At 37.3% G+C, this 72,089-nt stretch overlaps 4 protein-coding genes across 4 annotated transcripts; 3 read left to right on the top strand and 1 right to left on the bottom strand.

The window, feature by feature from the left end:
• The first annotated feature begins 40,454 nt into the window (after positions 1–40,454).
• LOC127093834 (uncharacterized) lies at positions 40,455–42,612 on the top strand. The gene is made up of 5 exons (XM_051032736.1): positions 40,455–40,625; positions 40,743–40,925; positions 41,002–41,112; positions 41,185–41,234; positions 42,590–42,612. The coding sequence occupies exons 1-5, from the start codon at positions 40,474–40,476 to the stop codon at positions 42,610–42,612; spliced, it is 519 nt and encodes a 172-aa protein (XP_050888693.1). The 5' UTR covers positions 40,455–40,473.
• Positions 42,613–42,745: 133 nt separating this feature from the next.
• On the top strand, positions 42,746–45,179 carry LOC127095931 (uncharacterized). The gene is made up of 5 exons (XM_051034566.1): positions 42,746–43,180; positions 43,260–43,502; positions 43,740–43,808; positions 44,262–44,454; positions 44,574–45,179. Exons 1-5 carry the CDS (start codon positions 42,833–42,835, stop codon positions 44,984–44,986), a joined length of 1,266 nt encoding a protein of 421 aa, XP_050890523.1. The 5' UTR covers positions 42,746–42,832; the 3' UTR covers positions 44,987–45,179.
• A 290-nt stretch (positions 45,180–45,469) lies between these two features.
• On the top strand, positions 45,470–47,938 carry LOC127095930 (uncharacterized). Its single transcript, XM_051034565.1, has 8 exons — positions 45,470–45,655; positions 45,756–45,840; positions 45,949–46,179; positions 46,481–46,589; positions 46,759–46,804; positions 47,197–47,282; positions 47,468–47,526; positions 47,608–47,938. Exons 1-8 carry the CDS (start codon positions 45,652–45,654, stop codon positions 47,720–47,722), a joined length of 735 nt encoding a protein of 244 aa, XP_050890522.1. The 5' UTR covers positions 45,470–45,651; the 3' UTR covers positions 47,723–47,938.
• Positions 47,939–62,913: 14,975 nt separating this feature from the next.
• On the bottom strand, positions 62,914–67,033 carry LOC127095929 (uncharacterized). Its single transcript, XM_051034564.1, has 3 exons — positions 66,850–67,033; positions 66,241–66,600; positions 62,914–65,693 (listed from the first exon to the last, which is right to left on the bottom strand). The coding sequence occupies exons 2-3, from the start codon at positions 66,576–66,578 to the stop codon at positions 63,326–63,328; spliced, it is 2,706 nt and encodes a 901-aa protein (XP_050890521.1). The 5' UTR covers positions 66,579–66,600; positions 66,850–67,033; the 3' UTR covers positions 62,914–63,325.
• Between the last annotated feature and the right edge of the window lie 5,056 nt (positions 67,034–72,089).

Here is a 72,089-nt window from a genome sequence, read left to right as displayed (position 1 = left end):
GGATGCGTAGGGGTGCTAATACCTTCCCTTCGCATAACCGACTCCCGAACCCATTCTCTTTGGTCGCGAGACCATGTCTTTTCCTAGGTTTACTCTGAGCGTTTCCTTTCCCTCTTTTGGGATAAATAACGCACGGTGGCGGCTCTGTTGTGTCTTGTTTTCCCGCCGGTTTTTCGCGCGATGCGACAGCTGGCGACTCTGCTGGGGACCATAGAGAAGTTGACCTATGCTGGTCCATCTTCCCTGAGCGAGTCTCTCCTAGCGCTCTCTAGGTTAGGGTTTTGGTTGCTTTGTGCTGTTTTTTTATTGCATTCATTGTATATATGTGCATTTATTGTTTGCATTTATTATTTGCATTAATGTTTGCATTCATTCATATTCATCTGTTCATCTGGCTGTGTTTCTCTGTTTGGGGTGGGAGTTACTCGAGGTAAAAGGCCCAATACCCAGGCTATGAGTGAAATCTAGGAAACCTAGGAATAGAGTGATTCATGGGAAGCGGGTGGTATGGCGCCACTTAGCGGAACATTGATATCACGAGCAGTTCAGACCCTGGTGGGATATTATCGGTGCATACATCGGGTGTGCACAGGATGATATTCTGCGAAAGGTTATTTATGCTGCGTTTCTCTCGACCTTACCCTGGCCTAGATGACACCCGTGAGTGGGGGGGATTGATCATTTTAACAGGTACAGTTGGTGACTCTCGGTACAGATGGTGACTGTGAATTATGGACATTTATTTCTGGGACGCCGGAGTTCTGTCCGTGGTTTATCAGCGGGTTCCGTTTATTTCGGATCCCCGGGTTGAATTTGAGAGTACCTGTTCAGAGGAGCTGGCTGTCATCCGTTCAGTGGATGTTCCTGTGATGATAGTGATGCAATCTCCAGTTTCGTTTATTTCGGAACTCCCCAAGACGGATTTATGGTGACTTGGTTCCTCAGATTGGTTTCAGATGCCAGTTGATCAGATTGACTTTGGGTTTTAGATGTTTGTGATCAGAGTTCAAGCCGAAGCTTTGACCCTGTGCCTTGAGACGCACAGCCTGACCAGTCATGTTGCATCGTTTGCATCATAGCATGTTTATTTTCCAAAAAATAGTAATGCATGAAAAAGAAAAGTTAACTTGCATATGCATATCCTTTATCAGGATCATTCATGACAAAATAGTACCCATATCATGCATATCATGCACATAACATCCTTGCATCGCAGACATGTTTGGGAGAGAGTTCTCACTTTGACTGAGACAGGATTGCTGATTGTCGTCCACACCGCTACTCAACCAGATTGAATCATCAGAGGATTATGGACCAGGTTCAGACAGAATTGGCCGAGATGAGGGCAAACATGGCCCAGTTCATGACAACGATGCAAAGAGTTGTTCAGGGGCAAGAGGAGCTGCGTGCCTTAGCCCAGAGACTGGAAGCCATGATTCCACCAGTCCACCGTGCTTCACCAGTGGGTGTACCCGTTCATGAGAATGTTGCTATCACTATTCTCGTCAATGATCATGTCGTGGGTGATGAATTGAAGGGGATCAGAATCAGTGAACAGCCTCTTGCTGCAGAGACTATTAATGTCAGAGCAACCCGCACTCCGGTTCGCCATCCTGGCTCTTCAAGTTCTTCCGGTTCTAATAAGCCATCCTCTGGGGCACCCAAAAGGGGAGAAAGTGAAACAAATGTTGTGCACCGTCGAAGGAGTGTGAACAGAGGACAGTATCGTCAGGCTGCTGCTGTGACTATTCCAGTAATTCAACAACAGCAGGGAAGACCAGCTCAGCAGCATCAGCGTCAACAACGTCATCCTCAGCAGCAGGTTTACCAACCTCAGAATGATAATCAGGCTGGTACAAGTAACGAGAGGAAGAAGATCATTTTTGATCCAATCCCCACGTCCTACGCCGAACTGTATCCCTCTCTGTTAGAGCGGAACTTGATCATTCCCAGAGACCCGCCGCCCATACCCGTCAACCCTCGGTGGTGGTATAGGCATGAACAGCATTGTGTGTATCACTCGGGTACTCCTGGTCATGATGTGGATAGCTGCTTTCAGCTGAAGATGAAGGTTCAAGACCTCGTGCAGGTCAGGTATTTTGAACTTTGAAGACTTGGGTCCCCGTGTTAATCAAGCCTGAAGATAACAAGTCCTGGGCTGGCGCCGACTTTTTCTTCAGAAGGGTTGTTCAGAAAGCAGAAGCTACTAATGCAAGAAATACTGACAGTTGTCATCCCTGGTGGGATCTATCACAATTGGGTCACTGTGGGCGTTCCTACAGTTGTTCATAAGTCCTTGTAATAATCACTTTGTTTAAAAACCCTTCTCCCATGCCAAAAGGAGAAGTGATGACATTGTTGGCGACATTTTGTGCAATGATATTTTCATTCAAATAATTCATGTTAAAACATTTGTTTTTCCATTTGTTTTCCCTTTTCGCTTTTTGCATGAAATTGGTGATCACAAAAAAACCTTTAAAAACAGGAATAAAAGCAGTCTTTTCATCTGCATAACGATTGTCTTGTTTGATTTTCAAAGAGCTTTTCATATCAAATCATTATGCAGGTTGTTTCTCAAACCCATTGAACATAGTGATCGGACGTCATCTCCCAATTTTGAATTCCCTGTATTCGAAGCGGACGAAGATGATGTTGAAGGGATTCCTGATGAGATTTCCCGACTTCTTGAGCAAGAGAAGAAGATCACTCAGCTGCATCTCGAGAATCAGCAGAACAGCCAACTGGGGCATTATCAAAAAAAAAAAAGAGAAAAAAGAGAAAGAGGAGGGTGCAAAATCAAAAAAAGAAATCAATCAAAATCAAAAGAAATCAAAAGAAATCAAAAGAAAGAAAAGAAGGAAAAAACAAAAGAGAAATAGCACCCTCAAAGTCCCAAGTTGACTGATGCTGAATCGAAAAGAAGAGATTGACTGCCATGTGTCATGGTCAGTTACATCAGCAGAGAGTGAAGATAGCAATCGACAAGAAGGTCAAGTCTCGAGTTCTGAGAAAATGACCATGTGCTTAAGAAAGTCTTGTCTTTCGTGCCCGATTCCAGGGGCAAGTGGACTCCAAACTATGAATGTCCATATGTGGTCAAAAGAGCCTCTTCAGGCAGTGTTCTGACACTTACTACAATGGATGAAGAAGTTCACTCGTCCTGTGAATCCTGGTGCAGTCAAGAAATACTTCGCCTAAACAAAAAGAAAAAAATCAAACAGCTCGCTAAGTTGAACACCCCAAAGGGCGACTTAGGCAAAAGGGAGCGTCTCGGTGGATTGAAAACCCGAAAGGGCGATCCAGGCAAAAGTTAGAGACATTGAAAAAAAAAGAGAATTTGCATCCCGCTAGATTGATCACCTCACACTGGGGCAATCTAGGCAAAAATTAGGGATTTGGCAAGTAACTGCATCTTGACAAGACTGTGCTCTATATCTGTCATCCGTCAGGGATTCTCGACTCGTCGTCGACTGAAGCTTTGAATACATCGCAAATTCAGAATGGTAGAGGAAAGGTCATTATGTTCAATGTAGCCCTCTCCAATATATATCACCGATTTCAAACTTGTACAGATCTATGGAGTCTCGCCCTTTGCAGACTACCATCCCATCACATTAATTTGAGCTTTTATCCAATTATTTGCACTCCTTTTTGTTTCAACTCAACAAATGTTTTGCATGCTTTAATTGATAAAGTATCATTGTTTTTCAAAATAAACAAATTTTTCAAAAAAATTGTTCTTAAACAAAGTGAACATTCACGATGATGGAAGGATACTTAGGAGATCCGCAGTGCTCTCCCGGGGGTGGTATGATCACCAACAGGTAAGACAATTGTTCGTATCTCGAGCGTGACTGTATCTTTGTCCTACAGAACCTCGTATGGTCTCTCCTCAGTGAAGTTGCCCGACGCAGTGTTGTTTGAAGATGTTCATCTTCATGTCCCCCGTAGTGCAACATTTCTCCCTCCAAGTCCCTATTAGCTCTATTGTGGGGCATCCCCAGTAGAGTGCTGTTTGAGCCTTATCATGGGGCATACCTGGGGCACGTTTTTATCTAACGATCTCTGGTGCAAGTGCAGTTAGACATCTTCATTCACTTACCAGTGGTAATATGAACCTTTTTGACAAGAGATCCCTGCAGAGCCAAATCAGGGGCAAAGGATAGATGAATCGTGAAAAGACGATGAAGGATTACGACAACGATCCTGGAAAGTTAATCAAGAAGACTCTTCAAAGTCTGATGATTGGAAAGTATGTATGAATCCCAAGAGTTCAACCTCCGTGAAGTATGGCCGAGTTGGGAATACAAGATGATGGAGCAGAAAAGTCCAGAAGAGTCTGGGAGTTCTTAAAAATGGAAAGGTCAACACTATGGGTGGATGATGGACACCAGTGTTCGACGAGTCGACCGACGTCCCTGTCAAACAAGCTGTATCTCCCCAGAAGATTGAGAGTGTGATCTCCCTGGCATATTCGAGATCGTTGTCTCCTCAGCAAGCCTGAAGGTTGTCACGTCCCCAGCAGGGGCGGGGGCAGGGTATTTCTCAGGGTGGAGGACGTCCCCAGCCCAAGCCAGTATTGAAGCTATCAGAATTATTTTCCCCTGCAGAGATACCTGTGGACAGTACCTTCTTTCCCCAGCAGATCCAAGGATTGCTTCTCCCCAGCAGGCCTATGCTTGCAGATTTCCCCGGTTGAGAATCCCCGCTGAGCGCCTGACAGTTATTTTCCTCGGGAGCACCCCAGTGGAGTTTATCTGTAGACCGTTGTTGTGTTCCCCAACAATTGGTTTTGTGATACTATCATCTCCAGTGTGGCCGTGAGTGCTTATCCCAAGCAGGTTTGTGGGAATTCATCTCCAGTATGATATGACGTGCTATCATCCCCAACAGAGTTGTTACTCTCCCCACTAGGATCGTTCTCCTCAGCAGAGTGGTGTGGTTTTTCCTCAGCAAGTTCCCCGAGTGGAGCGGGTCTCATGAAATACATCTCCAGCAGTGATTCTCCTACATATGGATTGGTTGGGTCGTCCCTAGTGAAGTAGCATTTATCTCTCCAGCAGAGTTTATCCTACCAGTGGATTGGACGAGTTTTTGTAGTAGACTGAAATCTGCATCCTCAGCTGAGTTGATTCTACCTATGGATCGCGTGGGTTATCCCCAGCGGAGTAACAGACATTCTCCAAAGCAGGGTTTACCCTATCTGAAGATTGGTTGAGTCTTCCTCCCAGCGAAGTCGCTTCGCCATTCCCCAAGCAGAGTTCCCCGCAGAGTATTTCCCCAAGAGAAGTCTCCCCACAGAGTCAGAGTATCTGATCATTTTGGCTCCCTAGCCAGGGTTCATTTGCATTTTGCATGTAGTGATCATTGCATCTTCAAAAATCGCGTAGCATTTCCATTCCTAAATGGAGCATTACGCCATAGAAAAATTCAAACATATGCATTCATGTGTTCGAAACCCCATCAAACCGTATCCCCTGCAGAGACGGATTTTTGTTCAACCTGTACAACGCATTTGCTACAGTTGCTCCAGTCAACATTTGGTGTTTATAATCCCCACAGAGGTTTATTTCCTCACCTGTTGATGACAGAAAGTTTGTTTCTCCCCAGTGAGACCTCCTGCAAGTGTTCAGCCTAGCCCTGTCATCTTGAGAATGTCAGTATACCCCGTCAGCACCCGCGTGTGTTGTTTCCTTGGTGTCGGTAAACACCATCTTTCGGTGATTTCCAGTCATGCGTAAGTGTCTGGTTTTCTTTTGATGTCTGTAAACATCATCTTTCGATGTTCGTAACATCGTCCCCCTTCCCTAGTAGAGTTTCCTCCTCTCCGTTGGTGTCGATAAACGTCGAGTTTTTCCCGATCATCCGTTGATGATTTGGTTGTGTTCACTCTCCCCAGTAGAGTTTCCTCCTCTCCGTTGGTGTCGATAAACGTCGAGTTTTTCCTAGTCATCCGGTGATGTCTAGTTGTACCCTCCCCATGTGAACTTACCTCTCCGTTGGTTTCGATAAACGACGAGTTTTTCCCAGTCGTCCGTTGACGTCTGGTTGTGTTTCTCTTATTCCCATTCATCTGTAAATGTCTGGTCAATCTTTTTGGTGTCTGTAAACATCATCTTTCGATGTCTGTAAACGTCGAGTATTCCCATTCATCTGTAAATGTCTGGTCAATCTTTTTGGTGTCTGTAAACATCATCTTTCGATGTCTGTAAACGTCGAGTATTCCCATTCATCTGTAAATGTCTGGTCAATCTTTTTGGTGTCTGTAAACATCATCTTCCGATGTCTGTAAACGTCGAGTTTTCTCCCATTCATCCGTTGATGTCTGGTCGAATCCTCCCAGTCATTCATTAATGTCTGGTTACCTCTCCGTTGGTTTCGATAAACATCGAGTTTTTCCTGGTCGTCCCCAGTTGGTTACCTCTCCATTGGTTTCGATAAACGTCGAGTTTTTCCTGGTCGTCCCCAGTTGGTTACCTCTCCGTTGGTCTTGGTAAACGTTGAGTTTTTCCCATTTCGTCCGTTGACGTATGGTTGTATCCCTCCCAGTTATTCAATAGCGTCTGGTTACCTCTCCGTTGGTCCCGACAAACGTCGAGTTTTTCCTAGTTGTCCGTTGGCATCTAGTTGTGATTGTTGTTCCCATTCACCGTCGTTGTGATGTCTGGATGTAGCCGTACCCTTTGAAAACAAAACCAAAAAATATATATACCCAGCAATAAATATCAAATCCCAGTGGACATTTCCATTGGTGGATCCCTGTATTGTGCAAATTCTACGGTTCTTGGTATTCAATCCCTGTTTACCCTGAAAGTCTGACAGCCGTTGCTCTCATCCATTCGGGTTCCCAGCTGATTGAATAGGGGCAGCTGTAGCACCTCAAATTTGCACCTGTCATTGTACATACATTTTCATATTAGGTCATAGCATATCATGGTCCATTGCATAGCATTGCATTGCCTCATTTGCCTCAGGTGCAAGCCAATCAAGAAATTAGGTCAAACTGATCAGGAGATCAGTCAACCAATCAAGCAAGGGTGATTTTCAAGGAGCCAAAGCCTTGGGGTTGGTCCAACAAGTTCACATGACTTGGAGGTCCATTTGAAGTGTTCAAGTCAAGGGTTGAAGGCTCAGAGGTCATCAGTTCATACACAGACAGTCAAAAACCCTAGAAAGTCAACAGTCAGTCAAAGCAGTGGATGGTGGTCATTCTTGTGGAATTTGGGCATCATGATCAATAATCAAGAGTCCATACAACTTGGGACATCATTTGAAGTCAAATTCTCAAGGAATTAGGGTTTGGAAGTCCTCAGTCAATGAGCAGACAGCCAGAAACCCTAAAAGTCAATTGTTGGTCAACTGTCCATTTAATCAGTGATTTGATGATTGGAATTGGTTTGTGAGAGCTCATTCATGTCCAAATAGGCCTCATATATCATGTCAAACACCATCATGGAAGAATTTGAAGCCAGATCAAAAATTTCCAAAAATGGAAACTGGACCTGTAACTGAAACCTGCCATAAATGGAAAGTCTTGATCCTCAAACTTACATCATGATACAAGCTTCAAATGAATTTTTGCCCAACATGAAAGTTGAAGATCTTGTTCTCCCATTTCCAAAAAGTCCAAGAACTCTTAATTCCCATGTGTGGTTGGCAAGTTATGATCGAATCGATTTCAGAAAATCTTGAACTTCAAAAGGCCATATCTCTCAAACCGTTTGGCCAATTTTGGTGGGGTTTTTTCCTACAAGTCAAATTTGATCCCCTCTTTCCAAAAATATAAATTTCATGAGCCAAAACTTCACCAATCAAAATGGCATTTTTTGACTTATCTCATTTAAATGCAAGTTTGACCAAGAGTTGACTTTTTGATATAATCATTTTTTTACCACTTGGTCAATTGAAATAGCTCAGAAATATCATTTAAAATGTGTTTGAAAGCTCAATTGTGCAGTACATAAAGCCATTCTTTAACTTGCTTGAAATTTGGACAAAAGGACACTTTCACCATGCTACTCCATGCTTCCACCATACCTTGCCTTGTACTCATCAAAACAGAGTTTTTAGAGGCCATTCTCTGTCATTATGAACACATTTTTTGCAGCCAAAAACCAGCAAAACAAGAGGCCATGTCCTAGCTGCTTAAGAATGGGCAAAAGTACATTTCATCCATACTTCCACAACAATGCCTTGTACTGTCCAGCAGAATTTTTCCATCATTTTTTGTCTTGGACAAGCACATTTGGACAGCAAAAAACCAACAGAACTCATTCTCTCACTTTGGGCTCAAAAAACACATTTCATGCATTTTTCATTTTCTGTCAAAAGCTTCCAAAAGACTGAATCTGGCATTGGCTATTTCACTATCCATTCCTTATTTTGGAGAGTCTCTAACACATGACAGACCAACCAACTTCATTCACTCTCAAAATCTCACCTTGCTATTTTCATTTCAAAAAAAGGCTGTCAAAACAAAACCACAAAAGCAATTTCTAACAGCAGATTTTAGACCTCATTTTTCTGTCATAAGAAGCATATAGCAGTCACAAGCCATGGCATTGCACACAAAACCACCCTCATTCATCTTCTAAAAACTCATCTTGGCATTTGCCCAAAAACCAGTCAAAAACTCCAAGGGAGAAAAGCACTGCCTTACCACCAACAACATCAAACAGAACATTGTCATCATTTTGAAAGTAGCAGCAGCAGCCAACATACACAGCAGAACCAATCTGCTTCAATCATTCTCCAAAAACTCACTCATTGGCATTTTTCAAACTCAGTCAAGAACTCTCAATGAACTAAACCCTGGCCATTGCTTTTCACCATTTTTTCAGCATTTTTGAACCTCAAGTTGCAGCCATCATAACACAAAGAGAACATCATTCTCCTTCTCATTCTTGGCCATCTACCAAATCTGTCCAAAAACTTCTAAAAGAATGAAACCCTGCCTTGCTTAACACAATATTTCCTCACCATTTTTCTGTCATATGAAGCCCTGCTAGCAGCCACAAGAGACCACAAACCAACAGAAACCTCACTCTCTCTCAAACTCATTTTTTGGCCATTCTCCAAAATCTTCAAAAACTTCAAAAGACTCGAGCTTGGCTTAGGTTTATCATCACATTCCATCACTTTGAAAGCTGTTGCAAGTCCTGAACCACGACTGGAAGCAAGAAAAGTAGCATTGTTTGTGCAGCACATCATCCATGACAGAAGTTGCTTGTACCCAAACCAAGCCATTTCAAGCCAAAGTGCTTCTCCCATTCATCATCTGGAGTGTTGAGGGCCAGCTGTTTTGAGCTTCAAAGACCAAACAACAACTGTTTCTCATTCTGCTTCAAAAATAGGTAAAATTTCGACCCTCTCTATTTCAAAAACCATGAGATGTTTTAGATAGGTCTCTTAATGCTGAGCTTCATGATAGCTTTGTTTTTGAAAATGGTTGAGTAACGGTTGAGTAATGTCGAAATGAATATTGATGATCCAAACTTGTTTTGCTTATTCCTTCTTGCTTAGCTCGATTTAAGGAAAATGGATGTTGGAATATTGTTGTGCTTGGTTTGTTGATGAGAATGATGTGCTTGATTTCAATTTTCTGGGCGTTTTTGAAAAATCGTGTTTGAAGATGATGAATGAGCACTGTATGTGAAACCCTAGCCTTCAAGTGTAATTCCCAGAATTTTTCTGTTTTATTTGTACGTGTGCCTGGCCTTGGTTTGTACTGGCCAATGAAAACATTTTATTTTCATGGCCAAAACGACCGCGTTTGATTAAGTGGTCCAAGGAATTACAAGAATGCCATCCGGTCATTAATAAATCACTTAATCCATTAAATTTTCAATTATTATTTCATTTAATCACTCAAACTTCCAAAAATCATAACTTGTTCATTTTAAATCCAAATTTAATGGGATTTTTTGTGTTGTGTTCATCATGGTCTCTACTTTTTTATCATAATTTTTCCAGAATTTTGTGATCAATGGATTTTAATTTGTATGAGGGTTTGTGACATGTATGCACATTTTGTACACTTTGCCAAAACATTTGTGAAATGGTGATACTTTATCCAATGGCTCCCAAATTTTTTGTGCTCAAACTAGACACATTCATGGTGATTTTGGTGTAGAGTTTGTGAATTTATCATTTGTGGTTTGAGAGTTATGATTTTTTGAATTAGGATGTGACAATTTGTGTCACACCATTGATGTCCAACTTCATGATTTTCATTACCATGCTTCTTGACCTCCAATTGATCCAATATTTTGCATGACCCTACTCATGTATGTCTAGTTTACATGTGAATTTTCTTGGAATTATTTGTGGCATTTCCTAATTGTTTGAGATTTTCTCTCTGCCTAGCTAAAATGTTGACCTTGTGTGACACTTGTTCCCATTCCATTTGTGAAATTCTCATACTTTATTGGATGGACATGAAATTTGACATGTGATAACTAGACATCCTCATCTTTGACATGGCTTTGATCCCATTCATTTATCATACACCATTCTTGACTTATGATTTTTCTAAGTTGATACATGTTTGGTTGACTTCTTTGAGCATGTTCAAAATTGCTTTGACTTTCTGATTTTCATTGACTGCCTTCCACTTGTTCAAATGAGATGAAATTTGACATGCTTACCATGCTGTGGGTTGTGATTGATCATGATTTATTTGGTGATTTTTGGAAATGTTTAAGATTGCTTTTGAGTTAAGTCTTGCTGTTGACTTCTATGAGCTTCTAAATGCCCTGCTTTGACCTAAATGGTTCATGAAATGATGATAGTGATTGATATGGATGTGAGCCCAATTGGTTTTGTTTCCTAATTGTTTGAACATGATTTTGGATACTTACCCCTTGCTGTTTTGACTTTCTCATTCATTTTTGACCCTAGGCTTGCCCCTAGTGGTCCTGTTACTCACCCTTGAGCTTGTGTTTTCAGGTTGGCCAACAAATGACCAATGAGACCCATTCTTTTGATTGAGCTTGCTTAGATATCATTGTCTAACTTGTTTGTTTTGTAGGTGGCTTGGCTCACATGCCTTAAGCCTTGTGCCTTGCACATCCATGTGCCTCTAATTGACTGTTGGTGTCTGTTTCTGTTTGTTTTGTTTGAAGTTGCATACTAACATCTGCTTGACTGTTTCAGGTGCTTTAGTTGCTTAGTTCCTTGTGAACTTTTTGCTTTGCTTTGTTTGTATAAGCAATTTGCATTGAGGTATGTTGCCTAACTCCATGTAGTCTGGAAGACCTGGCCTGTTACTTGGCCAGGCAACTGTCTGAAGTCCTCCTTAAGAGGCAATGTTTGTGACTGTTTAATTTTGTCCTTGCATAGAGTCAAAGTCCTCCTAAGTGAAGAGGCAATTGGTGGAAGGTAGGGATATGCAACCTATCCCCTGCTATTCAGTGTGTCATCTGCTTTGCTCACACCACTGTGTTGATGCATTACAGATAAAAACCCAAGATCTTGTGCAATTGCACAGTTGAGTCAGTCTTAAAATGTGTAGAAGGGTTCCCACTTTCTGAACCCACACATTCTTGTCTTGAGCTCTCCCAGGCCAGGGATAAGAGCTGTGAAGTCTTATCTTCACTCATCTCCTTTCATCTGCTTCACCTTAGTCTCTCAATGGCAAGGTTAAGAGCAACACTCACCCCATTCCAGAGGTTTGTTTGTTGAGGTTGATATGACCCCTCGACTAAAACCTAACCCTTGTTTGAGCCACTTGCTTGTGTATAGTGTGTGCTATCTGTGCAAGTTAGGATTGTTTGACTTGTTTCCTGTGCAAGATAGGATTGTTTGACTTGCTTCCTGTGCAAGTTAGGATTAGTTTAGACTTGCTTCCTGTGCATGTTAGGTTTTGCTTGGCTTGCTTCCTGTGCAAGTTAAGTGTGTGTGTGGCTTGCTCCCTGTGCAAGTCATGATTAGGATAGGTTGGCCCTTGTGCCATTTAGCTAGAAACCATAACTTAGGGTTGATTTTGCATGACAACATCTAGGCTCGAGTCGTAGTCTCCCTAGTGTTGTGTCTCCCTCTGTTATCTGGTTAGGCTAGTCCTTTATCCCTCTGTAGGGGAACTACATCGCCCTGATCTTCATACCAGATGAAGTATGTAGGCAGGAGATTGAGCTGATCTCTCCGGGCGCCCTTTTCTTTTCTTTTGTGTGTGTGTTTGACAGTTATAGGCTCGAGTCCCAGACTCCCTATTAACTTGTTGTGTTGTTGTGTGCTTGGAAGCTGATGTAAGACCATCGAGTGGCATTTGGGTTCCAGTGTGCGTGTGTTTGGTTCGGATGCTGATGTAAGCCCAGTGATTGGCATTCAGGCTCCATGTTTGCCTTCTTGTGTGTGTTTAGGTTCGGATGTCAATGTAAGTCCAGTGATTGACATTTGGGCTCCACGTTTGCCTATTTGTGTTTGTTTGTGTGCGTGTCAGCCGAGCTACGAATGCTCTGATTCTTCTCTCGTCCGAGAAGATACGTATGCATAGGATGCGACATCCTAGCGAGCATGTGTCGTTTCCCCAGTCCGAACTACTTCGACTCTGATGTCTATGCCTGATAGACTAAGTAGGCCCAGGATGCGACATCCTGCCGAGTCAGTTTCAGTCAGTTTCTTTTGTCTCTTTCAGCCAGTGTGTGTGTGTGTTTGAGCAGTATTTAGCAACCAATATTCCTCCCTTTTGTGCGTGGATCCCGTAGAGTACTACGGATGCGTAGGGGTGCTAATACCTTCCCTTCGCATAACCGACTCCCGAACCCATTCTCTTTGGTCGCGAGACCATGTCTTTTCCCAGGTTTACTCTGAGCGTTTCCTTTCCCTCTTTTGGGATAAATAACGCACGGTGGCGGCTCTGTTGTGTCTTGTTTTCCCGCCGGTTTTTCGCGCGATGCGACACAGATCTACGGAGCGATCACGAACGTTGAACGATGACAACGTCTCTACTCAGTCCACACAAAAGAATTCCTTCAATCTCAGTGCTAGCTGGTATGAATGAAGGCTTTGAGTGAGTGAGAGAGAGAGAGAGAGAGAGAGAAAACGAAAAAAATGCAACCGCTATGAATGCTTCTGCACAAGGATTCTATTTATAGAACCACTTGTGTGGGCTTCAAGCTAAAAACCCACTTAAGTGTATTTTGGCGCATATCTTATAATATGCCCAAAATCACTTAAGCACATGGTACCTTACCATATTTCGTATTCTACTTAAGTACACCATACCTTATGATGTTCTATAATTCACTTAAGGGCACCGTACCTTACGGTATTCCTTAGTTATTCTATCTCTCATCAAATCCGTCCTTTGTGTGTGACCCTGTAGGTTTTCGCGGTGTTGGCAATTATATTAAATCACGTATTTAACATAATAAATAGTGAGCGGTATCTAGCAACACATCACTGCTACCCAAGACACGAAAATGTCATGTGATCTGACAAACCTTTTGTGATAATACTTAAGTGTATAATTACCCTTTTTCCCTTATGTCTATATTGAACACAAGGCATAAACCGTGTCATCCTTGTCCAGTTCAATATTGGGCCCGTAGACATTTATCCTGTTACGCAGGATGGTCAAATTCCATCTAGGTCACTCATGTCCCTCAGCATGCTTCGTGGAGTACCCATCAACTGTCTTTATGGTTATCCAGTTACGGACAATGTTGGATCAGCAATAAAGCACTCGACTCTACATCTAGGGTCCATAGTGGTTTCAGGTCGAAGAGTGGTATACACCATTATCACCATGAGAATAACTTATGACACTTTGCATAACTTTCTATATAGTATTCTCATAGCGGGTCAATCCGGTATAAATATTACTCTTAATATTCATACCTATGTTTAAGACTTGATAACTCCTTATCCATGATCCATGAGATGTGATCATCAGTCTATATGCATAATAGTCTTAATGCTTTAGTGTTATCCCACTTCACAATAAAGCTCGACTACGGATACTTTAAGAATAGTGTCCTTATGTTTAATGTGATCTCATGATCAAGTCACACTTGATACATTAAACAGACTAGCTATTCTAGGGACTTTATTAAACAAACGTAATAAAGAAAAAGCCTTTTATTATTTGATACAAGTACCAAAAGTATTGGCCTCTAGGGCTTACACCAACAGGGCCTTCATTTCCTTCCTCAAGTCAGAGAACTGGTCTCTCATCTCGTCTAATTTGTCATACACATCCGGGTTCTCAGAGGCCTCATAATGGTAGATAGTCTCGTCAACACGAACTTGAGGAATGGGAGCTGGAATAGGAACAGAATTAACCACCGGGGGTGGCACCGCAGCGACCGGGCTAGATGTCGGCTGAGCTTGCACTTGCGGATGATATCCTTCGGGCATGAAATTATGGGGCATCCCCCAAGGGTAACCGGAAGGCATAACATTGACTGATCCCATAACAGGGGCTGGTATAGAGGTAGGAGCTACTTCAGGTGCTTGATTGAACGCAGGCGCTTGCACATTTACGGCTTGCTTTTGAGCTTGGAGCAGAGACTCCACCAGAGCAGATAACCGGTTGACTTCTTCTTTGAGTTCTTTGTTCTCATTCTCTAGTTGTTCGGCCATTGCTTTGACGTTTGCGCGAGTGCGGTATGGATGCGTCATGTTATCTTCAAAATAAATGAAGAGCAAAGAGTTAGACCACTGTATCAAGAGCTCGGAACCAAAACCTGCTTATGCATATGATGCATGCAATGCTCGTGCATATGCTTTTGTTTTTTTATCGGAGGAACTTTATAAGGATCTGTTTGCAAATATTTTGAAAATATTGAACTTTTTGAGACATATGTGGAATACTCATAACAATATAATATTTGGAAACTTTTTACACCAAAGAAGTAGTACAGTATCGGTAACCAAATACAATACAAGAGAAAAGGAGAATAAACATCCTATGGAGCCCTAGAAGAAGTCGTCTAAAGCCTTCAAGATCGGAAGATACTTCTCATAAAGCTTCTTCACCTCTCTCTCATAAGCTGCTTCCATGTCGGCCTTCTCCTTGGCGAGCTGATCATATCTTTTCTTCCAAAACCTAAACGAGTGAGGCAGGAGAGAAGTAACCACATCATCGGGCTCATCAATAACCTGATGCTCTAGAAACTCGATCAATGCATCCTTATCTTTGAGTTGATGAAGAAACTCCTCACGCTCACGAACCCAAGCACGCGAGCGGTCTTCGTCTCTCAACTCCTCTACTCCTTAATTAGGGAGGGTTGAAGGCCCAACCATAACCATAGGGGTAGGTCTAGGATACTCATACGGCATGCGGTACTCGAGGGCTCTCTTCCTTACCCAAGAGGTGTAAGGCTCCAAAGCAACACAGTTCCTCAGACCAAGCTCATTCCTCCCTTTCCTATGAACCTTGCGCCAGGCCTGGACCATCATATCCTTCAGGTTTTTGGGATCTTTACCCTCTTGAAAGAATAAGCCTTCCAACGAAGTGTTGTTAGGTTTATCCTTTAAAGGAACCCAAGCTGACGGCGAGCCAAAGCAGGGTTGTAGTTAATTCCACCACATGTACCAAGAAGAGGTACATTGGAGAACTCACCACAAGAACCAATAATCTTAATGTCATCATAAACATGATTATACCAAGAGATATCATCATTAGTGAGAGACATAAGTCTCGTGGACCACCGTAGGCATCCTTTGTTCTCCTTGAAGGCAAGCGTCTGAGGCAAGTGCGAAATAAACCACTTGTACAACAGAGGCAGACATCATACAATGGAACCACCACCCTTTGCATTCCTCATATGCAAAGAGAAATAAGTGTCACCCAACAGAGTAGGAACGGGATTAAGAGAAGAGAAAATCCTAATAGCGTTCACATCCACGAAGTTGTCGATGTTGGGAAATAACACTAGCCCATAGATGAGGAGTACAAATGTGGCTTCAAAAGCTTCCTTACTTATGGCCTTCCCAAACAAGGTAGCTTTGGCAATCAGAAAATCAGACGGGAGACCTTGAATTCCACCCTTGGTAGTCATATTGGCAACAATGTCGGATACCTCCACGTGAAGCATGTCAGCAATCTCTTGAGAAGACGGAATCTTCTCCAAATCATTGAACGGAAATCGGTCAAGAATAGGTATACCCACATGATAAGCGTACTCCTCCAATGTAGGCAAAAGCTGGAAATCCGGAAAAGTGAAGCACCGATACAGAGGATCGTAGAACTGCACCAACACACTCATCAAATCCTCATCCACCTTGCTAGAGAGAATAGCTAGAAGCTTCCCACGGCGAGCTTTGAACTCCAAGGGATCTAATACATAAGATGTCAGACGCCTTAACTCTCTCAAGTCGGGTTGTCTGAAACTGTACTTCTTTGTATTCCTTCTTTGCTTATCCATGTCTGAAAATTTGCAAATAGACCTTTTAAGTTCCTTGCAAAAATCTTATTGTCAATGACATGAATGCGGATGAATGCATGGATGCATGGATGCAACAAACACACTCAAGGATCAAGCAAGTCACACCATACAAAGGTCACGGGATGGCTCAAGTCATCGTCAATATCAATCATCTATCTTGGTGGATTAGATTTTACACCATATCAATACCCAAGATCCATTGATTTTGAGGATATACGAGAACAAATCGACCACGAATCATGGGTTTATTGTGAGTCACGAGCATGGAGTCTTGGTTAAGAACCATCCAACGGGAGTGTACTACGGTTAAACCTGAAAATCATGTTCTAAAAGGTTCCCATAGTCATCATTCCATCTTTCGGATATTATCGGATAAAACGAATACTCGTCCTCCAAAAATATTCTCGAGAGGGACTCTTATGGGTGTAGTATCGCGTAACAATCGCATCATATCTTACACTTGAACGACCTTCGCACTACGTCCTAAAATAGGCCAAGATGGGCTAGGTATCTAAGGTCCTTGGTTTCTAGGGTTCATATTGGAAAGAGTAATGCCTAACCACGACTACTCGTGTGACATTAGTGATCCCAATAAGACCTCCACCAAGTGAATGGACTTGCAAGTTAACTTGTTAAGGACTAACTCCACACAAGTCAACAAGACTATGTCATTCTCTTATCATAAGTGCACTCGAGTTCGGGTATAGAACTCATCTCACAACAAACCACCAAGCATACAAGCAATTAATATATCAAGCAATTCATACATTACAAACAATACATTCATCCCAAATTTGCACAAAAATATGCCATAAATAAATATAAACATACAACACATACAAGCAAAAAGTAGGCTAAACCCACAGGTTTTGGCCTCTCCAGCAGAGTCGCCACTTTTCTGTAGCGGGGTTTTCGTTACCTTTAGGTTTATTGACTAAACCAAAAGTCAACATACAATTCGAGTCGCCACCGCACTTTTATTTATCCAAAGGAAAGGCTAAAAAGCGAACAAAAGCCAAGTAAGAAGTTTTTCAAATAAAAAACTAATAAAAATGTCTGAGATCTAGGTAAGAGGGTTGGTTATGAAATGGAAAGGTTTTACGCACCCAAAACATCCTTAGTACTATAAGGGAACCCTTTTTGCAAATATGTGTTGTAGGTTGGTATTTGTGAAAAGATTTGTGCAAAAGATTGGAAGGATGAGAAGAGAATATATTATATTTACAAATTTTATTGTTTAAATGGATGAACCCATTGCCCACGTACCATCACAAAGGAGGATCAAAACCTCGTAGTTCGTGGTAAAAATTTCAAAGATTGGTGAATTTATTTTAATCAAAAGCCTTAAGGTCTTTTGTTATCAAAGGGAGAAAACTCAACCTAAACCAACAATCCACCATGTGAGGAAGGCTTCAACATGCTAGTGAGGGGTCGACCCTATAATAAGCATGGAAGGCTTATAATCCAACACTAAGGATGAGGTGAGATTTACATCAACCACTATGATAACTCAAACCTATGACTAATGTTTTTGAAAAGAGTTTAACAAGTGGCCATTGGAACCACAAACCAACTTGAAATGGGTTATATTTACAAGTTGAATTTATTTACAAAATGAGGTCAAAGTTGGATTAAAGTTTATTTACAATGAATATTTATGAAAATAGTTTTGAAAAGTCAAAGGCCTAAGGCCTAGGTTTCTAATTTGAAATAAATTCAAAGTTTTAAAAATGATTTTTGGCTTGGTTAGAGGGGGGAGAGGGGAGAAAGGCTATTCCTAAAGCATACAAAGATGAGAGGGGAGAGATAACCCTTGGAGTTCCTTTTCTTGGAGCCATAGAGATGACTCAAGATGCTTCTTTCCTTTGGATTTAGCACACAAATCAAGCAATCAATAATTTGAATTCAAGCTCCTAGGATCTCCATTTGGCTTGACTCTTAACTTGGCTACTCATGGCAATGGTCCTCTTTTCCCAATCTTAAGATGAGATTCCTATCACACAAAAGCACATATTAAAGGCATGAGGCCTAGTTGCTCTTCAACACATTTTGCATTCTAAAGGCATGATGCATAGTTGCTCTTGAACTCCTTTAAGCATGGGTGAATCCTAATTCTAAGTCCTTTCTCCTTTTGTATTTTGGTTCACATCAAAACAAACACAAAACAACACAAAATAACAATATATTTATATACAATAATGGGCTCAAATGAGCAAAAGAAAAATGACTTAAACATAAAATATGTGCTCAATTGAGCAAAATGAAAATCAATATGAATAATGAGTAAGAAATAAATGACATTAAAAGTAAATGACAAGAATTTAAAAGCTCAAATTAAACTTAGTAGTTAGTAGAGTTATGTTAGCTTGTCATAAGACAATGTAGCGCTATGTTAAGCAATCGTAAGTAAACTAATATAGTAGTCACACCTATCTGAGGCCGGCCAATAAGAATATAGGCAAAGAACACAAGTTAAAGGTCATGACTAGTAAGCCAAGCTCCATAAACTTGCCATGCCAAACAAGAGGGGAAGGGCCTTGTATTGACTTTTGGTTATTTGCTTGACCAAGAAGTAACCTATCTTTGACACAAAATAACTCACTTGATCATGGATCAAGTTGAGTTTGGTTTGGATCAAAGAAGATTAAACTTCTATTTGTCAAGACCAACCTCAAGACTTTAACTCATTGGCCATTGAGGGAAAGAAAAGGATTAAGATGAAATGGAGGGGGGTAAGAAGACAGCAACCAATCCCAATTGATCAAAGGATAACTCATCCTTGATCAAATTCATTCATCTCTCTAGGTGATGATCCTTAAGGATTCTCAAACCACAAGATCCAATGAATTTGATCAAAGTTGAATCAATTCAACCTTGATCAACACCAAATAAAAGAGGAATGAATATAACAAATCAAGAAGTCAATAATATTTTTTTGGTAATTTTTGAATTAAAAGAAAATACAAATAAAAAACAAACAAACAAAGTTGAACCTCAAATTCAATTCAAAGCAACTTCAATAAGTCCAATTAAATTTTCATAGGTTCAACATAGTCAAACAAACTTTGACTAATTTTCTCACAAATTTTTAAAGCCAGAAAGCAATTAAAATCAATTAAAAACAACCAAAAATAGCATAATATGAATTACAATCTCAACTAATCTCAAAACAAACAAGAAATTGTTGAGACTATTTTTCATTGACTTATCATGATCCATAGATGCTATGAAAAAAAATTTATATTTTTCTAAAGTCAAAAAGCATTTTAAAATGAATTAAATTCATTAAAAACCAAATAATTCATGAAAAAAATATCAAATGAGGTCACAAAAATAATTAAAAATCATAAGATGAAACTAGATTTTTCAAGAAAATTTTTAAAGTTGGTCTCATATTTTTCTGACCTCATATGATTTTTTTTATGAATTATTGAAAATAGAATGAATTAAAAGAAAATAAAGAGAAAATGAAATAAAGCGAAAAAAGCCGAGCCACCGGATCCATCTCATTAAATGATGTGGCGTGTTACACGGCCTGGATTTGAGGGTGCATGATGTACTCAAGTCAGCAGCGAAACACAATGAATTAAAAAAGTAATTAGAAAGGATGCACGAGATTAGATCGTGAGGGAGAGATCCAATGGCTGTGATCAGTACACATGGTGGTGGTGGTGGAAACCACCACCTTCTCCGATCAACCAAGCAGAATTCGGCCAGAAATTGCAGGAAAACAAATCTCATCAAAAATAAAAAACAAGGGCATGGAAATGAAGCTTATGTGATGTTGATCATCACTGTACCATTAGATTCCTCTCATTCTTCCTATATTGAGAGAAAAATGAAGGAGAAAATCATGGTTTCCACACAGATTGATCTTGAAATGGAAAATTAAATGCACCAAAAGTTTGCCTTAAGTATGAGGACTTCAGAGAACCACAAAAACACAAGAATACTACATTGAATCGTGAGTTTCAAATCCAAACAGTTTGAGTTTATACCTTCAAAAATGGTGAGTTTCTGGCCACGAATCCTTCAACCTTTTTGCTCCTTTTTGATCTCTGAATATAGGGAAGATGATTAGTTAAGGAATCTAGCTTTGAAACTCAACTAATGTTGCTGAATTTCAAGCTCAAAAATATTGAAAAAATGGTGAGTGATTCCTTTGGTGAGGGTTGTGGTTTCAATTCAGCAGCATGTGGGATCTCCAAATGGTTTCTGAAATGAAGGAGAGGAAGCCCTTATTTATAGGTAAATGCATCTGATCATCACACTTTGCTCATGTGCATGGGAATTGCAATTTTGAATGCATGGGCCTTTATGGACGTGTTAGAGGCTCATGAATGGTTGAAGGGACTTGCTAAGCTCATATGGAAAGCATGTGGTCATGCACATGGAATGGGAAAGGCTTGCATCTCAAGTTTTAACATAAAATGTCAAAAATACACATAAATGAAGAAAAATTTGAATCTCTCAAATGGTAGATCCAAATGACTATTGTGAGTAATGGTTGGAAAGCTCTTGAAATAAGGAATAAAAGTCATAATGGGCATAAAAACCATTTGACATGTGAAAATTGATCAAAACTGGCTTGGAAAGTTCAAGTGTAAAACATGTTCAAATCACTTTGAAAAAGTCAACCAAAAGTAAGCTTGGTCAAACCCCTCTTACCTCATGATACAAGCTTCAAATGAAAAACTATCCAACATCAAAGTTGCAGATATTTTCAAGATAGTAAATTTAGACTCAAAGTTTGCATCATTAGGATTCTATGTGACTAAGTTATGGGCATTTGAAATTGGGTACTTTTTCAAATTCAATGAATTAGGTCAAAGATGACCTATAATGTTTTGCAATGGCACATGTATTTCATTTAGGATTATGAAATTTTGTCCAAAATAACATTTGAATTATACATCTCAATATTTCCAATGCATTTGGTCCCACCTCAAAATCATAAAAATTGAGAAAGTTATGCTCTTGGCAAGTTGACCAAAAATTAGGGTTTTGGCCAAAATGACCTATAATGTTTTGAAATGAATTATGACCCTACAAGCTTCAAATGTATTTTTGATGAACATGAAAGTTGTTCATATGGTTCTTAGGAACATGTTTTTGTTTGGGGTCATCTTCATTTGACAAATACATCAAAAGTTATAGTTCATTGAACCTCAACTTAGTCAGATGACTTGACTGGTCAACTTTTCAAAGTCAAACTTCCAATCTTGATGAATAAATGATTTAGGGGCCTCAAATAGGCTCATATATGCATAAAATGATAAATGAAAGATCCTATCTTGATTAAATTTGATCAGAGGTTGAGATTGCTTCATGGGCAAGGCACAGTCAAAGCACAGTGAAATTAGGGTTTCCTTGGGAAACAATCTTCAAGCCCTTTGGGTTATCTTGATCAAATTGGAAAATTGAGATACTTGAGAGACATATATGATGATTAAGAACTTTGTGGACCATTTTCATGCTTTTTCTCATCTTCATGTAGCCATTGCATTGGGCTTATGAGCCTCCTAGGAGCATTGTGGAGCACATGATCACTTGAGCTTCAAAACAAAAAAAGTTAGTGACATATTTTTGTGCTTTTGGTTAGTAATAAAATAATAAAAGAAATAACATACAATACAAGCATGCTTGGTGATCTCAAATCACTCAAACAAGTCTCAACCCTAGGGTTAAAGAGCCAAACATGCTATGATCCTTGAGGCAATGCACTTGTGCAATAACATGATGCCATGAGGGATCTTAGGGTCAAAATTAGGGTCTTACAATATGAAATTATTCTTAATTGTTTTTGGTATTGTATTTCAAATTATGATTAGCTAAACTCCTCTAGGTTAGGTTGTGTTGATGAACCTATTTCAATATTGTTGGGTAATATGTTGATTTGACTTTGCATGAATTATTTGATCTATAATTTTATTCAATTGTTTCTTATTTGTAATGCTTTTTATGTGAGATACAACCAAGCTCAAAGGATATTCAATCAACATCAGAAACATCATTCATCACTGAAGCAGAGTGAAAAATTGTAAGTTTTTTGATGTTTTGAAAAGTTTGAGTTTTTGTGTAAATGAGTAGAAATTGATGATTAAGGTAAGAAATGAGTAAAAATTGCATGAATGGCAGTTTAGACATAGTGTAAAATATGTTTATTGGCTGAAAATGATGATTAAACGATCATTTTTTGTATTTGAATGTCTGAATTACCCCCATTGACGCATGCACCTGAGGTGTTGTAGAAATTTCCGGAGATGCATCTCCGGAATTTTTCGACGTTTAAGTTTCACAGTAACTGGAGATGCATCTCCATAATTTTCTCATTTTTTAAATAATTTTCTTTTTTTATAATGTTGCTTGCTTGCACCAATTGTCCGACTTACTTTAACTTATATACATTATGGTTGATAGACATGATAGGCTGAGGCACAAAAGAATTGCACATCATGCATATCAGCAGAGGGAGAAGAGTCAGGTTTCAGAGGCTCCTGTTCACTATGGCCAAACAAAGTCATCTACTTATGGGCCTCATGCTTCCCATCATGCTTCTACATATTCTTTTTCCCGTAAGAGACAAGTTTCACCTACCGACTCATCACTCCCTCCATCCTTCCGCAGGCGCTAGGTTTCACCTATTCAAACGCCAGAGGTACCCAAGTCACTGGTGGTACCAGAGGCACCACTTCCACCTCCGACACATGATATTGCTGAGCCAGTGCCACTTCCTACTGCTAATATTGTTCATGTTGTTGAGCCAGTGCCACCTCTTATTGTTGATGGTGCTGAGCCAATGCTACCTCCAAATGGTGAGACTACTAAGGATGTTGAGCTATAGGCATTTGGAGGAGGCCCTGTAGAGTTGTCATTATTGCCTATGTACCCAAACCATATTTCCAGACATATCTGGGACTGAGAGGTAACCTTAGTTGGATTCATTCTTTTAATTTACGTTTATTTTAATTGACAAGTTTTTGACTTTGATTTATTGTTCTACAGGACCATGATCCGCTGGAGATTATTAACCACAGACGAAAGATTACTGGCTTGCCTCAGCCGAATGGGGAGTGGTTTCAAACATCTTTGGCCTTATCTGGGATGAAGGACTTGTGCATGATCAATTATGAAATTCTAGTTATCAGACTTTGGATGTCACACTGGTTGTTATGACATCCAATTCTGCACAGACAGGGATTATGCAGAACTTAACAGTAAGTGCTGTAAATAACACAAGTAATTGTTCACCCAGTTCAGTCCAACATGACCTACGTCTGGGGGCTACCAAGCCAGGGAGGAAATCCACTATTAGTAGTATCAATTCAAAGCTAAACTCACCCGTTTACAACTTATCACTTAATCCCTACCCAATGCAATTTCAATCTTACACTAAGATCAGAGTTCCTACTCACTCCCCCTCAATCACCTCAGTGATATTAAAGACACTTTGAAGTCACACTTCAAAAACAACTCTTGATTATGCTTCACAGCTTAAATCAAGATACACAGCACTCACGCTTAAAAGCTTTGAGCGACACAACACTTACAACTCAATGAACACCCTATGCCACAACAATCATCAACGTGATAATGGCTTGGCTTACAAGATATGTCTAATACTAGACTCACAAAAATACAGCAGTGAAGTATGATGGACACACAAAATCTTCACGCCTCAAAATCCCTGAAACTGAATGAAGGAACGCCTTCCTTTTATATTGCAGTATCCTGGGCTTTTGCACCTGTATTCTCCTGAATTTAAGGTCACACAAGTTCCCATAAATTCAACATTTAGGTTACTAACAAATAGGCTATTTGTTAGGTTCATTGAATGTAGATTGGTTGTTGATTTCCTGGTTTTTCTCTAAGCTGTTGACTTCCTGAAGAATAGCCTGAGAAAAAGCTGAAACAGAAAACTGAACAACCTACAATATAGCATATGCTGTCAGGCATGAATGTCACGACATTCAGCTTGACATCAAGGTCCATATGCTGAGTCTATTTTTCCAGAAAACAGACTGTACAATTTTGTTGACCTGTACATGATCAAAATGACCATACTACAGTGAAAGCTTACATTAATAAATGTCAAAGTGTCCAACTTAACATTTACACAATTGGCCTTAAGTTAGTTCTGTTATTCTTTTGAAGAACAAACTAAGTTACATGCTGAAGTATAGCAGACCACCACTCTGTCTAATCTTCAGCAGCTGCTGTCAATGATGAAAGTCATAACATCCAGTTTGACATTCAGTCAGTAGGCCTTATGCCAGGTCTGGTCTTTCCTTGATACCCAGACTGGAAATAAATACTAAGTTCTAGCAGAACTCCTGCTGTTCTATTCCTTAGTATCTGTTGACAGGTATGAATGTCACAGCATCCAGTTTGACATTCAATAAAACCTGTGTTAGCTAGTCCTGCAGTAACTACAATGTAGTCACATCTACATGTCATGACATCAGTCAAGACATTAGTAACCATCTAGTGTTTTACCATATAATGCAGCCAATTAAACACCTACAAACTCCCCCTTTGGCAAATTTTTGGCTAAAACACTTTGATCCTCATAACAGAGTTCATGGCAGCGGAATCACACACTTAGCAGGAAATAATACTAGCTAATACACTCAGAGTGGCAGCACACTCACACACTTGGAAGTTAAATAAAAACTTCACAAAGCAGCACAAAAATGGAAGTTAAATATAAACTTCAACACACAGCTGCTGCAGGGGAGGGAATCTTCAGATCTGTCATGAGAGTCTGTTGTAGAGACCCACTCTGTTTGTCAGGGGTAGTGGAGTGGTGGTTATTACTCCCCCTTTTTGTCAAAAATGTTGCCAAAGCCAACAACATAGCCAGAGCACAATGACAGAGTTCCAGACTTGGTTTTACTTCACAGTTTCAACCAAGTTAACATCCACTTGATCTTGCTTCACAGCTTCGATCAAGTAATCACCCACTTTTGCTTTACAATAGGTACCACCATATCAGATGCCATGATTTTGTTTCTGACATCCAGAACCACTCCTGCATGAACAGCATCCTTGAACTCCTGCAGGTACATTGGCCTTCTCACAGTAGGGTGTCTCCTTACCCTCTTGTATCCACCCTTGTTGCAAGTAGCATAGCTATGATCTGGTGACCAATCATAGCCTAGTATAAATTGTTTAATAGGCAGAGATATTAAACAATTTATCCCAAACATCAGTGGTTGCTATAAGGTCTCAGAGAGACATATTCCCAGTTTGCTCCTTAAATTTTCAAACTGAGTAGCATCCAGCGCCTTTGTAAATATGTCAGCCAGTTGAAGCTCCGTGGCTACATGTTCCAAAGTGATCACCTTGTCTTCCACCAGATCTCTGATGAAGTGGTGCCTAATGTCAATATGTTTGGTCCTGCTGTGTTGGATGGGATTCTTGGAGATATTGATGGCACTGAGATTATCACAGAACAATGTCATGACATTTTGAGAGACATTGTACTTAGTGAGCATCTGTTTCATCCAAACCAGTTGGGTACAACTGCTTCCAGCCGCTATGTATTCAGCCTCTGCTGTGGACAGAGAGACACAGTTCTGCTTCTTGCTGAACCAAGATATGAGGTTGTCTCCTAAGAAGAAGCATCCACCTGATGTGCTTTTTCTGTCATCAGCACTCCCAGCCCAGTCTGCATCACAATACCCAGATAGGACAGGCTCAGACCCATGTGAGTACAGCATCCCATAGTCACATGTCCCATTGATGTACTTGAGAATCCGTTTGACTTGATTCAAGTGGCTCATCTTAGGCTCTGCTTGATATCTGGCACACACTCCAACTGCATAAGAAATGTCAGGTCTACTTGCAGTTAGGTACAGCAGGCTACCTATCATGCTTCTATACAGGCATTGATCAACACTAGGCCCTCCATCATCTTTGGTTAACTTCATATGAGTGGGAGCAGGAGTCCTCTTGTGCCTAGCATTATCCATACCAAACTTCTTCACTATGTTCTTGGCATACTTGCTTTGGGAGAGAAACATAGAGTCCTCCATTTGGTTTACTTGCATTCCAAGGAAATAGGTCAGTTCTCCCACTAGACTCATTTCAAACTCAGACTGCATCTGGTGAACAAATTTTTGAACCATTTGTTCTGACATTCCACCAAAGACTATATCATCAACATAGATTTGAGCTATCACGATTTTGCCTTCTTCATCCTTCACAAACAAGGTTTTATCTATGCCACCCTTTCTGTATCCATTTGAGGTCAGAAATTCGGTTAACCTTTCATACCATGCTCTAGGTGCTTGTTTCAACCCATACAAGGCTTTCCTCAACTTGTATACATGCTCAGGTTGGTTAGGATCACAGAACCCTTTAGGTTGTTCCACATAGACTTCTTCATTCAGGTAGCCATTCAAGAATGCACTCTTCACATCCATTTGGAATAGCTTAAACTTCAGGATGCATGCTACCCCCAACAGCAATCTGATGGACTCAAGTCTAGCAACAAGAGCAAATGTCTCATCAAAATCTACCCCTTCTACTTGAGTGTATCCTTGAGCTACTAGTCTTGCTTTATTCCTAGTAATTACTCCTTTCTCATCAGATTTGTTTTTGTAGATCCACTTGGTACCAATGATGTTGGTCCCTTCAGGTCTTGGAACTAGCTCCCAGACTTCATTCCTTTTGAACTGCTCAAGTTCCTCTTGCATGGCAGTGATCCAGTATTCATCAGTCAGGGCTTCCTTCACATTCTTTGGTTCAACCTTGGATATAAAGCAGGAATTTGAGTTTATTCCTCTTGACCTGGTAGTTACACCACTGGTGGGATCTCCTATGATAAGATCCTTAGGGTGGTCTTTCTGAATTCTGATAGATGGCACTTTGGTGGTTGCATCTACCTCACATTCAGGAGGAGGTTCCTGTACTTCTTCAGACTTGACTGGACTGTCAGTTGAGCTGTCAAGGAATGTTTCAACATCCTCCATGACATCGGTTCCTTCCTCTTTATCGTCCACAATGACATTTATGGATTCCATCAGGACATTGGTCCTGTAGTTGAACACTCTGTAGGCTCTGCTGTTAGTGGTGTATCCCAGAAATATACCTTCATCACTTTTGGGATCTAGCTTCCTTCTCTGTTCACGATCTGTGAGAATGTAGCATTTACTTCCAAAGATATGAAAGTACTTCACAGTGGGTTTTCTGCCCTTCCATATTTCATACAGAGTGGAGGAGGTTCCTTTTCTCAAGGTGACTCTGTTGTGAACATAGCACGCGGTATTCATTGCTTCAGCCCAAAAGTGCATGGGGAGCTTCTTTGCATGAATCATTGCTCTGGCAGATTCTTGAATAGTTCTATTTTTTCTTTCAACTATTCCATTCTGCTGAGGAGTTATAGGAGAGGAGAACTCATGGCTTATTCCTTCAGACGAGCAAAACTCATCAAACTTGGAATTCTTGAACTCCGTACCATGATCACTTCTAATCCGGACCACACAACTGTCCTTTTCCCTTTGAAGTCTTATGCACAGATCTTTGAAGATATCAAATGTATCTGACTTCTCTCTGATGAAGCTTATCCACGTGTATCTGGAATGGTCATCAACCACCACGTAAGCATACTTCTTCCCACCAAGACTTTCAACCTGCATAGGTCCCATTAGGTCCATGTGCAACAGTTCCAGAACTCTGGAGGTTGTGGAATGTCCCAGCTTCGGGTGTGACATCTTGGTTTGCTTGCCCACCTGACATTCTCCACAGACTCTTCCTTCATCAATCAGGAGCTTTGGAATTCCTCTGACTGCTTCCTTGGATATGATCTTCTTCATTCCCCGTAAGTGGAGATGTCCAAGTCTTCTATGCCACAGCTTCACCTCCTGTTCTTCCTTGGCTGAGGAGCATGTTGTGGAAAAGTTAGAGAGTTCAGGTTCCCACAGGTAGCAGTTGTCTTTGGACCTGGTTCCTCTCATAACTTCCTGATTGTCACCATTTGTCACAATGCACAGCTCCTTAGTAAACTGAACATGAAAACCTTGATCACACAGCTGACTTATGCTGATGAGGTTTGCAGTTAGTCCTCTTACTAACAGCACATTGTTCAGTTTTGGCACTCCAGAACAGTCCAGTTTGCCCACACCTCTTATTTTTCCTTTGGCACCATCACCAAAGGTCACAAAGCTGGTAGTGTGAGGTTGAATATCTACCAGTAGATTTTCCATACCAGTCATATGTCTTGAGCATCCACTATCAAAGTACCAGTCTTCTCTGGAAGAAGCCCTTAGAGCAGTGTGTGCTATCCTAGCATACCATTGTTGCTTCTTAATGGGAACACATCGCTTATGTGTTTTGTGCTTATGTCTGACATGCGAGGCTTGGTTAGGAAAACCATGAATCCAGTAGCAGAAGGCTTTTATATGACCAAGCCTACCACAGTGGTGACACTTCCAATCCTGGTATTTCCTCTTCTGATGATCATTCATCCTAGTTCCTCGATGTTGAGACATTGGCTTTGACTTCCGCTGGTACTTCTGAACTTTAGCCTTTGGGCGTTTGTGTTCAGTTGAGGATCTTTTCCCAAATCCTAGGCCAGATTTGGTTCTAGACTGCTGTCCCACCTTTAGAATCTCTTCCAAGGTGTCAGTTCCCTTATTCATCATTCTGATGGATTTGGTCATCTGGTTCAGCTTGGAGGTCAGCAGGGCTATTTCACCATTTAGACCCTCTATGACAGACAGTTGCTTTTGTCTCTCATCTTCCAGTTCCGTGATGAGTTTCTTCTGCTTTTCTCCTTGTGCACGCACTTCTGCACTGGTGGAACACAGCTTCTTATAGGCTGCAGCAAGTTCTTCAAAGGACAGTTCATCTCCACTTGAGTCATCATCAGAGGCACAAACACTGGTTAGTGCAGTGACATGTTTGGCAGATTCTCCTTCAGATTCACTTTCAGAATCTCCTTCAGACCAAGTGATAGCTAGCCCCTTATTTTGCAATTTGAGGTAAGTAGGGCATTCAGCTCTGACGTGTCCATACCCTTCACAACCATGACACTGGATTCCTTTGCCATGGTTGAACTTCTCATCAGAAGTTGATCTTTTCTTAATGTCAGACGGGATGTTCTTGACATTAGGTCTACCTCTTTGATCAATTTTCTTCACAAACTTGTTAAACTGCCTCCCAAGCATGGCTAAGGCTTCTGATATACTTTCATCACCACCAGTATATCCTGCTTCTGACTCCTCTTCAGCATTAGATACAAGAGCTATGCTTTTGTTCTTCTTCTCAGCATACTCACCTAGGCCCATTTCAAAGGTTTGGAGGGAACCAATGAGTTCATCCACCTTCATGTTGCAGATGTCCTGCGCCTCCTCTATGGCTGTGACCTTCATAGCAAATCTCTTAGGCAAGGACCTGAGAATCTTTCTTACAAGTTTCTCTTCAGCCATTTTCTCACCTAGTCCACCAGAGGTGTTTGCAATTTCAAGAATATTCATGTGAAAGTCATGAATAGTCCCATCCTCTTTCATCCTCAGATTTTCAAACTTGGTGGTCAGCATCTGAAGTTTGGACATCTTCACCTTGGAAGTACCTTCGTGTGTTACTTTGAGGGTATCCCAAACTTCCTTAGCTAGTTCACAGTGGTGTACCAGCCTGAAGATGTTCTTGCTGATTCCATTGAACAATGCATTCAAGGCCTTGGAATTTCCAAGAGCTAATGCCTCTTGCTCCTTGTCCCACTCTTCTTCAGGAATCTGCACACTGACTCCATCTTCACCTGTCCTCATTGGATGTTCCCATCCTTTGTTGACAGCTCTCCAGACTTTGCTGTCTAGAGACCTTAAGAAGGCTATCATACGAGGCTTCCAGTCATCATAATTAGAGCCATCCAACATGGGTGGTCTGTTTGAGTGTCCTAACTCCTTGTCCATGGTACTAGAAAGTAACTTCCCTAGATCTCACCCAGAAATTCACAGGCAGGGTGCCTGCTCTGATACCAATTGAAATTCTAGTTATCAGACTTTGGATGTCACACTGGTTGTTATGACATCCAATTCTGCACAGACAGGGATTATGCAGAACTTAACAGTAAGTGCTGTAAATAACACAAGTAATTGTTCACCCAGTTCAGTCCAACATGACCTACGTCTGGGGGCTACCAAGCCAGGGAGGAAATCCACTATTAGTAGTATCAATTCAAAGCTAAACTCACCCGTTTACAACTTATCACTTAATCCCTACCCAATGCAATTTCAATCTTACACTAAGATCAGAGTTCCTACTCACTCCCCCTCAATCACCTCAGTGATATTAAAGACACTTTGAAGTCACACTTCAAAAACAACTCTTGATTATGCTTCACAGCTTAAATCAAGATACACAGCACTCACGCTTAAAAGCTTTGAGCGACACAACACTTACAACTCAATGAACACCCTATGCCACAACAATCATCAACGTGATAATGGCTTGGCTTACAAGATATGTCTAATACTAGACTCACAAAAATACAGCAGTGAAGTATGATGGACACACAAAATCTTCACGCCTCAAAATCCCTGAAACTGAATGAAGGAACGCCTTCCTTTTATATTGCAGTATCCTGGGCTTTTGCACCTGTATTCTCCTGAATTTAAGGTCACACAAGTTCCCATAAATTCAACATTTAGGTTACTAACAAATAGGCTATTTGTTAGGTTCATTGAATGTAGATTGGTTGTTGATTTCCTGGTTTTTCTCTAAGCTGTTGACTTCCTGAAGAATAGCCTGAGAAAAAGCTGAAACAGAAAACTGAACAACCTACAATATAGCATATGCTGTCAGGCATGAATGTCACGACATTCAGCTTGACATCAAGGTCCATATGCTGAGTCTGTTTTTCCAGAAAACAGACTGTACAATTTTGCTGACCTGTACATGATCAAAATGACCATACTACAGTGAAAGCTTACATTAATAAATGTCAAAGTGTCCAACTTAACATTTACACAATTGGCCTTAAGTTAGTTCTGTTATTCTTTTGAAGAACAAACTAAGTTACATGCTGAAGTATAGCAGACCACCACTCTGTCTAATCTTCAGCAGCTGCTGTCAATGATGAAAGTCATAACATCCAGTTTGACATTCAGTCAGTAGGCCTTATGCCAGGTCTGGTCTTTCCTTGATACCCAGACTGGAAATAAATACTAAGTTCTAGCAGAACTCCTGCTGTTCTATTCCTTAGTATCTGTTGACAGGTATGAATGTCACAGCATCCAGTTTGACATTCAATAAAACCTGTGTTAGCTAGTCCTGCAGTAACTACAATGTAGTCACATCTACATGTCATGACATCAGTCAAGACATTAGTAACCATCTAGTGTTTTACCATATAATGCAGCCAATTAAACACCTACAAATTATATTACGGTCAACCACATGATGCTTAATGCATTCGTGGAGAGATGACACTCTGAGACTTTGTCATTTCATCTCCCGTTGGGTAAGATGTCTATCAAACTCGACGATGTGTCATGTTTTCTACATCTTCCGATCAGGGGAAACTTCTAGATCAATGGAAGGATTAACAAAGACGAGACACTTGAGATAATGGTAGACTTTCTGGGAGTTGACCCAGCGAATGCAATGGTAGAGATGTATAGGACCAGAGGGGCTCATGATAAGTTTGAATTCTTGAAAAATGTATATACATAGAAGCTCTAGAGAGGTGATGAGGCTAGAGGTGATGACGATCAAGTGGAGCTCCATAAAGTGTATGTTATGAGAGCATACCTGCTATATACATAGAAGCTCTAGAGAGGTGATGAGGCTAGAGGTGATGACGAGCAAGTGAAGCTCCATAAAGCGTATGTTATCAGAGCATACCTGCTATATTTGGTTGACACTGCAATTTTTATGGACAAGAGTGTCACTTATACAGATGTCGTCTACCTACGATACTTTGATATTTTCAAGCGAATCCATAAGTACAAATAGGAAGCCGCTTGTTTGGTCTATTTGTACTCGAAGTTATCAAATGGTTGTAGGTGGAAGACGAAGCATGTCACATGCAGAATCACACTAATGATCGAGCATGTGATGCGATACTTCGACTACATTCAAACTATTCGCAAAAACCTTACTGTATCTGCTCTTCTTGATTTGACACGTAAACCGATGGATGGCATGTTTGATGATTATGAGTGTCATCTGGTACTATAGGAGGCACATAATACCATAGTTAAGAGCGACCAAAGCTACGTCGACGAGTACATTAGGTGGTTCTTTAGGGTGTCACATCTGTATATGGTGCAAGCTCCTCCAGGAGATCCATCTAGGTCAGCTCATTAGGAGATACTAAAGGTAAAGCAATCACAGTTAGATCATGCTAAGGATGTCTTGCCTAGATGTCGTCGCATAATGGAGATTACACATGCATGCATTGACAGATGTATCTTCCCTGATGGGTTTGATGTGAGGCAGATCATAAATGCCATTATGACGGAGGCACGAAGGTCATTGAAGTATCAGAAACAACGCTAGAGGGCGGGACGATTGATGGCCGAGGATCCCAAGAGACAAATGAGATGTAGTCCGACATACACAATAGTGCAATAATATATATTACACTACGCCAAAAATGACTTTTAACAGTGCATCTTAGACAGCGCTTTTAAAAGAAAGCGTTGTCTAAGGTTAAAATTAAAATAAAACACGGAAAATGTTCCAAGAAAATAATGAAAGCGCTGTCTAAGGGGGGGTCTTAGACAGCGCTTTCTAAAAGCGCTGTCTAAGACCCCCCCTTAGACAGCGCTTTTAGAAAGCGCTTTTAAATATAGACCTTAGTCAGCGCTTTTGATAAAGCGTTGTCTAAAGTCTTTAAATTAAAAAAAAAAATTAAAACCAAAAGCGCTGTCTAAGGGGGGGCTTAGAAAGCGCTTTTGGAAAGCGTTGTCTAAGGCATACCTTAGAAAGCGCTTTCCACAAAAGCGCTGTCTAAGGTCTAATTAAAATAAAATTTCAGACTTCTATTTTCGTTCTCAGGTCTTTTTGTTTTCCCTCTTCTTCACTCACCTCACAAACTTCCGCCATTTCCTCTTCCCCTCAATCTCCATCAGCCATAACCTTTTTCTCAACTCACACAACATCACGCAGACACTCCAAAACACGACATCCCCATATCACCTTTACTTTCTCTTCCTTCAACTTCCGAAAACCCTATTTTCCGCCTTCGAGGGTCCCTCCGCCGTCACCCAAACAATCGACCGCCGCACTCGCCTCTCACCTCCGAACCTCCACCGTTTCCGCCGCCGCACTCGCCTCTCACCTCCGAACCTCCACCGTTTCCGCCACCGCACTCCTCATCTCAACAATCTCAACCGTGCCGATATTCCCAAAATTTACAACAACAAGCTACAAAGTTTGGTGACAGGTGAATACTAGTTAGGATGTTAAATGGATTTTGGTGAATGTTAATTGAAGTTTTAGGACTGTTGTAACAGTTAGTGTGATAATTATAGATTGCTTGAGTTAGGATTGTTTGAATTGTTATTGCATTTTAGTGATTGAGTTAGTATGCTAACTTGTTAGTGATTATTATAATTGTTATGGAATTGGATGATTATTAGCAAATGATGTTAGAGCTGTTAAACTAGTATGCAATTGTGTTAATAAATTGTTAGGTAACTAATTGTGTTAGGAGAGTTAGATTAGTAGTCAAAACAGTTAGGAAAATGTGTTATGAAAAATGTTAGTTAATAAGCTGTTAGCAATTAGAGGTGACATGAGTTACAAGTCCATTGATCATGTTAGTTGAGGTTAGTATGGAAGTTAGAAATCATTATTGTGTTGATGGACGTTGCAATGATATGCTAAAGTTAATGATGCTTTGAAATCAATTTGAATGTTCATTGAAACTACTATGGAATATGGTTGGTTTATTGATTTTGAATGTTGATGTTAATTGAATTAATTCTAATTTTATTATGGTTAACTGTTTGTTGAAAATGCTATGCTAATCGGTTAGTTGCTGGTGTTACAAATGCAATGTTTAATGATAGTTGGTGATTTGGGAGTTGTTAGTTTGTGTATGTATGTATATTGAATTGTGTATGTATATGTGTATGCAATTTGATTTTCTTTATACTTGCTTGGTATGCATGATGAATTTTGAAATGCATTGCATGTTGGGGCTGTCATGACTAGGCTTGGATTTAGATGTTCAATATTGTTCAAACTTCATGTTTCCTTAGTGATTATACTTGAAGATTGAATAGGTAGTTTTTTTTCTTTTTAACTGTGAAAGTGTTGTTCATCTCACTTTCATTCTAAAGGAACAAGATTTCTCCCATAAAATGATTGAACGAACTCTAATATAGTTATAGGTATAGTTATAGGTATATTGTAATAGAAAAAGTTTGATTCTTGTAATATAAAAAATGAAAGTGATGAGGTAATTAAAGTTGGTATATTGGCGTATCGGATACGTTATTGAAGTTTATATTAACATTGGTTATGTATAGGTTTTTGAAGTTTAAAATGAATTGAACTTTATAATTGTTAGGATATTCAAAGATACTACCTTAGTTATGTATTTTCGTCTGGATTAATTGTTTACTTTAATAAGTAGGAAAACCATGGATAAAACATGGATCTGTGCCGATCGAATGACCAAAGAGTACGAGAGTGGGGTTGCGGAATTCGTTAAGTATGCTGTTCAACACGCTGAAAACCCCAGACGAATGCATTGTCCTTGCTTGCGTTGTTGTTATATTGGTAAGGTTGACGCACATGGATTGAAATCGCATTTGCTGAGGCATGGAATTGATCAAAGTTATCAGTGTTGGATATTTCATGGTGAGAAAATTAACGAGAATGTTGAATCGAGTGGAAAAAGTAATACGACCTATGCTTCATACGACAAAGACACGAAAACATACGATTGTGATCGAGTTGAAGAGATTGTAGAAGCACTGGAAGAAGATCTTCATGATTGTCCTGAAATGTTTGAGAGGATGGTAAGCGATGCAGAGAAACCGTTGTACAAAGGTTGCACTAAATTCTCAAGACTTTCTGCGGTATTAAAGTTGTACAACTTAAAGGCGGGCAATGGATGGTCGGATAAAAGTTTCACAGAGTTGTTGGCCCTTATGAGAGAAATGCTACCGGATGATAATGTTCTTCCTAATCGAACCTATGAGGCAAAAAAAATGTTGTGCTCTATTGGCATGAGCTATGATAAGATACATGCTTGTCCTAACGATTGCATTTTGTTTCGTAACGAATATGCAATGTTAACTGAGTGCCCTAAATGCGGTTTGTCTCGATATAAGAAAAGATTATCTCCCGCAAAAGTCTTATGGTATTTTCCGATAATTCCGAGATTTAGGCGCATGTTTCGTAGTGAAACCGATGCAAGACATCTTACTTGGCATGCAGATGAAAGAATTATTGATGGAAAGTATCGGCATCCGGCTGATTCACCACAGTGGTCGAAGATTGATAATGATTATCCCGAGTTTGGATCAGAAGCAAGAAACCTTCGATTGGCATTATCTACTGATGGAATGAACCCACATGGTCTTCAAAGTATCTCACATAACACATGACCTGTGATTCTTATGATTTATAACCTACCTCTGTGGCTATGTATGAAGCGTAAGTACATGATGTTATCTATGTTAATCTCTGGGCCTAAACAACCAGGGAATGACATAGATGTATACTTGACACCTCTGATCGAAGATTTAAAGATTTTGTGGGAGAACGGTGTGGAGGTTTATGATGGATATAGGAAAGAAAGTTTCAATTTGAGGGTGATGTTGTTTGGCACAATTAATGATTTTCCAGCATACGGGAATCTATCTGGGTATAGCATTAAAGGTCAACGTGCGTGTCCTGTTTGTGAAGACGGAACCGATACGATTCGATTGGAACTTTGCCAGAAGAATGTGTTTCTCGGTCATCGTAGATTCTTACATTCTAAACATCACTACCGTGGGTGGAGAAAAGCATTCAATGGAGACACCGAACATCGTAGAGCTCCACCCGCATTGTCAGGTGAACAAGTTTTTGAAAAGGTGAAAGATGTGCGTACTGAGTTTGGCAAGCCTTTTGCACATAAGATTGTGAAAGGTGGGTGGAAGAAAAGGTCGATATTTTTTGAATTGCCATATTGGAAGTCTTTGTACGTGAGACATTTTCTCGATGTTATGCATATTGAAAAAAACGTATTTGAAAGTGTTATCGGTACATTACTCAATATAAAAGGCAAGTCTAAGGATGGCCTTAAAGCAAGGGAGGACATGTTAAAAATGGGAATGAGAACTGAATTAGCACCCGTGAAGAAAGGAAGACGAACATATCTACCACCTGCTGCTTTTACTTTATCTAGAAAGGAGAAAAAAAAATTGTGTAAGTCTCTGAGTGAAGTTAAGGTTCCAGAAGGATACTCATCTGATATCAGAAGACTTGTTTCTATGAAAGACCTCAAGTTGAAGAATTTGAAGACACATGATTGCCATGTTATAATGGAACATTTTCTACCGATAGGTATACGTTCTATTTTGCCAGAAAAAGTAAGAAGTGCCATAACTAAATTGTGTTTTTTCTTTAGGTCAATTTGTAGTAAGGTGATCGATCCCGAGATCTTACCAACACTACAAAAAGAGATTGTAATTACCTTGTGTGAGCTTGAAATGTATTTTCCTCCGTCTTTTTTTGACATAATGGTTCATTTAGTTGTTCATCTTGTGAAAGAGACACAGTTGTGTGGACCAGCTTATATGAGATGGATGTACCCTGCTGAACGGTATATGAAAATATTAAAAGGGTACGTGAAATCCCGAAGTCGACCAGAGGGTTGTATTGTTGAACGATACATTGTTGAAGAAGCTGTTGAGTTTTGTACTGAATATTTGTCTAACGTTCAATCGATTGGACTCCCCAGAGCTCAGATTTTCGACAAAATGGAAGGTAAAAAATTAATTGGGAATAAAATTGTGACAATATCAAGGGATGAACGGGATCAAGTTCATTTGTATGTTCTGCACAATAATAATGAGGTTGAGCCATATGTTGAAATGCACAAGGATGTACTCCGAAGGTTAAATCCGAACAGAAATGAAAATTGGATAGTTATAGAGCACAATCAAAGTTTCATACAATGGTTGAAGGATCATATTTATTTGAAGCGCTCTTCAAATCCTTCTTCGGTAACAGAAAGGTTGAGATGTTTGGCATATGGTCCAAGTTTGCATGTGTTTTCTCATAGCGCATATTCAATTAATGGATACACATTTTATACCAAAGAACAAGATGATAAGAGTACTATGCAAAATAGTGGTGTCACCGTGCTAGCTGAAGCAATGCATATATCAAGTATGAAGGACTTAAACCCCAAATATGCAAATTTGTCATATTTTGGAGTTATTGAGCACATTTGGGTGTTTGATTACGAGAAGTTTCAGATTCCCATCTTTGGTTGCAAGTGGGTGAATAGTAGTGGCATACGAATGGATAAGTCCGGATTTTTGCAAGTTGATCTTACTAGGGTGAGGTACAAAGATGAACCTTTTATTCTAGCATCTCAAGCTAAACAAGTGTTCTATGTGAATGACCCGAAGAGTACAAAATGGTCTATAGTGCTTTTCTCTAACAAAGTGACTGATGATAGCGGTGTCGATCAATGTGATATTGATGTTGAGAATGAGTCATGCATTAGACGGAATGAGTTGAATAGAAATGATGAAGTTGAGGATCTTATACCGGATGAGTCATATATAAGAAACGATCATAATGAGGGAATTTGGATCAATTCATCCGTACGCATTGCTAAGAAACAAGTGATTAATATTCCAACAAAGAAAAGAAAGAGATGTTAGTGACTTGGGTAAATTATCCATGGTTTCTTTATTTTTTCTTTTTCAATTGTTTTGATTATAAGTTATATGTGATAATGCATGATTTCATTATATTTTTGTTTTCAATTGCTTTGATTATAAGTTATATCTGATAATGCATGATTTCTTTATTTTTTTTGTTTTCAATTGCTTTGATTATAAGTTATATTTGATATTTGATGGTTTCCTTGGTTTATTACAGGTTAGACATGGCTGATGACCAACATGAGGAAGTTAGTAAAAAAGTATCCGCGGAAGAAGAAATTCGAAGAGGCATCACAGTAATGAGAAGGGTGGTCCAAGGAAGATCTCGAGGCATCATACTAGATGTCTATTGGAACAACCAGGGACAGCTTATAGAACCTAATGGGCATACCTTAACTAGTTTTATCGGTGCACTAGTAAGGAATGAAATTCCCATTACATGTGATGATTGGAGAAACAAAGAGCTGAATGAGTCCAAAGAAAAAATTTGGAGTGAGATAAAGGTACAATCATTTGGCCCTTAATTATACGGTATCAATTATGTTTTTTCAATTACCGATACTAACTATCAATCTGTATGTTTTTCTTAGCGATGTTTTAACATCGAAGAAGAAAGAAGAGGTTTTTGTATGAAATTGGTCGGAAAGCTTCTAAGAGGGTTTCGGACATTTTTATCATCCAAGTTCCTTAAGGATGCGGATGGTAATTTTGTGGATGTGGAGCTTCCTAAAAAATATGAAAGTTTGATATCGGCTGAAAAATGGGAAGCTTTCAAATCCAAAAGACAAGACCCGGTTTTTCAAAGAATAAGTGCTACAAATCGGGAAAGAGCATCAAGTCCCGCATATCCGTACCGAAAAGGACGTGTCGGATATGGACGCTTAGAACAATCCATGGTAAGTATTTATAAATTGCGATAACAAATTTGTTCATCATATATTAGTTTTATCTGATCAAATTGTATGACTTAATGTGTAGCTGCAGAAGGAGGAAAGTTCAGAAACATCTCTTCCTGCACATGTTTTGTGGAAGGAAGCCCGTGTGGGCAAATCTGGAGTTCCTCAAGAAGAAGTTTTACACGTATACCAGAAATGTGTAAGTATAACATTTTTTCATTAATTGAATAACATTTTTATACACAAATATTTGACAAGTATACGGTATTCATCTGATTTTTCAGGAGGAGCTATCTCAGTCTTTATCTCCCGATGATACTAAGGGCATACTTAGTCGGGCATTAGATGTCCCTGAGTATTCTGGTCGGGTGAGGGGTAAGGGATTTGGAGTCACTCCGACCTCCCTGAGTATTAAAAAAGGAAAGGCTCCTAGTAATCGGGAGCTTCATGCAAGATTGGAAGCCATGCAAGCTGAGCTTGATGCATTGAGGAGAGAAAGAGAGGCTAGCGCCTCAACAGTATACAGAGATGCTTCGGACAAAAACAGTATCAACTGTACCTTTCAGCCGAACATTCCAGAGGTAATTACATATAATTGTCTTAAATTGAACTATTTGCTTAAATTATGTATTTGACATATATACACATTAACGATTTCTTGTTATTATTGGTTTTAGGGCATTTCCCATTGTCAGCTGTATTTGTCGTCACCATACTATCGGATGGTTGGCAAGGGAAAAGTGCATAACGTTAGCGGAGTATTACTCCACACTAGAGAGCTCCCTGCTGGATGTTTGAAGGTATCAGTTGATATTGCAGTTGAGCCGAATGCAGCATTACCATATCCTAGCGATGATTCGGATGCAACAACGGTGCACGAAGCAGTAGGTTCGTTTGTTGCATGGCCGACAAACCTCATATGCGTAGGATATGAGGTATGCTTAAAACTTATGTTAACTTTAATGTGTATATTCAAAGTTTAAAATTTATGCTTAAAATTTTACTTACATATTTTCCTTGGTTATGTTAAATAGACTCCCACAAAATCCAAATCAAAAGATAATGCGATTCCACGGCATACCGAGTCCACGGTTTCAAGAAAAGAGGTAATATACAATTATATGACATATATTCATGGAAGTTGTTACATTCTTAATTTGATCTAACTATTTATATGACATGTAGCTTCAAGAAAATGAGGTTAGCAATGCCTCCGCACAACAAAAAAAGGAGGTTAGCAACGCCTCCGCACGGGTAAAAAGTTCTGGTGCTAAGAAGACCGTAGCTAGGAAAAAAACTACCACCAAATATAGGTCGTGCCTCAGGACATTTCTAGAGATGACCGATATACCGACCGGAGGTGTTCGGACCCTACATATGGAGGTAGGGATTTTCGGCTTTGATTACGACCAAATGATTGGTAATGAAGACTTCATGCAAGTTTTTAGTCATGAAGAAATCGGCGTCAACGTTGTCAATACATATATTAGGTAAATCCGGTCTACTTTGTTTTATTAATTAAACAACTTATGTTAATGATGTTTACTTTATGTTAATCCGGTTTACTTTATGTTTCAAAAGAGGTGTTAATGATGTTTTTATATTAGGTTTTTGTATGACAAATTGATGCGCCCCAATGGTTTGGACGTGTCATTCGGATTCTTAGCACCCGCGACCGTCAACTTAGTTTTAATCTTAAATAGACCGGATACCGTGACGGAGTACGTTCTTCGGATCCTCATGGACAATAAAGATGCGGAGAAGTTGTTTTTTATACCGTTTAATACCGGGTTAGCATTTCATTCTAAATTCATCTATTATAATTATTTTCCAAGTTACCATCTAACATTTGCCTAATCATTACAGTGGACATTGGTTGTTGCTCGCAATCAATCCTATCCGAGAAATTGTGTATTATCTTGACTCGTTAGGAAATGATTGGACAACATACCCGGATATGAAGGTCCTAATTGACACGTAAGTGAGAATGTTCAAAAATTTTCTTAGTTTATGTGAATTGTTCTAATTGCTTCATTTTTATTTTATTAGCGTCCTACAAGCTTTTCGGGCCCAACGAGTTATCCAAACCTCAAGGAGGGGCGCCAACTCCATTACATGGATTAAAGTGGCGGTATATTTTTAATTACCACGTTTTTTATTATATTAGTGATGACACTTGATAAAACTTAGGATTTATAATCCATATTTTTTTTTTCATATGTAGTGTCCTCAACAACGTAATCAAATAGATTGCGGGTATTTCATGTTGAGGTTTATGCGAGATACTCTTGCTTTGGGCCAATTAAAGATTCCCACCGATGTATGTATTTCTAACTTATGAGTTATTTTTATATTTACACATATCTCATATAATTAAATAGTTGGAATTAATTCAAAATATGTTATATTATTATGTAGTACTTTGAGGAATTCAAGTGTGCATTTTATACAAAGGATCAAGTGGACGAAATCAAAGAGGAGTGATGTCAATTCATGTTAGAGCTCAATGTTTGTTCATAAATTTGTGTAATTAATGTGTACATTTGTAGTATATGTAATGACTTGTAAATGTGTACATAAATTTGTATATATTTTGATACATTTAAGGCAAAATTGGTTTGAATTGGTATATATATATATATTTGTTAGCCAAAAATTGGTAGAAAAAAGGCCAAAATGGCATATATAAAATGTGATAATTGTCTGTCAAAATCTGGTTGAAAACAGGTAGAAATTCTGGTTTATAAACCTGGAAAAAATGTGGTTTAAAACAAAAGCTTCAAAAAATTTCGTTTACCTTAGACAGCGCTTTTGTAAAAAGCGCTGTCTAAGGGGGGATTAGAAAGCGCTTTAGGCAAAAGCGCTGTCTAAGGGGGGGGGGCTTAGACAGCGCTTTTTGAAAAGCGTTGTCTAAGGTATACCTAAAAAATTAAAATAGGAGGGTCTTAGAAAGCGCTTTTGGCCAAAGCGCTGTCTAAGGGGTGGGGCTTAGACAACGCTTTTCAAAAGCGTTGTCTAAGGTATACCTAAAAAATTTAAAATAAGAGGGTCTTATAAAGCGCTTTTGGCCAAAGCGCTGTCTAGGGGGGGGCTTAGACAGCGCTTTTAAGATTTAAAAAAGCGCTGTCTAAACCTTTAGCAGCGGAGGTTTAGACAGCGTTTTAAAGCGCTGTCTAAGACTAAAAAAAGCGCTGTCTAAGGTCTTGTTTGTTGTAGTGTTAGTTGTAGTTTGGATTCATTATGGATTGTATTTTATTTTCATCTCATGTTACTTTATCGTCGTTTTCGACTTTATTTATATATGACATTTTTGGACCATCTGAATTTATATACTTTATTTTTTGCATATCGATTGTATGGTTTACATCTCGTCACATAACATGGTACATAATACTTAAATCTTCATCTGAATACACACAAACAAAACATAACATATGATATTTTGTTCTGATAGATTACAGAGATGCATTTCCATAAAAGGATATGCATCTACATTATAATAAATTTGTAATAATGACTTTTGAGTGTAATACATAAAATATATTTTAAATTATTACGAAAATGCATACGTAAATATTTAAGTAATTAATGGGTATAATGGAATGGCATGGTAAAAAAAATCCTCGTCTATGAAACACTCCTTGTGACCTTACTACCTCACAGCGAGTTAGGTCTGAAGCAAAAGAAGAAGAAAAAAATGACAACGGTTTCAAAGATATCGTCACTGTTATCATTATCCAAGCCTAAACTCATTCACCACACCAATTCCTTTCTTCTCTCTGCTTCAAATCTCAGAACCCTAAGCAGCAACAGCAACATCGCTACGAGAGTCACAAAGAAGAAGACACAAGCAGCACTTGCCAAGGAAAAGAGACGAACTCGTTCCGATAAAGAACTCGACAAGGACACAATCATTGAGCTTTATAACAACAATTCTCATCTTCATATTCCCGTTATGCTTTCCGAAGTCTTGGATGTCTTCTCAAATTGCTCCTTAACCTCTTTCGTTGATTGCACTCTTGGCGCCGCTGGCCACTCCACCAATGTTAGTATCCAATTTCTTTGCAAGTTACTACTTTCTATTTGTATGTATATTGATATTGAATGAATGAATGATGGAATAGGTGATTAAAGGACATCCAGAATTGAAGTATTTTGTTGGGATTGATGTGGATCCTGTGGCAAGTGACGTAGCTCAATCGCGGATCAGTTCAGTTTTGGACGATAGCGGGTCTAGTGTGAAAGTGTTTACCATGTTAAGGAATTTTAGGCGCATTAAGTCTGTGCTTAGAGGAACAGGCGAGGAACACTTGGGGGTTGCGTCTATTGATGGCATCTTGATGGACCTCGGAATGTCATCGATGCAGGTACATTTTCCGACTTTACGTATGATACATTGATTGCTTTCTTGTGTTGTGACAAATTCACGGTTTTAAATTGCGGTTATGTTTGTTGTTTGAAGATGTATTGAATTGCTAAGTTTTGTGGTTGTAGAATGTGATTGAAAATCATGGTTATGTCTAATCTTATGGTGCTGGAATAGTGGTAGAGTGTTTTGAATCTTTCGCTGTATCTTGATGAAGTGATGTTTTCTTATTGTTCAGGTGGATGATCCTCAAAGAGGATTCAGTGTGCTTTGTGATGGACCCCTTGATATGCGTATGGATCCTCAGGTATAGTTTAATGCATTTCAGAGTTCAATGTAAAATTTATGCTCTTTGGAGAAAGAATTGGTATGATTGTAAAGTGTTTACTTGTAGAATGGGTGCAATTTGCTCATCGATTTGTAGCAGTGAAAACTGAAAAGTGATGCTATCATGTGAATGTTTAGTGTTGAATTTCGTTAATCTGGATGGTCCAACTCCAACCCCTTACCTGTATTGCTGTTTGTCTAATACCTTTTTTGTGGATATACGGCCTGACTTGTGTATGTATTTAAATTCTAAGCTATGCTGGGAGTTTCTGTGGATGGCTTTCTTCAAGTTCAATCTTTATGGCTAATGAAACATGCCTATTTCCTTTTACGCATCATTGCAATATACTTTTATGCGGAATCATATTTGTTAGCCTGTTTACCGCGGAGTGATTTTTGTTTCCTATTAAACTGATGGACAGGCCTATGACAGGCAAGCCTTAAAGCAGAAGACATACTAAACTCGTGGCCAGATACTGAAGTGGGCCGTATCCTAAGGGATTATGGGGAAGAAAGTAATTGGCGCACTCTGCAGAAGAAAATTGTTCAAGCCCGTTTAGAAGGTGGATTACATTCCACTACCGACTTGCTGGATCTTATTAAGCGCGTGACTCCTGCAATGAAAGGTAGGCTGTCCTTCTCCAACTCTCTATTGCAGCTCTATTTTTTTTCTAGGACTAAGCCTCATTTATCATGCATATGCCATTTCTGATCGAACTACATTTCGATTCCACTGCAACAACAGGTGGAAGGCAAGGTTGGATAAAGACAGCAACCCGAGTATTTCAAGCATTGAGAATCGCGGTCAATGATGAACTGAAGACTCTTGAGGATTCCCTCTATTCTTGTTTTGACTGCCTTGCACCTGGAGGCAGGCTCGCCGTCATATCCTTTCACAGTTTGGAGGACAGAATTGTGAAGCAAACATTTCTTAATATAATTAAAGGGAATGAAGACATGGGCGAAGGGGAAAGCGGCAATAGTGATCTGAGGAAGATGATTGATGGAATCAAAGAAAAAGAAGCGTGGGTAAAACAAGTAATGCATGGATCAAATGGTATAGTTCTCACAAAAAGACCAATCACACCATCAGAAGAAGAGGAGGAATTGAACCGCCGAAGTCGAAGTGCAAAGCTCAGGGTTATTCAGAAGCTTTGAAAATAAAGTTTCTGTTTGGAGCTCTTAGAAATATCTGTATTTATAAATTTGTCTGTACCTTTGATGTCCTATATATCCATAAATTTAGAATTGTACTCAGCTTTTCATTAGTAGGAAAGAAAAGTTTAAAGATGAAAAGCAAATTATCTGTTTTATTGTGTGGGGGCAAATTACCTGTTTTTTTCTCCTTAAATTGAGTATTTTTATTTTTTAGGTTAAATATATTTTAATCTCAATAAAATTGTCAAATTTTATTTTCTGTAGAAGGCTTGATAAAAAACATTAAAAGTATATTTTTCAACAATGCCCTTGGTGGATAATCAGTAAGTAACTCTAAATATTTTTTGAGCTTTAAGATCTGACTTTGATGAATCTCCTAAGTCCAAGTCGTATAAACTTTTTATTAAAAAAAGAGTTTATCTTGTACTATTCGTGTAACCAACCAAAGTATAGAAAATCATTATTTAGCTTATCTTTCTGTCTTCACTATTTCTACCATAACAATTAACAAAAGAGTAATGTTTGAAATTACACTGTTTGTCATCACTAGCGAGAATAGAATATCCTTTTCAGTTAGAAGTGGCAGTGGCATTTATTTCAACCAGTTTCCTTCTTCGTCTTTTCTTCCAACTACCAACTTCTTTACCAGACAGATTCATTAATAAATGGGTAACAAATGCTTTCTTTTCTTTTCACTTCTTCTCTCTGCAACCAAATTTTCAAGATTTTTGTTTCCTTTCCATTGGTAGCTGATGCTTTCTTTTTGCAGCAAAATCAATCCTTTTGTGCAACAAATTGTATGGAAATGGACAACTTTTCTGGGTTACACATTCCTTCCACAATTTCACCCAACGGTTTGCTTACTTAACTTGTTTATTTTTTCTGATGGAATGCAGTCTCAATTCTTGTGAATTTTGATAATTCTAAGAGTTGTTACTTTGTTTATAAATTTGATTTTTTAGGAAGAAAATGGAGATTAAGGTAAAAGCGACGACTTCCTCGGATTCAAATGTAAAGAAAGCAAATTTGTTTGCTACTAAAAAGGAAAGAGTTAATCTGCCAACATATGATGATGTTGTTGGAAGTAAAAAATACCACATCAGTGAATTTCTAAGCCAGCCTAGTGGAATTGCAGCAGTGTTGAACACAAAGGCATTGCAATCATTTCAATCCCTTGATGCTAACACATACAGGTCTATCATATCTTCAATTCTTTTATCGGTTTGGTTTGAGGAATGCAAATATTTTCATTCATCTATGTATTGAAGTTGAATTAGACTATGTTTGGTAAAAATAGTTGATAATAGCTGATGACTGATAGCTGATAATTTCATTCATCAAAGTATTGAAGTTGAATTAAAGGCAAGTTTATGACCGGTTTAGAATTGATTGTGGGGGTTTGGTAGCTCAACTGATATGAATTACGGGAACTGAGGTTCAAATTCCAACTCCGGTGAAGGATAAAATACTAACATATACCTATTTCGATTGTAGGTGTGAACTTCCTAAACTTAGACTTTTGAACTTTGAAGCTTCTCCTTTCATAGATCTGCGGGTTACCTCAACAGATGAAGATTGCTTGGTTGAAATGATTTCTTGTAAGGTGTTTTTCCTTTAAAGGATTTTACACCTTTATTTTTTAGGTAGAGCAAACAATAGACGGAACACACACATACACTCGTGTGCGCACATGCGCAATAGGATGCTTCTTTTCAACATTCTTAGTCACTTATTCCATTTCATTTTTGGATATTTCACTGTATTTTTCGCAGTTCGAGGGTTCAGAAATCATTGAAGAGCAAAACGACCACTTTTCAGGTATCTGTATTGTATCCATTGTAATTTTTCTATAACGGTATTGTTAGTGCAAAATATCTACCAGCTTTGCCGATGAATAATTTCTGCAAGAAACTCGGCTGAGCACCTTTAGTGAAGTCTTCCCTCCCAACCACATATTTCCATCTGCAAAGCTCGAACTCGAGATCTTGCTTAAGGGATCCAAGCCTAGTTCTAATCAAGCCAATGTAATGTTGGTATATTGTGTCCATAGCGTAGGGTCCCTTTCATTGATTGTTTATAGGATCTAAATTCTTCCCTTTGTCCTCTTTTGAACACGGAAATTGATGTTTTCCCGAAGATATAGAGAATTATGTCTTATCTTTTTCGCTGTGTCACAACAATGCTTATTAATCATTTCTATGAATTCGTAGCGTTCATGATAAATCGAATGACATGGAGTGATGCTGATGCTGAATCATTTTTGGAAGTTGATGTGAAGTTGAATCTCACACTTGAGGTTGTTCTTATACAGTTATACTCAAACTAAAAAATATATAGCATATACTGTCACATTCATATCTGATTCTTACTTAATCCTTAATCCTTGCATATAAAGTAAACATTTTTTTAATAAAAAATATTTATGATATTGCTGTACTTTTGCATTTTCCTTTCATCTTAAAAAAATGTTCGGTTTTGCAGATCTATACACGCCCGTTTACCATGATGCCTATTTCAGCTGTTGAAGGTCCTGGAAATATGTGAGTGATTTAATTCATAATCTTACAACTATCTCAATGTAACAAGTTAATGGTAACTTTTACCAAATTTGAGTGATGCAGAATGATGCAAGCTTTGGTGGACAAGCTGGTGCCACTGCTACTTGAGCAGATGCTACAAGATTATGATGAATGGATTCAAAAGCAGTTGTGTTGTCTAAATAAGTCTTCTAGTTAAGGGAAAATTGTTTAAGCTTATTTTTATAGTAGGTACAAGAGGGGTAGGAAGAAACTTTTTAAGTTTTGCTACGAGTAAGACTCTTCTTGAAAAAGAAAAAGTGTGTCAGTGTCGGTATGCGAAACTGATACCGACACTTGTGATTATATTTGAATTTTTCATTTTTCAAATTATTAATGTATCGACGTGTCAGTGTCGACGTGCTTTCAATGCCCATGTTTCATTGAAGTTTTAAGCATGAGGTTTGGTAGATGTATGTTTTGGTTTTTCTATTGAAACAAAAAAAAAAAGATTAATCGAAAAGTTATAAGTAAGGTAATAAAAAACTCTATAACTTTTAGATACTCACTTGCACCATGTTAGTAGTAATTAACATTGACATGAATCATGCCTTGCCATTAATTCTTGGCATATTCCCCAACTTTTCTCTTTTTTAACAATAGCTAGCTCAAGTTGGATATGAATCTGAAATGACTCAAGTAAATTGGAGAAATATTTTAGAATACTATTACTAATTAGTTCACATGAGGAGGAATCACATCCAATATCTCAGGGTCAACCACCTCAACATGCGACGAAGCATTATTTATGTCATCTCTGTTAAATAAGTCCACAAACTCTATGTTGGAATTTTCTAAATTGGTCATGGCATGAAATGAGAACATCAATAATGAAGTAAAGAAAGAGATATTACTTTAGAGAAATTGCAAAGGTGGAGACGATCAAGACTCGGAGAAAATCACCAAAAATTTAGGACCAATGATCGATACAAAATCAAAAGGAGGGGAGTTTTCAAAAATGTATGAAGTGTAGGACGATTGAACAAAGAGACGAAAAGACTAATCATAGTAAGATATCTCATTTATATGGGAAAGCGAATCGGACAAATCTATGGTAAAAAATAAAAGAAAGTTCAAGTGGTAAAATCAATGGTTAAGATCGACTTCGAGATCACAACGACACTTAAGTGATCTAAGTGATATAGCCACTCCCTACCCTAGGGACCTAGAACCACGTGTAAGGTCGAAGCTACGAAAATGTTTCAGTGAGGAAACTGATGAACAAGCGACTCCAAAATAAGAGGGGGGAGGTGAATTATGTTATATGATTTTCAAAAAAATATTTAAGAAAAATGTTAATTTTACGTTGATTGATTTTAAGAAGATGGTAAAAGCAAAGATTAAACAACATAAAAACAAAATGCATCAAATAAAAAGATAGAGTCTAGAGAGATCACATCAGAAATTATCTCAATTCGACTTTTAACCACGTAATTTACTCCAGCTCCCAAGAATTTCGTCTTGAGATTTTGACTATCAACAACTTGAACTCTTACAAAGATCAACTCAACAACCTTCTTTACACCAATTTTTTTACTGGTTTAGTATGCATCCTTCAAGTCAATTACAAATACACAAAATAACTAAGATCTTTAATAAACAAATTCAGCACAACAACATAAATACACAACTTTAGATTAAACTTTCCACTCTCTTAGCACTAAGGCAACTTCTAATGAATAAAACTGCTTTCAAAAGGAGAATGAGGGAGATAGAAAAGTAGATAGTTTAAAATATTTGTGCTTTAGAAGTGAGCAAAGAAATCCTTTATATAGATAGAAATTGAGCTCAAAAGGTAACAATCTATGGGTCTGACCGCCTTTCTAATTGATTAGAAACGAAAGTCAATCAATTAGGCTAAGTCAAAAAGAGGAAACCCTAATTAGGCTTGCTCTTTAATTGATTAGTTGACTTCCTAATTGATTAAGAGTCAAAATTGCCCCTTAATCGATTAGAAGAGAGTTATAATCTATTAGGAAATGAATTTATCTTTTCTAATTGATCTGAATTTCTTCTTAATCAATTAAGGATTTGCTATGATTGTTTTTTAGCAGAAATGAGAAATAGATGAAGAGATTAAAATGGTTTTAGTGTGTGTCTGTGTGCATTAACTTTATATTTAAAGACTTACTTTTGCTTATATTAGATACAACTAATCATAAATGATTAAAAAACTAAGTGAAATATCATACGAGCTTTCACATCTTCAATTCATTTAAAGTTGATATCTGAAATTGATTTGTCTTTTTTAGATCTTAATAGTAGAGCTTGGACAACTTAGTTTTTTGATCGCTTCTTGTCTAATGATGCTTGTGATCGACTGTTCCTTGTCTAGTTGTCATCATCAAAAACTCATAAGACTTTAACTTACACAATGTATATAACCATATTCTATCCCTTTTTGATAAAGACAACACATCTCTCAGAAAAGTGGTAACTAGAAAAAATACATATAAAAAGAATGAAGTAGTTAACTCCTCTTCACAGATAAAAATATTATACTCTACTCTCCTGAAAGTACACTTCTCATCTTTTGTCATTATCAAAAAGCGGAAAAGAAAAAGAGAGATCAATAGATCAATAAATAAGTCATAAATAGACAAATACACAACACATGAACTGCATTTGAGCAAATAGGTGAGTGATAAAAAAGAAGTTTATATATATATATATATATGAATAAGAGTTCACAAGAAGGAAGAACAAAAACAAAGCAAGTAACTAAATCAAAGAAAACATATACAACATGATAGATACTCTTTGTATTATCATTATCGTCACAAAATAACTCATGAGAAATTGGTACTCTAGTGTTAACCAGATGATTTGTAAGAAAAACAACTTAGGCAACCATTTGACGAAGATTTCTAAAGTTCTAGTGTTGGCCAAGATGGTGTTGGAAAAGCTTGTGTATACGGAGTATGAGGGATCTCATAATCAAAGTCTTCCAAGTTTGATGGCTCCAGTTGCTTAGATGCATGTTGATGGGTTGTTGGTTATTATTGACAGGAAGCTTATTTCACATCCTTGTATTTGATTTGCATTAGTTTCAAATAATTTGTTCTCAATCTTTATGTATTTATCATCAAACTCTTCCCTTTCTAAGTTTACTACAACATGAAGCAGAACTTTTGTGATCAAGTCATCATATGGTAATCATGAGTTCCCTTTTCTTCGACAGTCCAAAATATGTTGAACTATCCCACCGGTCCAATTGATCTCAATGATGTGATCTTGTAGCCAAGTGACCATGTGATTGATATTAGTTTATGTGCGGTCTCTATGAGGGGGTGAATTAGATTTATTGAACTTTTCTCGGTTTTAAGTGTTAGCACGTGTTTTGTTATTTTTCAAAATTGATATGAAAGTAAATATGCTGAAAAATAAATGCAGAAAATAAAGGACACAATGATGTATAATGGTTTCCCTCACAATTCGAGAGTAATTCAGTCCCCTCACTCCCTGTGAGAGATTTTCCACTATGTCAGATCTTTGTACAAATCTTCCACCAAAACATATCCTACAATATTCTAACATAAGCAACACAATCAATAAGTATAATCCCCTTATGATCTTTACAAAGTGAAAGAAGAGAACAATCCTCCCTTATTCACTCTTTTGCTTCCAACAATCATGGACAGTAAGGAAATCACAACAACCTGAATTTTTACAAGTGTTTAAAGTTGTATAACAATGTATATCAATTCCTAGAATTGATATTCTCTATCAAGTAGGCAATTCATAATATGTAACACAAGTTCTCAATGATTATAATGTTGAAACTTTTAGAGATGAATAAAAATATATGCAGTAAGTTTCGAACAAAAAGTTAAGTCACAAGGCATTTGTTTTGAAAATGAGTGAGTAATGAGTTTGAATTGCTATGAAAAAGAGATGAGTTTCAAATTCCGAAATGCATGGTATATATAATCCTTAACACATACCTGAAAGTGTGTGTATGAATGAAAAGATGTCATGGTTGACAATATCATTCAAAATTTTGTTTGGATCAGAAAATGAGTGAACCAATGTCACTGCTTTAGTGGTAACCGGTTACCAGAAATAGTATAAACGGTTACACCTGAAGCGGTACTCAAAAATTGAAATTTTCGAATGTGTAAACGGTTATCAGAAAAGGTGTAACTGATTACACCCGACACATTTTCAAAAATTAAGGTATTTTTACATTTTGAGTAAATGGTGCAGATTCTGGCCATTTTAAAGTGTTGTTTTAAAATGCCACAATTTACCAAAAACAAAATGGCTTGTTTCAAAATCATTTTAAAAGATGCATGAAATATTTAAGATGAATATGCATGATTTTTCTCAGCAATTAAGATATATATACTTGAATTGTAATGCATATTCAACCATCTTGATTCTTCCATTAATTTTCCAAAGCTTATTGATAATTTGAACTTGATTGTTGTAGTCTTCAAGCTTTGACTTCTTCTTTTTGTTGATGTGTTTGTCTTCATCAAAATTATAACCAAGGACAAGAAGAACTCTTCTTCACATTTTCCCCATTTTTGATGATGACAAACCATTCTTTGAAATCTAACTTGTTCATCAAAGATTTGCTTCAATATGTGACTTTTTGAAATGTTGAGTAGCAACTAGAATCTCCCCCTATCTTGTATATATCCCCCTTGCTTTTGAAATTCAAGGGATTTTCCCCTGAAATAATTATGAACAGTAACATATATAATACCTATTATTTCTCCTCCTTTTGACATCATCAAAAAGAAGACAAAATAGAATAAAGTACAAAGCAAGGTGATAACATAGGAATGATATATTTATAATTGAAAATTTATAGCACAAAATTAGACACTTATCTCCTTCAAGGATTTGATGTCAAAGTTTATATCAATGTTAATGCTTATTCAAAACATCTTTTCAATCAATCAAACTTTTAGAAACTACCATATTATATGATCTTGTGTCTTGAAGGATCAATCTTGATTTGACAATGCTTGCATATGAACTTCAAGTACCTACAAAACAACTAGTTACATATAGACATCCAATTTTCTTTGGTTCCTTTTGGGTTATATATCTTCCTCACCCATACATACTCACTACAAGGAATACCATAATTTCTTATATAGCAAACATTATTAGCAAGTCATTTTGCTTTACAATAGAACAAGTAGGTCTAAAAATATGATTCTTATTATAAAACCTTTTATGATGATTTACAACATGTTATTTCTTTTATTCTATATTGTTGAATTAATTTTCATATTTCATAATTACTTGATTTAATTCAAAAAATTTAGACTCAAGAGATGAACAACTATTGCATGTTGAATTTTTGATTAAATTTAACTCCACTTGAGTGTTATTAGCCTTACTTTCTAGATTTAAAATAGTTTTCTTTTGACTTGAACATTTCCTAGAAATTTTCTAGAAATTTTCAAAAGTTCATCATGTAATTCATGAAAAACACTTTGTAATTCATCATAAGATGGAATATCACCAGTTTCAGAATCACTAACCTCGTGTTCTTCGTCACTTGAATGATGTGAGATCATCAATACCTTGCATGCATGATCTTCATCTGAAGATGAACTTATTTCATTGTCATCCCATGCTACATATGCTTTCTTTTCCTTTTTGTGATTCTTGTTTTTTAATTTTTCTTTCTTTTCAAGTTTAGGACATTCACTCTTGACATGTCCCATTTTTCCACATCCAAAATATGTAACTCTCCTTGTTGGCGCTTCTTTGTGAATGATCTCCTTTTTACTTTATTTTCTCAAGAACTTTTTAAACTTTTTAATAAGGTCATCATGGTCATCAGTGGATTCCTTCTCTTGATTGCTATCATGAAATTTGACTTTTGTCTTTAATACAATATCTTTTGAATCTTTTACTTATATTTCATGTTGCTCTGGTCTTTCAAGTTCTATTTCATGCTCTTGAAGTTTTTCAAACAAGGAAGCGGACGTCATGGTAGAAAGACTCTTCTTTTCTGATATTGTCGTCACCTTTCGTTTCTATTTCCTGGTTAAAGACCTAAGAACTTTAAGATATAATTCATCGTTAGTAAAAGTCTTACTGAGAGCAATCAGGTGATTGGTTAAGTCACCAGATCTCTTCTGTAGAGAAAGGATTAATTCTCTAGATTGCATTCTGAATAACTCGTAATCTTGACTCAACATATTCAATCTTGATCTCTTTACTTCAACGGTTCTTTCATGAGTCTCCACCAATGTATCCCATATTTGTTTTGTCATTGTACATTAAGAGACACAAAAGAATTCATCCATGCTAAGTGCACTTTTAAGTATGGTGATTGCTTTTTTGTCGTAGAGTACCTTCTTCTTATCATCTTCATTCCATGAACTTTTAATATTTGTTGTCTCAACACCATCTACAACACTAGTAGGAACAAATAGACCATTTTGTACAACATCCCATATATCTTCTCCTTGTGCTTCCTGATGAGCCTTCATGCGAATTCTCCAAAATTTAAAGTATTCACCATAAAACAATGGAGGCTTGTTATCGCTGCCACCATCTCTAAACACGGGGTTCACATAAGCCATTTTGGATCACAAGAGCAGATTACTTGGACCTGTTTTGATACTAATTGTTAGTTTAGGTGCGATCTTTAAGAGGGGGTGAATTAGATTTATTGGACTTTTCTCAGTTTGAAGTGTTAGCACTAGATTTGTTATTTTTCAAAATTGATATAAAAGTAAATATGATAAAAATAAATGCATAAAATAAAGGACACAATAATGTATATTGTTTCCCCTCACAATCCGAGAGTACTCTAGTCCTCTCACTCCCTGTGAGAGATTTTTTCCACTATGTCATATCTTTATATAAGTCTTCCATCAAGACCTATCCTACAATCTTCTAACATAAGCAACACAATCAATAAGGACAATCCCCTTATGATCTTTACAAAGTGCAACAAGAGAATAATCCTCCCTTATTCACTCTCTTGCTTCCAACAATCCTGGACAGCAAGGAAATCACAACAATCTGAATTTTACAAATGTTTGAAGTTGTATAACAATGTATATCAATTCCTAGAATTAATATTCTCTATCAAGTAGGAAATTCACAATATGTAACACAAGTGCTCAATGATTATAGTGTTGAAACTTTCAGAGATGAATGAAAATGTATGCAATAAGTTTCAAACAAAAAGTTAAATCACAAGGCACTTGTTTTGAAAATGAGAGAGTAATGAGTTTGAATTGCTATGAAAGAGATATGAGTTTTAAATTCTGAAATTAATGATATATATTGTGCCTTAACACATATATGAATGTGTGTGTATGTATGAAAAGATGTCACGATTGATAATAGCAATCAAAAATTCGTTTGGATCAAAAAATGAGTGAACTACTATCACTACTTTAGTGGTAACCGGTACTTAAAAATTGAAATTTTCGAATATGTAAACGTTATTACAAATGGTGTAATCGGTTACACCTGACACATTTTTAAAAATTAAGGTATTCTTACATTTTGAGTAAATGGTGGAAATTATGGCAGTTTTAAAGTTCTTTACGTTGGTTTAAAATGCCACAATTTACCAAAAACAGAATGATTTGTTTCAAAATCATTTTAAAAGATGCATGAAAGGTTTAAGATGAATATGCATGATTTTCATGAGAAATTAAGTATATATATATATATATATATATATATATATATATATATATATATATATATATATATATATATATATATATATATATATATATATATATATATATATATATATATATATATATATATATATATATATATATATATATATATATATATATATATATACTTTAATTGTAATTCATATTCTACCATCTTGATTCTTTCATTAATTTTTTAAAGCTTTTTGATAATTTGAACTTGATTGCTCTAGTCTTCAAGCTTTGACTTCTTCTTTTTGTTGATGTGTTTGTCTTCATCAAAACTATTACCAAGGACAAAATGAAATCTTCTACACAATTAATCCTCGACAATTTCTTAAGGTTGAATTTTCTTTGGATTAAAACATGGGTAGCCACATAGTGAATGAGACAGAAGCTCAGAGTCATAAACCCTATAGTGATATGGGCTCTATGACATGTTATTGGATTAATTACAAAAAATTGAGTAGAATAAAGAAGGTTTAAGTTTTACATAACACTTAGAGCATAAGAGGTGTATAAGGAGTAATAGTAATGTAAATCATAATAATCCATAAATTCCAGAGAAAAATTTGGGTTTTCCGTACCTCAGATGTAATAAACTCGTCTTTGCAATGAAGATTGCATAAAACATTCTCACCAACCTGGGAAACATTTATTTAGTTTTGTTGCAGATGAAGCTCCTTGTATTTGCTTGATTGAAGGACTCGAAAAACTCAAATCTTCTAAAATAACTTTCATCAACATGGTGTGGTAGGATATTATAAAAATTAATGAAATGACCATTGAAGTAACTTTCTTGGATTTCATAAGAGAAATATTCCAATTCATAAACATGTGTTGAAGAACTTGTAGCGGTAGATGAAATAGCTAGTATCGATTAAATAGAAAAAAAAAGCAAGCAGATAAAGAAGAATATAGCAAATAGATAAAGATATAGAGATGTAAAAAAATGAATTATCTATTTATAGCAGTCACCTAATAGATTAGAAGTGGTTCTAATCAATTAAAACATTAAATATAATTAATTTATGGTGGGTTGTTGAAAAAGGGTGGTTGTGAATTTCTAAGAGTTTAAATCACTCATTTAGTCTATTAAAATGCATTGGCTTTTAAATTTTAAAGGTTATTACCGATTAAACCTAAGGTTTAATGAATTAAAGGCCGAACTTTTTTGCACTTTGGGCAATTTTGGGCTTGAAAAAGAGCTTCGAACACCCCCCCCCCTCCCCCCTACACACACACTTGAAAAAGAGCATTTAGTCTGATGAAGATTTCTAAAGTTCTAGTGTTGGCAAAGATGGTGTTGGAAAAGCTTGTGTATGCGGAGTATGGGGATCTCATAATCAAAGTCTTTCAGGTTTGATGGCTCTGGTTGCTTAGATGCATGTTGATGGGTTGTTGGTTGTTATTGATGGGAAGCTTATTTCACGTCCTTGTATTTGATTTGCATTAGTTTCAAATAATTTGTTCCCAATCTTTATGCATTTATCATCAAACTCTTCCCTTTCTAAGTTTACTACAACATGAAGCAGAACTTTAGTGATCAAGTCATCATATGGTAACCATGAGTTCCCTTTTCTTCGGCAGTCCAAAATATGTTGAATTATCCCAACTGCCCAATTGATCTCAATGTTATGGGCTTGTAGCCAAGTGACAACGTCATTGATCCTCGACAATTTCTTAAGGTTGAATTTTCTTTGGATTAAAATATGGGTAGCCACATAGTGAATGAGACAGAAGCCCGGAGTCATAAACCCTAGAGTGAGATGGGCTCTATGACATGTTGTTGGATCAATTACAACAAATCGAGTAGAATAAAGAAGGTCTAAGTTTTCCATAACACTTAGAGCATAAAAGGTGTATAAGGAGCCAGAGTAATGTAAATCATAAATATCCATAAATTCCTGAGAGAAATTTGGGTTTTACGTACCTCAGACGTGATAAACTCATCTTTGCAGTGAAGATTGACATAAAATATTTTCACCAACCTGGGAAACATTTCTTTAGTTTTGTTGCAGATGAAGCTCCTTAGATTTGCTTGATTTAAGGACTCGAAAAACTCAAATCTTCTAAAGTAACTTTCATCAACATAGTGTGGTAGGATAAGATAAAAATTAATAAAATGATCATTGAAGTAACTTTCTTAGATTTCATATGAGAAATCTTCTAATTCATAAACATGTGTTAAGGAACTTGTAACGGTAGATGAAATAGCTAGTAACAATAAAATAGAAAAGAAAGAAAGCAGATAAAGAATAATATAGCAAATAGATAAAGATATAGAGATGTAAAAAAATGAGTTATCTATTTATAGCAGTCATCTAATAGATTAGAAGTAGTTCTAATCAATTAAAACATTATTTATAATAAATGTATGGTGGGTTGTTGAAAACGGTCGTAGCTTTTGAATTTCTAAGAGTTTAGATCACTCATTTAGTCTGTTAAAATGCATTAGATTTGAAATTTAAAGGGTTCTTACTGATTAAACCTAAGGTTTAATGAATTAAAGGGCGAGTTTTTCAGTACTTTGGGCAATTAAAGGGTTTTTACTGATTAAACCTAAGGTTTAATATTATTTTTAGTCTTGTATGTTAACTTTGCAGTTCATTTTGTTCCCTTAATTTCAAAAAATCCATATTGAATCATTAACTCTCCAAAATGTATTATGTTTGTTATTTTTGTCTAATTAGAGACGGAAAAACTGATAAATTATTTGCTAAATTTGTCATTAATTAGACGAAAAGAATTACATGGTACGTTTTGAAGAATTAAGTGATCAATATAAAAAAAAATTAAGTTAAGGAAGAAAAATAAACCACAAGGTTAACATACGATACCAAAAAGGATATTAAACTCATAGTTTAGAGAAGCTTTTTGTGATTCTTTGTTTAGAACTTGACGCCTCAAAGCAATTATGCAAAGATCGCAAATTTTAACTTTTGATATCCAAATTTTTGGGTTCTTGTGTTTTAGTGGATTTAAGGTGACTTATGTTATTAGAAGTGAATATATGAGACCACTTTAAATCATAAATTTTGTTTAAATAGTATGAATAGATGTGGCTATTTCTACTCTAACAAGTGTATTTGAAAGTAATGTGATTTGTTTTCTTTTTAGCAAGACAGATAATCTTGAAAGACTTAACATTACTATTAGGTAAGATGACTTATATCGGATTTATTATAAATACCTATTTGATTGGATATAACCGTATCAATATTGTATCTTTCTTTTGTAAACTTAATTAAAGTTTCATACAAATTTTTTATTTTTATTTTTAGAAAATCACAAGTTTTATATTTCATGTCATCAGTTTTCAAGGTGGTTTTTCCAAGCTCATTCTTTTCATCTATAATTCTTTCATTTTCATGTTCTATAGATGTAACATGATTTTTATATGTGATAATAATCCTTGCTAACTTACCATTTTCTTTGCTATCCTTTATACTTAGATAATACATTTGTTTAAAGAAAAGAGTGATTATCTCATCATCTTCATAGTTTGTTATAAGACACATATTTTCCTTTCTTTTTATTCATCAAATGAGTTTGATTTTTTTTCTTTCTTTTGTGATACCTTTTTTGTTTTCTTCTATCTCATTTTGAAGTGTATGCATTGACTCTTCTTCTTTGAGTTTTTTGATGATTTTTTTACTCATTTAACGATTCCCTTAAATTCTCAACAACATTTGTATATCCACATTCTAGTCTTGAGTTACGTTTTTAACATGAGTCTTTAAATCTTAAATACTTGTTAAAGATGCACTTTTTAAAAATTGCTAAGAGTTTTAACATTTGAAAACCAACATTGAAGATTTTCTTTATAATCGTTTGGCATCTAGGACAGTGTGTTCATTTTTTTTTCCTTTTGAGATCAATAGAACCTTCATGGATTATTTCAAAGTTGTCTCACACTTCCTTAAGAGTGCTATAGTTAAAAATATAATTATACTCTCTAATGTTTAACACACTTATCATTGAGTACTTTGCTTTAAAATCTTGTTTCACTTTTTCTTTTTTTATTACGGTCCATAAATCTCTTGGTTTGTTCACCACTTCATTATTTATGAAATAAGTGGAAACAAAAGGATCATCTAAAATATAGTCCAACAAATCAAGATCAATGACTTCTAAATGGATTTTCTTTCTTACATTCCAAATGATATACTTTTCACCACCAAATAATGGGCACTTGTTGAAAGGAAGACTCTTATTATAGAAAATATTTAAAGTCATCATTCTACCTCTTGAGACGATTAGACTTATAATAAGAGTTAGACTCTGATGTCACTCGTTAAACAAGTGACTTCAAACACAAAAGGGGTGAGTTGTGTTATTTTGTATTCAAAAACTTTTAGACAAATGTTAATTTTAAGTTGATTGATTTTAAGAAAATGGTAAAAATATAGATTTAACAAGTGAAAAATAAATATAGAGTTTAAAAATATCTCATTCAAAAATATTTTCGTTCGACCTTAAACCAGGCGGCCTAATCCAATCCACAAAAGTTTCCTCTTGAAATTTCCATTATCGAAAACTAAAGCTTTTGCATTTGATTCATCCCGATGACCTCTCTTACACCAATTTTTTTACAGGTTTAACCTGCAATCTTAAAGTCAATTACAAAAGCACAAGAAAAATAAACGCTTGAATAAACAAATTCAGCACAACAACATAAATACACAACTCTCACACTAAATTTTCACTCTCTTAATACTAAGACAATTTCTAGTGAACAAAGTGATTTCAGAAGGAGAATGAGTGAGTGATATTGAAGAGTGGATAATTAATAAAATTCTTGTTTTAGAAGAGAGCAAAAAATTATTTTATATAGGAAAATATTTAACTCAAAAAGGCAAGAATCTACGGGCTTGAGTGCTCTCTAATCAATAAGAAAAGAAAGTCGAATCGATTAGACAAAGTCAGAAAAGGAAACCCTAATCAAGTTTGCTCCATACTTGATTAAATGAAGTCTAAATTGATTAGGAGGAAAACTCGCTCCTTTATCGATTAGAAGAGTGCTCTAATAAATTAGATAACAATTTTATATTTTCTAATTAACTAGAGTTGCTTCTTAATCGATTAAGTATTTGTCAGGATTGGTTTTTAGAATAAATAAGAAATATGTTAAGATATTAAAACGATTTTAGTGTATGTTGGCATTGCCTTAGTAATTCAAAACGTAATCTTGCTTATATTACATAAAACTGAACAAAAACTATTAAAATACTAAATGTAAGATTAAGCGAGTTTTCACATCTTCAGTTTCTTTCATTGTTGATCTTTGAAATTAATTTGTCTTGTTTACCTCTTAATAGTAAAACTTGGACAACTTTGTTTTTTGTCTGATGATGTTTGTGACTGAATTTTCCTTTCTCAATTGTCATCATTGGAATCTCATAAGACTTTAACTTGCACAGCACATTGAATCATAGATACAAGTATTTAATGTGCATATTTTTTAGGCCACCTACTCCCATTCACTGGGCCTTTTCGCTTTCCTAAGTCGAAGACCTGCCTAGAAAACTCAAGGCAGGCTATGAAGAACGGATTGGAGTCCAACACGAATTCGATAATTCAATCCTTGCTAGTGAAGTAAGGACTTTGAGCCAACTATTTTTTATTGACCAAAAGCCAAATAGAACATGCATGGTCACAATGAGCTCGATCCAAAGTGTCACACATGAAACAAGTTAATAGGTGAAACCTCATTAAGGAGCCAAACACCTGATTTCAACTACTCATCCATCTACTATCGATAGAATTGATCGTACGGTTCCCCATGTAATACACTAAGATCAGACAAATACAATTTTAACTACTTTCCACTATATAAACCCTCCCACCCGCCATAACAAGTATGTTCTTATACTCACTCCTACAAATTATATTTTTCTAACTTCACTCACTTATGAATTATGGTGCTAACTTTACAGATTAATCCCGCACCACTGCGTCGGAGACTCTTGCCACTAGGGGTGTTCAAAATCAAACCAACCCAATAGAAAACCGCAAACCAAACCAAACCAAACCGAAACCGCAAAAAACCGCATTTGGTTCAGATTCGTTTGGGTCATTTTTTAATAAAACTGCATGGTTTGGTTTGGTTTGCGGTTTTTATTTTGCAAACCCAACTAAACCAAACCAAACCGCATTATGTTACAACCCAAAGTTCACTTATCCCACATCCAACCCAAACCTCAAACCTAGTATGCCTTAACCTTACAATTACAAACGATTTTCTCTTAATCACACTTAAGGTTTCAATTTCAACCTTCTTAAATCTCTCATAGTAGTATCACACATTCTTCTCATCTTCTTTTCCATGTAGGTCTCGCCTATTCTACTCTAATAAGTTCTCTATTATGTTCTTTCTTTTTTATCTTTTATGTTACTATTTTCTCTTCCAATTATGTTTTTATTGCACTTTTCTTCTCAATCTCGCATCTCTTATGTTCTTTTTTTCATCTTCTCTAATCTCTCATCTCATATGTTTTTTTTTTTATGTTTTATTATAATGTCTTTTATATTATTTTATGCTACTATTTATATTTGTCTTTTATTCTACTTTTGTCTAATCTGATTTTTTGTATATTGAATGAAACGTTTTTGTCTAAATATGATGAATTTTGATGTTATTTAGTAATGTATGAATGACTAAACACAAAGTTATGTCGTTATTTATAGGAGTATATATGGCTCAATAAAAATATTATAAAAAACCGAACCAATTCGAACCAACCGAACCAACCCAAACCGCATTGATTTGGTTTGGTTTGGTTTGGTTTTATTTCTAAAAGTCAACCGAACCAAACCAAACCGCATACTTTTTTCTCTTGCGGTTCGGATGATTTTTATCGCAAAAATCGCTCAAACTGCACCGCGAACACCCTACTTGCCACCGTTTAGAAAGAGTTTACTTTCTCCGCATTCCCATATATATCATTCTTTGTTATTTGAATTAATTGATTTGCTAAAGATAGATGAAAGTTCAATGCAAATGCAAAGTCATTGGTAGGTACATATTTGCAATCATGCACAAAATAAATATTTATAAAAAGAGACATAATGATAGCTACCTATGATTATCTTCGGCTCAATAAATTAGTCTATACAATTGCACACATAAGATGTCATATCTATTAAAAAAACTTATTTTAATATGAACCGTAAATTTTTAATATACAAAAGAAGAGTGCAACCATGAGTAAATGATTGTATGAGCTAATTTGCTTGTCAAAAGTGGTTGGAATATGTATTTTGAGAGCAGTCCCCTAATAATATATTTGAGATGACAAAATTTCGATTGCATGATATAAAATTGATGAAGTGTCAACATTAAAATTCGCAACTCTAATTTAAGAAATTGTAAGTAGATTCTTTGATTCTCTAGAGTTTTGTTGTACTTGTATAACAACAAATTTTTATTAAAAATTTATATTAACTTCAAAACAATTAAATAAATAAATAAACAAAAATAATTTGAAACAATTTGTTTTTCTTCATCTAATTCACCTGTCACATTCAAGTATTTCTTCAATATTTCCTAAATCAGCAGTGAAGTTGAAAAGATTTCAATTGCGAATCAAAGACAGACTAAAAGAGTGATGAAAAACTGTTTTCAGATTTTCATTTAACCAGAAGTTCAATTCAAGCCCGAAGCTGAAATCTCTGGCCTACGAGAACAAACAAATGGTATTTCAAACAAAGTAACCATTAGTTTTTAATATTCATGAAAAGAGCAGGGTTCAGTATATCAATCATTCTTGCAAATTAGCAGGCTCAGTAGCTCATTTGACACTTCATTAAGAGGAAAAATACACCAAACTGACAGACAAGCCAGAACTCAACTTGAAATCTAAGCAAACATGAACAATAGTTCAAAAATTAAAAAAAAAAATTACACGCTTTTAAACAGCAGAAACGCAAGACAACAAAAAAGACTAAAGCACATTCAAAGGCTAAAGCACAACATCAGCATTCTAAATCCTTGGACTACGGTATTGGGTTTTCATGCTCTCCCTTGAACTAGATACATTGAATTTGGTTTTCTGGGAGTAATTCACATGGATATCCCTCTTATAAACTTCATTTTCCTGCTCAAACTACTCCCTTCTGTACTTTCTTTCTCCATCATCATCATCCCTTCTATAATGCCTTCTTTCTCCATGCACATGATCATCATCATCCCTTCTGCGCTTTCTTTCTCCATGATAATCCTCACCCCCTCTGTGCTTTCTTTCCTCACGCACATCCTCATCCCTAGAGCTCCTTCTCTCCTTATAATCATCCTCATCCCTTGAGTTCTTTCTTTCTCTGCGATCTTCCTCGTTCCTTGAGTTCTTAACTTCTCCACTGCCAGCCCCGTCCCTTCTGTTTGGTGCTTCTCTTCTTTCCTCACGAAGATCCTCATCCCTGGAGCTCTTTCTCTCCTTGTAATCATCCTCACCCCTTGAGTTCTTTATTTCTTTGCGATCATCCTCATCTCTTGAGTTCTTTACTTCTCCACTGCCAGCCCCATCCCTTTTGTTTGGTGCTTCTCTATGGCGGCCCTCATTCCTCGAGTGATTTCTTTCTCCATAATCATCTCCATTCCTTATGGCCTTTCTTCCCGTACGGTCATCCTCAATCCTTCTGATTTTTGTTTCTCTATGATCATCCCCATCCCTAGAGCTCTTTTTCTCTCCACGGCCATCCTCATCCCTTGAGTTCTTTCTTTCTCCAATGCCACTCTCATCCCTTTTGTTTTGTGCTTCTCTATGACGATCATCATCCCTTAATTTCTTTCTTTCTTCATAATCATCCCCGTCCCTCAAGGTCTTTCTTCCTGTACGTTCATCCTCAGTCCCTCTAATCTTTGTTTCTATGTGACCACCCTCATCCCTCAAGTGCTTTCTTCCTATAGGAAAATCTTCATCCTTTCCATGTTTTCTCTCTCCACGACCATCTTCATCACCTCTTAAGCTCTTTTTCTCTTGGTGAACTTCCCTGCCTCTTTTATGTTTTCCATCTCTTGAATCATCCTCATCCCTTAAGTGCTTTCTTTCTATGCGCTCGTCTTCATTCCTTCCATGTTTTTTTTCTCCATGGTTATCCTGATCCTGTTTATAATCATTATCATGTCTTCCCTTCCTTCTTGTATCATAATCCTCCCTATACCGATCAATTCGTCCAACAGATGGTGATTCAACATCCTTGTTATAATTTCTGCCTCTCTGCTCAGAAGTCTCAATATCATTGCCTCTGAGCCTAGCTGACTTAGAATAACCCTCTTTTTCTGGATTTTCATTTTGATAAATTCGAGATTTTGACTCAGACTTCCTACCCTCTCCATCATGCTTAGCCAATTTGAAAGTCTCCCTATCTCTATCTTCATCAATCTTCTTGTCACCCTTTGCCATTGCTTGACTTCTAGAATTTGGATCCTCTTTAAAATCTCTCCCGTATGATTTTCTTAAAGTATCCAATCCATCAGTATTAGCACTACTTTTCCCTTTTTCGGCAGCAATAACTCTGTCATTTATTTTCTCCTTTGGCCCACCTCTCTTTGCTACAAACCCACCTTTCCTAGTTCTTTCATACCTGCGATCACTATCACTGCTACCCGAATCAGAGTCACTGCTACTATCATCAGAGGAAGAGTATGACCGCCTTTTAACATGTTTGTCTTGTCTTGAAGCATGCCTAACACCGACTCTACCAGAATCCTCATTAGTAGAACCATACCTCTTCATTTTCTGCTTATCCAGTCTACTGTGTTTCTCTGCCTCACTATCAGAATCAGGTTCCTCTTCAGAATCATGGCGTTTGCTCATCTTTGTATTTCCCTTCACTTCTTTAGTCCTATGCCTAGCCAAGCCTTCATGATGATCAGAATCACTATCAGAATCATGCTTCTTACTTGCTTTTTCTGGTTTCTTATTACTTCTTCTTGCACTGTTGCTGACATCAGAATCAGAAGTAAAATCGGTATCATCACTGTCCTCCACCCTGCCTTTCTTGTGGTGCAATGATGTCTTCTGTTTCTTTTTAGCCTTGACCTTCCTCTGAGCATCACTATCAGAATCAGATCCATCATTACTGTCGTTTTTCACTCTACTGTGCTTCCTTCTACCTGTCTTCTCATCATCCGTACTGCTGTCTGAATCAGATGAATCATCCTTGTGCTTTTTCTTGAGAGTCCCACCCTTCCTGTTGTGCTTTGTGTCTTTGACACTCTTTTTCTTAGTATTTTCTTCTTTTAGAACTTCTTCCGGTTGTTTCTTCCGACTGAAATCTCTGTCCAAAAAGGAATGTTCAGAAATATGTTTTGCATCCGGAACAGATACACCCCTTTCATTTCCAGTCTCCTCATCATTCCCATCTGCATTCAATTCACCGGGTTCAGATGAAGCTATGCCAAGAGCAGCTTTCAATGTTTCCATCTGTTTTTCCTTTCTAGCAGCAATTTGGTGAGTCTGTGTATCGGAAACCCTGAAATTTCACAGAAGAGTTTATGTTAGTGATACCTAGGTATTAACTTTGCAAACACTGTTCACAAAAATAGTGATTAGTGTAAGCCTATCTGTAACTGCATTTATATAGGGCAGTGAGAATCTGTATATTTCAGTTTCTTTTTCACGAGTAAAAAGGCATTCTAAAATTATTGTGTATAAGTATTAAGCTTTAAGCAAATGAACCCTTAACATTGTCCTGAAGTTGTGTCTAATTGCCTACTACGACCATTCTTGATACTACAAATTGAAACAGACATAATTCAACAAATACAAATTGAAACAGACATAACTCAACATGCAAACATTTTATTTTATCAACAGAGTACCGTCCATTTAGTTGTAATTCATATATGTAATTCATAAACTATCCAAAACATGAATACTAACCACAAGATTATTTCAAACCCATACAAAAACAATATCATCGTAACCAACAACTCACAGAGTACAGAGACAATTCAACAAATTAGTTAGACATTAACTAAAACAGTCCTAACACAAATACCAAAATCCTAAACACTTACTTATCCAAATTGGACGATCCATCATTTTCGTCAGCTGCAGCTTCCAAATTAATCCGAGCCTCCTCAAGTTTCTCAGCAATCTCAGACTCAGTATAACCCTGATCAATTAGCTTGTCTTCAAGGATAACAAGCTTGAGCTGAATCTGACGCTTGCGGTCATGCTCAAGAATCTCTTTGTTGGCCTTTCTGGTAACCCCAGCAGTACCCTGATCTGCTTCAAACCCCTTCATGTTCTCAGCCACCTTTGAAGTTCTAGGCTTCACGAAAAACTTGTTGCTCTGAATGTACCCATTGGTACCTGAACCTCTTGGGGTTTGTAACCCTATTCCGTTATACATATTGTCCACAACAAATCAAGCACTGCAATTGAAACCAAAATAAATAAATTAGAAACCCTAATTTCAATGACAATTTTCCGATCTTAAATATATCTGACGCAATTAACGAATTGAACAACAAATGTATTGTTGTTAAAACCCAAGTATAAACATAATTAATAAAAATTAAGCATGTTCTACGTGATTCATTATATTCAATTTTAACTAGCATCAAACAATGATTTTTTTTAGGAAAAGAGAGAAAAATGAAAAGATAAAAATAAAAATATACCTGGAGGATGAAGGATGGAGGATGGAAGAAGATGGCGCAAGGGAGATTCGACAGGGTGAAGGAGGGGCTGCGCGACTGCGATAATTTAGGGTTTTCCGAGACTGTGTTTTGGGATCGAACTTGAGAAGGAGGTGAGTGAAGACTAAATGAGAGGTTTGATGTCGTTTTGAATTAAAAATCGGTTTGAGACCTTTCTCCATAATTAGTTTTAATATAATCCATTTTGATTCCATTATTAAATATTTAAGTTGTAATTATAAAAAAGTAATTAATATTGGTGATTTAAACACATGATAAATTAATACTAGTATATATGAAAAATGTATTAAAAATTGATAATATTGTCATTTTTCGAAGCCGATAACAAGAAGCGAGTTCATCTCTCGGCTTATTATCTCATAGTTTTAAGATATTCTCTACGCAAAATGTGAAAGTGGATAAGATCAAAGAATTACTGAAATACACGTGGAGGTCTGTCGAAGACGAATGCTGCATGGATTTGAAGACGTGACATGTTATGTGTACTCGTCTGTTATAGACAGTTTTACCTTATGATTAATATATAAGTAGTATTAACTTTGAGTTTTAGGGGTCCATAATTGTACGCAATTCTATATAATTCAAAGTATTTGTATAATTGAGAAAGAGTTTCAGAATGCGCGTGTTCTACCTTTTATAAAGTAAAGCTTATTCATATATCAATCATTTCTGCATTCAGTTTTTACTTTCACATATATTTCGATTTTCATTTACATTTAACCATCACTTTTAAACTTTGTTCTGATTTTAGTTATAGCTTTTAAACCATATATTTCTGACACTTATGTAAAACTATTCAAAATTCATGATTCGCACAAAATATGTCTCAGGATCTTTTCGAGTTTAATCCCTTAAGTAAATTGGAACATGTTTTGTTTACTAAATTTTACGGGAAACAAATTGGCACACCTGGTGGGACTCTTTTTGTGTGAATTCATATCTTTTATCTTTTGAGATTTTTTTTATTTTTAAAGTTCTGCATTTAAGAAACTTCTTATATTTATGAGTGCATGACATTGAGGAGTGGTAGGATAACCAAAAGAGAAAGTAGAAATCCAGTGAGGAGATACGTTAGAAAATGGTTAATCTCATAAACAACAATAATGGGGAACAACCAACCAATAGCACTGGGGCAGGCACGATTTCTGCGAATTCGACTTAACCAGTCGCCTCCATTGCTAGCACGACATCCATACCATCGACGAGGGTTATGCCATCAAATCCACAAGAAGGGATGGTTTTTTCCCAATCGATAATGCAGAGTCACCCACTAACTCCTAGACTGATTATGGCAACGGATTTCAGACCTTTTGCCACCAATTTCACAATGCCCATGTCGGGACGTGAACAACCTTATGGTATGCCAATATCAATGATGGAAAGCCTACATACTAACCCTTTGACATTTGTTGACAATGTTGTGAATGTGTATTCGCCAGTATTGGCATCTGGCTCGGCCATAGGCAATCCTGGTCAAACCAGTCAACCCCAAGTTGGGATGGGATTTGGTTCCCAAGCGATGCCAATGTTTACGAAGAATTCTGTGATGGCAATGAGACAACAGATGGACGAAAGTAACTATGATATGGTTAATACGCCTACTCATTAAATGGGTACCATATTTAATCCATTGATTCAAAATACGAATTAGAGTTACCAACAATTGGCATCAGATGAATCGAATTGCTGGTTTTTTTGGCACTCCACTAGGGCTCGTTCAACCCGTTGTACAACCTCAGTTGGTCAGGAAAATTCGAAATGAATGGATAGCCCATGAGGAAAACACGATGAATCAGGGGCAACAATTTGTTCCCTAGTTAGTCGAACAAGGGAGGCCGAACAACCACCAATTTTGGTATTGAATCGAGACCAGGATACTTACCAAGTGGTTTGTCAAGTTCGACAAGAAAATTTGTTAGGAGAAAACAATCTTGCAGTCATAGTCGGGAGAATAATGGCGTAAAATGGTGTCAATATGGGCTTATAGAGGCCAAATTACACGTCTCCTTTATCGGATCATGTTTTGTAAACCGAACTCCCAAGGGGATAAACAGTCCCCAAGTTCACCCAATTTGCTGGTGATACTAATGAGTCTATAATAGAACACATTGCTCGATATTTGACTGAGGTGAGGGACATGGCGAATAATGAAAACTTAAGGATGAGATACTTCCCTAGTTCCTTTACACGAATGCATTCACATGGTTTACGACCCTTCTTGCGCATTCCATAAATGATTGGACTCGTTTGGAAAGGTTGTTCCATGAACAATTATGTATGGGACAATCTAAGATTAGTTTGAAAGAATTGTCGAGTGTAAAGTGAAAGTTCGCTTAAACAATTGATTATTACCTTAATACATTTCGATTGTTAAAAATAAGGTGCTTTACTCAAGCACCTGAACATGAACTTGTCAAAATGACCGCTGGGGGATTAGATTATTCTATTAGAAAGAAGTTAGATACTTAGTATTTAAAAGAAATGTTCCAGTTGGCGGATAGAGTTCGACAAGTCAAACGTTTGAAGGCTGAGAAATCCAGAGCGAACAAAGGTAATAAGGAACAAGTGGCCTATGTCAATATGGAAATAAATGAGTTGATGTCAAATGTTGAATATGACAATGTCGAAGAAAGTGAGGTCGACGTGGCAAAATTAAAACCAATTCATCCATATGTGTGTAAACTGCTTACACCTGCAAATGGAAAAAACCCTTCTGAACCTGAGAAAAATGATAAATCCCCTAAGAAAACTTATACCTTTGACGTAATAAAATGCGATCAAAATTTTGATTTATTGGTTACAGAAGGCCAAGTACTAGTGCCACCTGGCGCAAAAGTGTCGCCGTTAAAGCAAAGAAAGAAGCAACGTTTTTGTAAATATCATAATTTCTTAGGGCATAAAACCTCACAATGTTTTCTTTTCAGGGATCTTGTTCAAAACGCTTTGAACAACGGAAGGCTCAAGTTCGTTAAAGGCAAAGCTCCAATGAAGATTGACTACGACCCACTATAAGTCAGGGAAGCCAATGTCGTTGAGCCTATAGGAATAAATATTGTCGAGATCACTGACTTCAACGTGGAGGTAGAGGATGAGGCTTTTGAGAGCAATGCGATTGAAGTTTGGTATCCTAAGGCTGGTGAAGGTTTGCTCGAATTCCTCCACTGATGCAAAGTTAGGGATTCAAAAGTTATGATATGCCCTAGGTACAGTGATGTTTTCGATAAGAGGGCTGCAAAGAAAGTAGAGAGTGCTCAGCAGGCGAAGAGGAAGGAAAACTGGTGGAGGAAGAAGCCTGAATTCTATTTCAACAAGAGGATATTCCCTTAGAAAAAGGAGCAGTTTCCTAACCACTAGAGAGGAAAGCCTCGCACTTACTTGCCAACGTCTAATGCTCCCCAATGGATATGGTTGAGGCCTGTTAGAAAAGGAGCAGCCTGGAAATCAGAGGTGGAGGAATGTCGTAAGGGTTCAAAAATCTTCGATGATCTATCGAGAAAATTTTCAGGTATCAGAAAGGCGCTCATATGGGCCTAGTAACTATAAGAAAAAGAACCAAATGTCAAGGACTCAATTGAGAAGATTTTAAACGAATAAAAAGGAGGAGAAAGAAGCTATTAAATTTAGCAACAATAAACCATACCCGAGTCGTGTAAGTGATCAGACTAAGAAGTCAGACGGAAGATAATTGTTTTCACCTAAACATGTTAAGTCGAAGGGAAAGGAGAAGGAAGAAGTACCATATAAGGAGGATGAATTAGTTACTGATAACTTAGATTCGGGGTTGGAAGACGATTTCGACGTGCTGTATAATGTCGTATCGGTACTCCCAAGGTAGTATGATTGTGCCACGGAAGTTTCAGAGCCAACGAATTGTGAAGAAGAATAAATGATGAAGCACAAGCATGTATGTTGTTTCGTCATGAACAATGACTGTATTGAGGAACAAAATGTGTCTTTGAGATACCTCACGGAGGAATGAAAAGTCATTTGAAGCCCCTTTTCATAAGGGAAAAAGTTGAAGATACAATAGTGAACAAAATTCGGGTGGATGGAAGGGTTACTGTGAATCTAATGCCCCATTTTTTATTGAAGAAGATTGGAAAATATGATATGGATTTGAGACCATATAACATGGTACTCTCAAATTATGAAGGAAAGACAGGTCAGATGATGGGCGTCATCCAAGTTGACTTAACGATGGGGTATATAACTCGGCCCACTATTTTCATGGTCATTTTGTCGAAAGCTAGTTATAATTTGCTCCTATGCAGGGAGTGGATACATGGAGTGGGGAAGTACCTTTTGTCTCTTCACTACAGGATAACGATATGGAGGAATAACAAAATAGTTAAGAATGTAGAGGCAAATCAAGGATATTACACCGCATAAGTAAACCATGACGACAAGAGAAACTTCGACAAGAAACTAGAAATTATAACATTTTGCACTCCTGGAGGATTTGCATACATGCCTTTGGAAAAGGCATTATACTCTCTTAAACTCCACCCAACCCATGGATTTACATGGGATAGAGAACTTATGGGTGAGAGGTATTATGACACCATCCAACCAACTTTCTGGGGGGACGAATTCGACGAAGATGTATGAGTTTGATACACTAGATCGAATTTTGGCTTATGTACCCGAAAATAGATTGAAAGCAGCCTTAGAGTTCGAGATGCCTCACATGTTTATCACATCAAAAGAATTATAAGTGTTCTACGTAGGGAAGAGAATCAACGTTGAGCCTAATCCAGTCGAAGTTCCGCAACTAACGGACATATAAGATGTTGGCTTGAAAGCCATAGGCTCGATTGCATTTATGATGATGAGCCTATGGGCTTCGAAAAGGATCATGTTGCATCAATAACAAATATGCAACCCTAGGATCCATTGGAAGATGTCGATTTGGGTGATGGAATCGTTAAGAGGCCGACGTATATCAGCGCCAACATCGACCTAAGTCTGAAGTTAAAGGTAATTAAATTGCTTAATGAATTTAAAGATTGCTTTGCTTGGGATTATAACAAAATGTCAGGTTTGAGCAGGGATTTGGTGGAACTAAAACTACCAATAAAGCCTGGGAGAAAGTCGGCTAAACAGATGCCTAGACGGTTTGCACCATAGCTGATATGTAAAATAAAAGAGGATATTGAAAGACTCCTGAAAAGCAGGTTCATAAGGATGGCGAGGTACATCAA

This window comes from Lathyrus oleraceus, chromosome 6 (genome assembly GCF_024323335.1).
Source record: "Lathyrus oleraceus cultivar Zhongwan6 chromosome 6, CAAS_Psat_ZW6_1.0, whole genome shotgun sequence".
Classification (NCBI taxonomy): domain Eukaryota; kingdom Viridiplantae; phylum Streptophyta; class Magnoliopsida; order Fabales; family Fabaceae; genus Lathyrus; species Lathyrus oleraceus.
This window is presented reverse-complemented; position numbering and strand designations above follow the sequence as displayed.

What these genes read in the sequence shown, in the direction of transcription:
- LOC127093834 (XM_051032736.1), top strand. Translation starts at nt 40,474, where the DNA reads ATGACCGATATACCGACCGGAGGTGTTCGGACCCTACATATGGAGGTA. An exon ending in GTTGTCAATACATATATTAG is followed by an intron (nt 40,626 to 40,742) that starts GTAAATCCGGTC and finishes TTTTTATATTAG; the next exon opens with GTTTTTGTATGACAAATTGA. An exon ending in TTTATACCGTTTAATACCGG is followed by an intron (nt 40,926 to 41,001) that starts GTTAGCATTTCA and finishes TAATCATTACAG; the next exon opens with TGGACATTGGTTGTTGCTCG.
- LOC127095931 (XM_051034566.1), top strand. Translation starts at nt 42,833, where the DNA reads ATGACAACGGTTTCAAAGATATCGTCACTGTTATCATTATCCAAGCCT. An exon ending in CCGCTGGCCACTCCACCAAT is followed by an intron (nt 43,181 to 43,259) that starts GTTAGTATCCAA and finishes ATGATGGAATAG; the next exon opens with GTGATTAAAGGACATCCAGA. An exon ending in CGTGACTCCTGCAATGAAAG is followed by an intron (nt 44,455 to 44,573) that starts GTAGGCTGTCCT and finishes CTGCAACAACAG; the next exon opens with GTGGAAGGCAAGGTTGGATA.
- LOC127095930 (XM_051034565.1), top strand. An exon ending in CTTGATGCTAACACATACAG is followed by an intron (nt 46,180 to 46,480) that starts GTCTATCATATC and finishes TTTCGATTGTAG; the next exon opens with GTGTGAACTTCCTAAACTTA. An exon ending in AGTTGAATCTCACACTTGAG is followed by an intron (nt 47,283 to 47,467) that starts GTTGTTCTTATA and finishes TCGGTTTTGCAG; the next exon opens with ATCTATACACGCCCGTTTAC.
- LOC127095929 (XM_051034564.1), bottom strand. Translation starts at nt 66,578, where the DNA reads ATGTATAACGGAATAGGGTTACAAACCCCAAGAGGTTCAGGTACCAAT. An exon ending in GGATCGTCCAATTTGGATAA is followed by an intron (nt 65,694 to 66,240) that starts GTAAGTGTTTAG and finishes GTGAAATTTCAG; the next exon opens with GGTTTCCGATACACAGACTC.